The 72,089-nt window shown below is 37.0% G+C and overlaps 2 protein-coding genes and 2 long non-coding RNA genes across 5 annotated transcripts; 2 read left to right on the forward strand and 2 right to left on the reverse strand.

Moving 5' to 3' along the window:
* Positions 1–1,162: 1,162 nt before the first annotated feature.
* LOC105423533 (bedraggled) lies at positions 1,163–10,287 on the forward strand (the record flags this gene model as incomplete). The annotated part of the gene is made up of 11 exons (XM_089080526.1): positions 1,163–1,358; positions 1,980–2,196; positions 3,249–3,502; positions 3,845–4,062; positions 4,185–4,338; positions 4,416–4,696; positions 4,869–5,000; positions 7,073–7,300; positions 7,384–7,581; positions 7,858–7,905; positions 8,096–10,287. Coding segments are annotated over 11 exons (2,832 nt in total), but the record flags the coding sequence as incomplete, so codon positions are not given.
* Positions 5,006–7,210, forward strand: LOC148936054 (TNF receptor-associated factor 3-like). The gene is made up of 2 exons (XM_089078821.1): positions 5,006–6,851; positions 7,073–7,210. The coding sequence occupies exon 1, from the start codon at positions 5,374–5,376 to the stop codon at positions 6,775–6,777; it is 1,404 nt and encodes a 467-aa protein (XP_088934947.1). The 5' UTR covers positions 5,006–5,373; the 3' UTR covers positions 6,778–6,851; positions 7,073–7,210.
* A 1,016-nt stretch (positions 10,288–11,303) lies between the features above and the next one.
* On the reverse strand, positions 11,304–13,534 carry LOC148936055 (uncharacterized). Its single transcript, XR_016139725.1, has 3 exons — positions 12,749–13,534; positions 11,726–11,782; positions 11,304–11,631 (listed from the first exon to the last, which is right to left on the reverse strand). It is a non-coding gene; the product is annotated as an uncharacterized LOC148936055 (long non-coding RNA).
* A 13,242-nt stretch (positions 13,535–26,776) lies between these two features.
* LOC148936056 (uncharacterized) lies at positions 26,777–28,103 on the reverse strand. Of its 2 annotated transcripts, XR_016139870.1 has the most exons (4): positions 27,965–28,103; positions 27,742–27,889; positions 27,401–27,665; positions 26,777–27,338 (listed from the first exon to the last, which is right to left on the reverse strand). It is a non-coding gene; the product is annotated as an uncharacterized LOC148936056 (long non-coding RNA). The 2 variants fall into 2 exon arrangements; XR_016139869.1 differs by having other exon boundaries at positions 27,742–28,080.
* Positions 28,104–72,089: the final 43,986 nt, after the last annotated feature.

The raw sequence follows: 72,089 nt of genomic DNA on the forward strand, positions 1-72,089 counted from the left end.
AAACGCGATAAGACATCTTTTCCGTATTAAGACGACGACGTGCGATAAAATTGTGCTCGACCTAGTTTTACCGCGAACTGACGTGATCTTGGAACAGCTCGAAGCGATCAGAAGTCGAGATGTACACGATATGACGTCGCACAATCGCTATGTTTATCGCTAATACTAATTTTAAGATGTACAAATGAGATTTGCTTCGTCGATCAGAAATTAATTTGCCTCTTCATATACTCCCTTTTTTTATTAAAATATATTGCATTAAAATAAATTGCAGAGACGCTTAAAATAACTTGAAAATACCTTGTGTATATATTAAACTGTGAGTCCTCCGTTTATCGGATATAGATATCGATTCAGGTTTATTTTATTAATTATTATGGTTTATTAATAATATTATTCCCCTGCTGAAGCAATCTTTAAATTCAATCTTTAATTCAAGAATGAAAAATTACGAAGCGTATTCTTAGAATACGAGCAGTCAATCGTTAAACAGACGTCAGACTTTAAGGCGAATTATCAATAAGATGAGACTGTTCTCTAATTTTCTAATTCTTTTATTATATTATATTATGATTATTATCTTTTATTTTATTATATTATTATGATTATTATGATTATTATGATTATTATGATTGTTTATAATTCTATATGTAAGAATCTATTTTTTTTTAAAAAGCCGAATTTAATTTTTTCTGTATGTCATACAATGTAACAACACGAGTATCCTGGCGAAAATAAAAATCGGAGCATAAGGAGAGAGTGACTGAAGCATGAACAAAAATTTCTAACAAGTGTAAATTAAAATATTATAAAGAAAGAATGTATTTATTTCTAAAACATTTATTTTGATTTATTTTGATTTATTCTAATTTACATTTCTCAAAAGCTTCATTCACACTTCTATTACATCTCCTTACGTTACATTTGTGCTCCAATCTTTATTTTTGTCAAATAACAATCGAATTGCGGGTATAATTTTAATATTTATAGTATGTATATTGTTAATAATATAAATAATTTATAAAATTATTAATAATTAAAAAATATAAATAAATACAAATACAAACAAGAATTAATAATATATGATAGCACTATTAATATACACTAATGTTAAAGGTATTTGTCAGTGAGATTTATTATTAATTATCCTTAATAATCATATATCTTCATCGGTTCCAGAACATGCGAGAGACAGAGAGATGCCGACACACATAATGACAGAGGCGAAGATGACGACGAAGATGAAAATCCTCTAGGAAAATGGCCTCACAACTTCAGTTCAAGTCTCGCGTGTCTCGGCTGCACTTTGGGACTTTTTAACATCAGCAGAGTTTCCATTCTTAGCATGCAGTTTGGAGGTGAGTTACAATAACACATGCATCAGCTACAAAAATACTGCAAACGCGTCACGAGGGTTTCGTTGAGAAGTTCCACCGAATTTTTCGCGATGCAAGGAACAAGGAACACTTTTGACGCGCGTAATTTTCGCGGAACGAGAGAATTCAGAGAGGTCGAAACCGGTTATTTTATTTCGACGAATTTCGAATTTCAATGTGTTCCAATACGTCAAAAACGTGGTCTTTATATGTTGTACATGATTGGCGATATTTATGCGCGTACAAGTATCAAACTCTCGGGAGTTACCCCGAACTTATCAGAATCGTATATACAACTCTCAGCGAAATTATAGATTCCTCCTGTATAATGTGTGCGGCGCAAACGCGGTGTAAAGCCTCATAGAACGGACAACAAACCGACGAAATTACCACGTGGTTGATAATTCATACCATGACGTACCTTCTGTAATATCAATAATTAGTTCCGCAGCTATTTGCGAAAGTAATGATCTCCAATGAAGAAACGGATGGTTACTCATAATCGCAGTGATCGTGAACGCTTTATTCCTTACATAGACTCACTTTTCATTTACCTGTTGTAAAAACTTCTTTATGTTTTATACTTTATTTATTTTGTTACAGGAAATTTCATTTTACAATTCGCATTCTTGTCTCTCGTTTTGGGCATTCCATTATTGACACTGCAAGTATGTCTCGGACAAAGACTGGCGGCTGGTTCCGTGGATATGTGGAAAATATCACCGTTGTTTCAAGGTGTCGGAATAGCTCTGCTTATCGCGCAGGCTTTTATCGGTATCTACAGCATAGTCGGTGTATCATGGATGTTTGTGTATTTCAGGTAAATTCCTAATGCGATTATATCTCGCAATATATTATGGCTCAAATAAATTACATATAGCTGCAATCAAATAAACTAGAAGTGAATCGGATTCAAACAATTTAGAAAAAGCGATGGTGATTAGACGTGAAACTAACATTCATTTTTATCAAGATTAAATTAATCTCAGTCTAACTTTTTATTTTTTTAATTTTAAGAATTAGAAAATGATAAAGAATATAAAGAGTAAACTAAGATTAAAATTAATAGACATTGATAGAAATGGAAACGTAATTTGAATTAATTTAATTAATGATTAACTAAATCGATAGAATTACATCCATAATTGTATAATTTAGTCTCAATTTAATTGTTTAATCATAAATTGATAAAAAATTAATAATTCTATTAACCAAATAATACAGATATTAAATGATAAGATAATGACTGATTAAATTTGGATCTTTAAAAATTATTTTGATTAAAGTAGAATTAACTTGATTAATCCATTCGATAGAATTGTTTATAGTAAAATTTCTTATAATTTATTGTCCTCGATCTAATCTTTCTTTTTACATTTGACATAAAAATTAATAATTTTGTCCGTGTTGATAAAATATTGCTGTTATTATTTTTAACAAGTTAATTGCTGATTAAAATAGTCGAAATTTCTTCGAAATTATCCTAAATTTAAGAGATATATAAATTTCTTCTTCGTAATGGATTTTGATTAGAATTATTCAGTTATTTCTAGATTTATATTGTATTTTCAAGGGAATAGGATTCTGATTAGAATCCATTCCGAATAGTTCCATAATAGGTCCTTTGATGACTTTCAAAATTGCATTTGGATTTGCAAATAATTTAATAGATCAAGAAGAAATAATGGAAAAATCTCAAGTTCTAGAAATAACATCAAATTAATATGTACATATATTATGTTTGCAATCTCGACACGATGATCAATATCTTTTTCAAGTTTTCATCGTTTTTCCATCACTTGCATACAATATTGAAATAATGACATGCTATATTGATCAAGTAAGACAAAATGCGTGGTACATTGATTACAGAGATTCGTTCATAACGAAGCAGGATAGGTATCGATGGGCAGAGCCGTTTCTTCTCTATCGAGATGACAGCCGTCCCACACACAATACTACCGTTTTATACAAATTATATGAGACTGTTCCGGATTACTTCAGCGGTGCTGTATTGCAAAGACATCACTTGAACGAGGCCAATCCTGGTGTCGTCACATTAAAGTTCCAAGTGGCCTTCAATTTAGCCGTTGTGTGGATGATTGTATTTGTTTCATTGAGTAAAGGTATTTATTTATTTATTTATTTATTTATTTTTTATTTATTTTTTTTTTAAGAAGAAAGACACGAATTTCACAAAGATTTATGAAAAACTAACTTCTCTTATTGACCTTTTGTGACAGCTTTTTCTTAATACCGATTTTTATAAAAAAAAAAAAAGAAGAAATTGAAAGATTTAATTGAGTAATTATTAGAAAATGTTAGAATATATCAATGCGCGTTTATATTCAAGTGTATAATGTATTAAAAAAGAAAGTTTAGTCATTGTATTTTGCATGACATTTTGGTTTAATGTCTAGCTTTAGTTTACAAAGAATTTAATTTTATTCGTTTCTATTTTAATTTAGGACTGAGATCTTATGGAAAGGTCATATACGTTTTTACATTAGTACCTGTGTTTGGCATGCTAGTCCTTTGTGCGAAACTAGTAGGACTTGCTCCAAGCCCGATACAAATTTTCCCCGCCATCATCTGGAACGAATTCTTTATCAATGAGAAGTCATGGTTGGCTGCTTCAAATGAAGTCTTCTTCACATGGGGTTTACTCGGTGCGGCTGCTATGCAGGTAAATTATTATCTACAATTGCATGATTGTTTAGAAAGCATAATAATTATTCTCCTATTTTTTTATTATAACTCTCAAACGCAACAATCAATAGCGACTCATTGAAATATTGTCAATTTTAGATAGCGGCTCATAATAAGCACAAACATCTGCAGCGAGATACAAGTATGGTGATATTTTTGACATTTCTGATTCTCTCTCTTAGTGTTTTCTTAGCGAATACCTGTATACAAATCCTCAGGCATCAAGGCTACATCTATACTACTAGTTCTTTCGGTAAACACAGTTATTTTGTATTATCTTGAATAATAGAAATTGGCACTTATTCGCATATATTATCATTCTCGATGCAGAAAGAATATCAGGGTATACATTTATGAGGGTTGCCAATCAACCAGCACCGTCAGGATACAGTAGCACGCCGGAGAGATTCATGTCTCACGCATCGTTTCTTGTTGGTCAGCGCATAATACAACCTGGCACGGACACGAGTACCGAATCCGGATATCAGGTGTTACGGTTAGCCACTGAATTAGTACCTGCGACATTCGCATTGTTAGGTACCGAACAGGCGTCACCGTTCTGGGCAGTCCTGTTTTATTTCATTTTGATCTTATTTGGGATTGCACAACAAGTACGTATATTTCTTCTTAGCAGTCAATGAATGAAAACTATGAAAATAATTGAAATATATATTCATAGATTCTATGAATATATATTCATGGAATTTTATATGATTAAATATAGTCATCATTTTAGTGAATATGTATTAATAAGAGTATTTAAAAGTTTTATCAATATTTTAGTTGGCGATCTGGCATTGCGTAATAACGGGTATAATGGCGATTAATACGAAAATGATGAAGCTCTGGGAAACTACTATCACTTTTTTTAGCTGCGCTTGTGCCTATATACTTGGATTACCTATGGCTACAGAGGTATGCTGAAATTCTTTATTTGCCAAATCATAGATGATAAAAATCTTTGATAAATTTATCATCTAAAGATGTTATTTAATGGAAATTACGAATGTACTCGAGCACGTAAATATATTTATATTATAACTATATTATACAGAGATACTATTTTAATTTACGCAGTATGTTAACATGATATGCGCGTGATACGCACCTATATAATTTCTGGGCAATTATTATATCGCGTATGTAGTATTATCTCTATCATCGAGCCCCAGCTTTTCTTATCAGATAGAGCATACAATCTTTCACTTTAGAGAATTGTTATCAGCGCTTCATTTCAGTTCACGCCGACATATACAGTATCGCGAACGCGTCCGTGTTAAAACGGGAGATGAGTAATAACGTTCACGTAATAGTGCGTCGTAGTGTACCTTGCTATTTTTGCAATGAATTTTTGGAGGAAAAATATTTAACGGAACATATAACGCATTGTGCGGCGGTTTTGGAAGAGTGTCCCAATAAATGCGGGGTTTACATTCCTCGCAGAAACTTAGAGACACATGAGAAATCGTGCAGCAAGAAAATGTCGAGAAATACTCAATTAAAGGACATTCAAGATTCGGTATGGAAAGAAAAAGTATTCTCGATATTAACATTATTGCGTTTGGCTATCAATCAAGGAGAAAAAGAGCGAATTCGCTTACAGGATGATCTGTCTAGAAACTTGAATTTATTGCATTCTCAGCAGGAATCTCTTGTCGCGTTGCAAATAAATATTGAGGAAGCGGTTGAGGAATCTCGCAATAACCATGCAACGCTGAATCGGAGATTGAACGATTTGGAAATGATCACTGACGATATGCAACACTGCACTAACTTGAATTTACGACGAATATCTGAACAATTGAAGTTATTGGAGGGAGATTTGATCGACGAGCAAAACAAGCAGATGTGCGCACCAGATGATTGGTTTAAAGAATTACAAGATTTAAAAACGTTCGTTGCTAAGGAGAGCGTACGCGCAAGTGATATGTGGCAGGAATACTTAAAACGCATTAACAATTTAAAATTAGAACTGGAAACGAGATGTAAGAATACGAAGGAACTAATGTCTAAGCATGATATTTTGTCAAAGAGGATGGACGATTTGTCAGAGGAAATTCATAATCAATCTGAAAGCATGTTCAAACGAAAATTGGATATAAAAGGTCTAAAATTTCAGATGAAGGAGAATCTGAAATATATCGAAGAATTAATCATGGAGAATTCTAAACCGGAACTATCATTAAGTTCGTGTATTTGCGAAAATGCAGAGATCGCCTCGACGAATGGTCGTATTATATGGCGAATCGATCGTTACAAGGAAGAGATGAACAAAGCGAAGGGGAGCGATTGCATGCTTTACAGTCCGATCTTTTATAATAAGGAATACGGTTACACCTTGAGAATGAAATTATTTCTGAATGGCAAAGGACAATGGAAGGATCGCCACGTTATCGGATGCTTGTGCGTGGAAAATGGAAAATGGGATCCCTTGCTAGATTGGCCTTGTGTGCTCAGAGCCGTCGCGATTCTACGAGACCAAGATAATCCCGCCAACGATGTTAGAAAAATCGTGAAGACCGTAGGTCGAGATAAGGATGATTCAGATCCTGATAAGGAATCTGGATTGTACATGTTTATTCCCCATACCATATTAAGTAGATACCCCGGTTATACTAAGAATAACGCTATATTTTTGGACATACAAGTGAAAGATATAAAGACAAGTGCTTCGACAATGTCCTTAGTTTAATAATGCTTCTAATACAATACTTTTAAATACAATACTTTATAGTAATGAGACAAAACGGATGATGATAATAAGTGGTAATTATTTCAATGGAAATATAATTTATTATTATAATAAATTATATTTGCTATATGTAATTATGTTTTGTTATATTTGTTATTATTCAAAGATATAAAAATTATTATCTAATTACAATTAAACTAAAAAATAACACTTTATTTTAAATATATTCTCATAATAATTTGAATGAAAATACAATCAAGTTTTATTCTCATTATGCATTATTATGTGTCCACAGTTAGGTATTTACGTCGTGTATTATCTCGATTATATCGTCGGTGGATCATGGTGGATAATTGTTTTGTATATAATACAAATTGGTGCTGTGTTCGCGGTCCGTGGACGTCCACACACTGGTGAGGCGGTCGTTGCGGAATTATTTCCACCGACCGAGCGATGCCTCAGGTACTGGATCGGTCCACTACTATCCTTCACGTGGAACGTTGTTCTCCCTACTATTTTGACGGTAAATTGTTATATTATACGCAACGAAGGTAATCGGATCATAGTTACGCACGGCATACATCATAGTTATTGTATGCTCCATAGGTTCTCAGTATTGTAATATTCAAGAACAGCGACTTTCGAGAACTGTACTCTTATCGTCGCACAAGCAGAGATTACTGGGCTGTATGGGCAAGGCAACTCGGGGCGGCGATTCAGTTGATACCGATACTTACGATACCAGCAGTAGCAATTATACAAACATGTCGATATTTAAATAGTGGACCACCCGATATATGTGACGTAAGTATTTTTGCTTGCCGAGGAAATTTCAAGTATTTCATTATCCTCGCCGGAAAAACAAAAAAAACCCAGATAAACCTATATATAATATATTCAAAGATTGTAGAGGATTACTATCCAAAAATAATAGTGAAGCACAACAACATTGTGAAACATTTTTCTTATATAATTGTAATTCTACATAGATGCAAATATTTCATTCTATACCATTTGTATCTACTAATACACTATTAATGACTAACATATCTTTCACGCTATCTTTTCTGCTGACAATAGAGTGAACAGGTGGAAGTAACAGTAAATCATTGCGAACAATGTAACGGCGTAAGTTTTCATTAATTCTTTCTTGCGTTACCATTGTACATTGTATGTGTAGCAATTGTTGCAGCAATTGTTCTGCGATAATGCATTTTCTAAGTCGTCGTACAAATAATTACACGTAAAATCACATATTGACAAATGTGTCAAGGTATTATATTTATTTTCAACGAAACAAATCGTTGTATTTTCACAGAGAATTCAGTTGCTTTATCGGCCACCGATGGAGCCGGAGGATCCTCGTGATGCGCAGACTCAGATCGGAAACGACACTAATACCAGTTTGCATGGGAACGGAATCTTAGCCAGCGCGACCACGGAGATACCTTTCGAGGATCCACCACCGAAATATACTCCTCCACCGAGTTATACTACAGCGACTGGTGCACGGATTGCGAAGATGTTGCGGCAGAGCTTTCGGCGAAGCGTGCGAAGGATTGCGAACGTGCTGGGGGAGAGTAGCGCACCGCAACAGAGATCAACGTTGCAGCCGCCACCGCCGGATTATGCAACTGTTCTCGTAGAGATGAATCTGAGTGGAACGCCAATGTCACACGATCATATCACGATCCAGATACCGTCAGAACCGCGGCCAGACGTAACGAACATTGGTGGTAATCGGCATAGCGTGGATGCGTCGAGCGAACGGCGTCATCGGCCAAATACTATTGACCGTGCCACCAGGATTGGCATCGCGGGAAGATCGCGCGCAATTGAACGCACCCACTCGACGCTTGATCGTGGCTGTCGTCCGCATGCGAATACCACCGCGCATACTTTGTCCGGCTCGAACCTGACGGCCGCCGATGTAGCGAATTTGTTGCGCAGCAGCATACGCAGAGGTACCGCGAGAACGCAGCAATCTCTACGTAGAAGTTTCTGCCACGAGGAACCAACGACGGCGGCATCCGTCGAGAATCTAGTCGAGGCCGCCGCGCCTATTGGCGAGGATTCCTTGATCCTATCGAAAGACACGTCTCTAGTCCCCGGCGAACAAATCGATGACAGTCATCGCCGCGACGATGACGATCACAACAATGACGATGACGGTAATGAAAAGAAGACTGCGAGCGAAATGGAGAGTTCCGTTTCTGTGATATAAATTGATGCATTGATCGGTCGTTGCACGCATGTGCGAAACTGAAATTTCGGGTTTGCCGATTCCGATTAGCGATTCGCTGCCTTTCTCCAGACTGTAATTTCTATCTGTAATATAGACGGAGAGAAAAAACTCTCTACGTTAACCAGATTCGACGTTAATTGATGTCGAAGCGATTGACTCAGTCTCCAACTATTTGAACCTCCTCGAGATTAGGATCTTTTATTCCTGTGCCTGAACGATTGCATGCCCCTATTGCTACCCCGAAATATTGTTTGTGTTCTTTTATCGTATTTATTTCTTAATATACAATACATATATATGTATATTTTTTTCATAGAGCGTTTAAAGAAAAGAATGTTTTGCATTTAATGTAATCTGATGCACTTCTGAATATCTTGGATCTCGGTCTTGCATTTTTCTTAACATCAAAGCCAAGTATACGATTTTTAATCTCATTTAATCTTACAATGGATGCAATATATATTTTCTTGCTGGATAAGATTATTCAGAAACAGATTTAATTGCGATTCCAAATAAGTCATGTAAATATACAGGCCTTTGTCCTTCTTAATAATTAAGTAAATGAAAATTATATTGTTGTTGCTAATAAAGTAGTGCAAGAATGAAGAAGTGTATTGGTCTAATTCTTACTAGGTTTTTCTGGAGATTGCGCGATAAAGAAATGACTGAAGCAGAGATAATTAGGAAACACATAAATCTTAACTCTCCCGACTAGAAACTTAAACCTAATTTTTTAAGTTCAAGATAATTTAATAACAACTTAAACTTGAAGTTAGTTCGCATGGATCGCGTTTTCTGCAAAAATTGCGCGAACAGCATTTATATGTAATATACTTGTGTATTCTCGTTCATTGTGATTAGTCATCGTTCATTTTGTAAATATATGCATGTAGCATTTTAGCGAGCCAAATTATGTTATAATTTTAAATCGACTCGCTAGATATGTCCATTAGCCTCATAATGCAAGAGTGTATAGTCCGTCCAATTACCATTTTCTTGTACTTTTTGATTGATTATCATGAAAATTAATTATTGCGATTGACTAGACTAGACTAGATCATATAAAATTATCATCTCGGTCAAATGAAAACAAAAAATGCCATCGAGAGTGTTATGTCAAAAGGGAGAAAATATATGTTATATTGTTGCAATTATGATCTTGCATTTCGCTAGTATAGGCATTCAAATATTCAATCCTCCGTAAGTGTAATATTATGCTATACCTGATATTATGAACCACAATAAAGTTTTTATGTTCTTGTAAACGCCTTATAATTTTCAACACTGTGTAAAGAAAGAAGGATTTACAGTTCTTAAGGCTTCTGAGTACTCAGCGAAGAATTCCGCGTTGACGGTAGTGACGTACCATCGCAGTGAAAAATAGAAGCTCATTCTTGTTCATCTTATCCTTGTCCTTGTTCATCTTATCCTTGTCCTTGTTCATCTTTACAAGTGACATGCGGACAATGAAATTTTTTATAACGGCTATTTTCGTTATTGTATGCTTAATCATGCAGATGTGACTTGTTTCGTACTTACCAGATTCGTAAAAATGGGCGGCAGCTAAAATTATCGTCGGACATTATATGTGAAAGTATTTTTTCCATTTCTTTCAACAGTTGTCAAATCGTGTTTTCTGCTTGAACAAGCTTCGTTTCACGTGTCTTTTACAGCTATTTATTGACTATCAAGAGACGAGAAAGAGAAAGGATAGCAGCCGTTCATTTTCACAAGTATCTTAAAGCCATATCAGATGTTATTTTAATCAAATATTTCTTTATTTGCAAACTGTCGTCATAAACTTTATTGTGTCATTTCTCGCTTATGACGTCACGATTCCAATATGGCCGCGGTGACTACTCAAGGACCTTAATTAAATTATTTAATAGAAACCTATAAATAACATATATTATTATTTAAATAATATAAAGAAATGATATAAAAAATGAAAATTATTATAAAGAAAATTTCTTACATTTAGTGCAGGTCCTGGAGGTCCAGGTGGTCCTGGGACTCCAGGAATACTTCCGGGCTTTCCAGGATATCCCGCGGCGCCGGAAAATGACCAAAGTCTCTAAGTCGACCAGATTCATCCTTATTTAAATATTATTCTTTTGTAAATTTATAAACAAAAATTTTTAAAAAAATGTTAATTATAATTAATTTTACAAACAATTACTCACCCACCTTGCACTGTCACAGAAGTATATACATTACTCTCACCCGATAATATTTCAGAAGTAGGTGAAAGAGAAGAAAAAGAATTAACAAACGCTATACATTTTACAGAATTTCTGTAATTTGTTTTTATTATCGAATACTTACTAAATAATTTCGTTCAGAAATAGGAGTAGTTATCCCTAAATCTGTAGAATATATACAATTAAAATTCAAATTTCAAGATGGAAAACAAAAATACTTTATTCTAATCATTTTTTTAACTTCTTTCGCTTTTGTTTTGTTTTTTACTATAAAAGAATGTTTTAAAATAATTCTATTTATCATGGTCATAAAATCGAGTTGTGTAGTAACTGATGAATCTGTAAGTGTTTTTGATTTACGCATTGAAGCTTTCTCCTGGTCTTTTGGGCCATTCTACATTCAATAAGCTATTAATTATAATAATTTTGCTATAACAACTAATCAAAATATTTTATTTATAATAATTTTTTTATATTAAAATAATGTAAAACTTCCGCTTACCCGAAAGTCATGTAATACTAGTGGATGCCACAGGTGGTGACAATGTCGTCGTAGTTTCTAAACAAATAATACTCTTATTATTAATAAACCTAAAAGGACTTAAAAATTATTATTGACAAAGAAATCTAATTAATAATGTAAACGAGAATTTATACAAATTTAATACAAGTTCGCAAAGTCGAAATAGATATTATAGCATCTTTAATATCTATAAGAAAGAAAAAGCTAAACCAAAAAACTATCTCTATATGTAATTATGAATTTGTATTAAAATACATTCATAATTAATAAATTGAATTAAATGATATTAATTAGATTACTCTGATTAAAATAAGAGATTAATTATTTTATACGGCGTCTTAACGAGATTAATTTCTGGTATAAGATTTCCGGCGTTTCTTGAGAGAATTGTTGAACAATTCTACACATTTATCATTTTTACACATATCTACACATTTATAAATATATTCTTATTTATTTATAGGTAAATTTACATTGCTACTATGATAATTAAGAAAAATAATTTTGCAGATTTTTAAACAAGATAATAAAAAAATCATACAAAATTTACAAAATAGCTTGATTAATAAAAAAATTCTGTAATCTCTTCTATTTAAAATTCTATTTAAAAAAATTCTCAATTTTATTTAAAAAAATTTTTTTATCTGAAACAATTCTAATTCTTACTTTAGAATTTAACTTTACTAATTTTACTTTAATTTAAAATTAAAATGATCTTTTGTTTTTGAATAAAAAATCTATAAATATTACATGACTAGTGTGCAATTCGATTTTTATAAATAGGAATTAAAGCTTATTGGTATTCTCTTTTATATAATGATACCATGATTATCAAGAAAAAAATATTCTTAATTATATTACCTAATATATTGCTTGTTCTTAAAAATAAAAAAGAAATTAGTAAAAAATAAGAATTTAAATTAAAATTCTTAAATTAAAAGTCTGTCCCTCTTTTTTCTTTATTAAATAATTTAATATTGTTATACTAAACGAAATACTTACCATTTTTTTCGTCATATCCATCATAGTCATAATCATAATCATATTCGTTAGGCTGCTGAGCCTCGTGCTCTAGTTTGGATTGTTGTTTCCTCAGCCGATTCTTCTTGGCGTTTACTAGATCCGGCAAAAGCAGCAGTAATTAAATCACGAGAAGTGAGTCTTGTGATTAGCTCTAGGATCCGCCGCTTCATCGTGAAGTCTCTCTACTCTCTATCTTCCAAGGATGGAAAAGTGGACTAAAGAACGGAGAAAGTATGAATTCTAGTCCTGATTCACCTGCATCGCAAGACTGAGGGCAACTAGATCCGTTGCAACCAGCGTATTATCTATTTAGATCTACATGATAGGGGAGATCATCATCCTCCATTTTAGCACACGCGGTACTCCCGTCGTCTTATCCCGCGGCTATCTCTTTCATTGTCCCTCTCCATCGTTCCCTTTCCTTGAGTCTACTGCTTCTTCATATCCTTCCTTTCACATTTACTCTCATTTAAGTTTTTTCTCTTTTTTTATAGGGAAAGAAGGAAATGAATTTAACCATTTGACAAAAATAAGTCATTCATTTTCAAACCTTATATAAGCTTTGTTGTCAAGGATATTTCTTTATTTCGTCGATCTCTAAGCAGAGATCTCTATACATTGCGAATATTAAGAATAAAACAGAATAAAAATATTTCTTTTAAAATAATCATTGCTTTTAAGAAATATTAAATTTCAGAAATCTTTATCTGCATACAAATTGTTTAATTTTTTATTTTTTTCATCTAATATTATTAATTATTCTTATTTCTTTCGTCTAATATAATTAATCTCAATCTGAACGGACAAAAAATTTATCGAGAGAAATATTAATCAATATTTATGATAGTTCAAAGTATTTTTTACATATTATTAATATTATTAATATTAATATTAATATTATTATTATTAATATTATTAATTAGCAAATAGTAATTTAACATCTAAAAACTAATTTAGGATTAATTTTAAATAATAGTTATTTAATATGTATACTTTAATATGTATACATTATTCTTAATAATTGTAAATTTATAAAAAATTTATGAAAAATTCTACAAAATAAAAAAATTTATATATTTCAACGTGTTTTTAAAATCACTAAATCGTATCGTGATGAATTCATAAAAACCTATAATAGACCATTATTTTGTATTGTAACGGCAGGGCCGTTACGAGCATACATACATATACATATACATAATATATACAAACATTGGGCTCACTATCCTGCACTATCTATCCCGCTTGCACGTACACCACTCGCGCTATCGCATTCGCTTGCCTGCAGGGCGCACGCGCCGTCTCGCTCTCGCTATCTCGCTCGCGATGTCCCCACGCGATACCGACTCCCCGCCACCGGACCGACGGCGCGCAGTGGGGAACGTCGGCCGGGTATATAAGCCCGGCCGGCCGAGACATCGGGACCAGATCCCATCCTGCGATCCGACTCCTGATACCTAACCAGTACCTACTACCTCTCGGGGCCAAGGTTTCGCTTGGCTCTGCCGGGTTTCACCGGCTTTCTCTACCTACGGGCTGAGGTTTCACTCAGCTCTGTCGGGTTTCACCGACTCCTGTCACCGCTCCACGGGCTGAGGTTTCACTCAGCTCTGTCGGGTTTCTCCGACTCCTGCCACCGCTCCTCGGGCTGAGGTTTCACTCAGCTCCACCGGGTGTCACCGGTTTCCGTTGCGAAGGCAGGGCTCAACGTGGCACTCGACCCTGCCCGCAATACCTAACCGTCCCGCCTGACATTAGCTCGTAAGTGCATGCGATAGAGATTAAGGCCGCTAGTTATAAGTCAGTAATCCTAAGACCCCTAGTGGTAATCACGCCGTGTAAATCGACCGTTGCCGACCGCACACCGCACCTGTCCTGCGCATCTCATCGCCTTGCGCCAATCGGTTGCGTCTCCGCTTTGCTACCAGCGACACTGCGACATCTCCTGGCCCTGCACGTTGTATCTCTCTTTCGCTAAATAAACTATCTTTTTCACGCCGCCACTTGTGTTCGCGTACGCTTGAGTCTCCCCTCCTCTCGAACCCTGACACCGACGAGCCGATCCGAGCGTCGAACGAGGTGACCGCGTTACAGTATATTATCAGAAGCAATATGGCATGACATAATGGAGGTCACTACTTTGTCAAGGATTGTATCCAACATGCACTCATTACTTGTATTTCTATTACATTGTAAATTCAACTGTTATAAATATTAATTTATTTATGCATAATCTATTTCTATCTAATCTTAAAATAAGATAATAATTAATTTAAATAAATAATTTAGATAATCACTTAAAAGATGCATAATAGCATAGAATAATATTTCGAACACTTAACTTTTTATTAAGAGCTATGAAAAAACTTCTAAAAATTATGAAAGTCAAAATACAATAATTTATAATACATATTTTTTATTTTCTTTTTATTTTTTCATTTAAAAAAATTTTTTTAATTAATAATTTTATTTAATTATATTAATTATATAGAATTTTAGAATATAGAAGCTATTATATTTTTGTAGAATCTCTTAATGTTAAATAGTTAAAATTTGTTAAAATTACTTTGCATGCAAGCAAATAATATAATAATATAAAATTATTTTTTCGAATCTATTGAAGCACAAGCTGCAACGACTAGTTCGCGATTAGTGTTCCGTCTCATTTTTATCGTCATTTATATAATTAGCGCGAGAAACATTCGGATTCCGATATGCGACCGTTTTCACTAATAAGTTTATTAAACGACAATCATCATTTTAGCTCATTCATTCATCACACATTCTCGGAACGTGCGTCTTATTTTACAAGGCGTTAAATGCAATATTAACCTGTATTTCATCCGTTGGCGACTATAAATCAGAATTACTACTATGTTTGATTCGGGCAATCAGGACAATGAAATTGGCACAGTTTTATCATAGATTTCATATTGACATCCAATTAAAAATACTACACTCTTAAGGGGATCCTAAAGCGAAGAACGAACTCCGACGGCCGTCCGTTAATGCCATCTAAACGGAATTAAAGAAATGTCGGTAACGATCGAAAATTTAAAAAGTCGATATTATCAACAATTTAAAAAATCTATATTATCGACATGACTAATTCCGTTTACTCATATTAATTTTTACCTTATCATTTTACTAAATAAATGAAAATACATGTATATATTGTATACATGTATTGTCAATGCAGTAGTCATTCTTCACGACATTCGCTATGTCCAATATCCTTATAGACCAGGATACGAAGAACACTACATGTATTTTTCTCAAAGAGAACATGTACATATTACACATACGTAGTGAAGCGACTCGCTATAGAAAGACATGGAACTATTTATTGCTATTAACTAGTTGGCTAATTGCTACGATATCTAGTACAAACATGTATATAATTTTATTAGATTTTGCGATAACATTGCATATTCCATTACACACACACACGCGCGCGCGCGCGCGCGCACACACACATACACACGCACACGCACGCACACGCACACGACACGCACACGCACACGACACGCACACGCACGCACATGCACACGACACGCACGCACACGCACACGCACACGCACATTACACACATTACACACACTACATTAGATCTATATGTAATTTTAGATGTGTGTATGTGTGTGGTAGGTATCTCTCCAATTGTTTACAAATAATGCATTAGTAATAATCGGTATCGTCCAGGCATACATTTTTGCCAGTAACATTAAACAGACGCTTCTGACTATAATTTTTATCAGTACCATTCAAATAAACGCTTCTGATTTTTATTATTCGAATCATATTGTAATATGAAATATAGAATGGACTTCTTCATTCTCATGAGAATGCAATTGATAATTTCTTTCTTGTCTTTCTGATTGTTTACATATAATTTATTTGTAATAACTAGTACTATCAGAACTGACGCTTCTGGCATTCATTTTATTTTGCAAGTACCGTCAGAACAGACGTTTTTGATTATAATTTTTATCAGTACCAAATAGCTTCTGACATTGACGAAACACTTTTCACCATGGCACTAATTATAAGAATATAATTATGGATAAAATAATTATGAAAAGAGCGCTTTCTTCCGAGAACGTAACTTCGTGTCACGCTCTGTCTCAATTCTAATTGTTTTGACCATATCGTGGCGAGTTCACGTGTGCGAGGCACGCACACAAAAGACGAGATACGTACATGTGCTCGGCGCTCAGCACGTTGAGTTGGCCGAAGAGAATAGAAATATCATCCTACTTTCTCGCACCGAAGCGCTGTAAGTAGAGAATAGGAATATCGTTGTACTCTCTCGCGTTCGCGACGCGTATGAGAAGGAAATAGAAATATTATCGTACTCTTTCGCGCAGTATACACCGTGCGATGGTCCAGCGTCTTTTGTTCTATTATCGTTCTTTATTGCTAACGTAGTATAGCGAAAGAATTAAAAAGAATAAACAGATATTAATAATGCATGAAGAGAAACGAAAATCGTTATATATAATTGTATATAATTTTATGTATAAAAATTATAATTGTGTAATAAATAAAAATGTCTAGGAAATTATTTTCTCAGTATAAATGTATAATATATATTTCGAAAATCTTCAAGAAATTCACAGTTTGAGTAATTACTTACAAATTCGACAAGACATTTATTGAATGATAAATGAAATAATCAAATTATATTATTTCTTTTTGTTCTCTTCTTTTTGTTTGATATAAGATAAAAATATGCGCAACTTGTTAAATTTATAATTAATTATCTGAAATATAAATTTTCCATTTCTAAGAATCGGAATATATACAATAAGATTGTAATAAGAAAATAATTTCGTACTTATTCTCACTCATTTATTAGATTCTTCAGTTATTATAATTTTATAAAATTATATAACAAGTCATTATGAGTATGACAAGTAAAGCATATAACAATTTTTGAATTTTTTCATACATTATTTTCATATCTGCTTACTCTTTTTAATTCATGCTCTATATATCAATAATAACGAGCGGTGACCAGGTAATGTCGAAGACGCTCGACGACCAGTGCATGGAGCGCGAAAGAGTACAAATATGTAAAATATACTTATATATATAAATTTATATAAAATATTTATATAAAATATTTATATATATAAATAATGTACAAATATATTACATTATATATTTATAATGTCCAATTCAATGATATATACATTGTTCATATTTTTAAAGATACACCCGCACCGTGATATAAAAATTCACAAATATGCAGCGCCATAACGTTTTTATTTTACAAATAAAATGTTATTAAAAATTTTTTATTTTAATTAAATTTTTCAGACATCAGTCATATATTTTATATTGTAAGAAAGATAAAAAAAAAGGAGGTATGAGCGGATGGCATAATCTCCTAGCGGAGAGTGGCTGAGGATCGAACTTTTCGCACGACAAGTCTCATATGTTGCCACTCTACAACATAGAACTTCGTCGATCACCGTTTCGATTCTGATATTTCTATTGTATACATGATTAAAATAGTTAACAAAACGTACGACAGATATATTTGCGAAAATTTCTTTTCTAAGTTACAATTTGTATATTTGCCTTATACGTTATGCAAGGCAGAAACACGATGTCTTATTTCGACGAATATAAAAGTTTTGCAGCTTTGCATGTACAAAATGATATATTCCGCACTTCAGATTACTTTAAAGAAGCTTGTAAAATTACAATCCAAAGCCTAACAAAAAAGATCTAGGCATCAACAATAAGCGTATAATTATTTCTCATTTCAGGGAGTTATGCAAGGGAGAAACACGATGTCGATATTTCGAATATAAAAGTTTTGCAGCTTTGTATTTACAAAAGTTCCGCATATTCCGCATAGTCCTGATACAGTTCCGCATTTCGAATTAGTTTAAAGAACAATACTGAGCTTGTAAAATTACAATCAAAAGCCTAACAAAAAAGATCTAAGCATCAACAGTATGCGTATAATTATTTCTCATTTCGACGACATCGTCCGTCTTTCTTTTCGTGTACTCATCCTTGTCTTTCATCAGAATCAGATCGCAATGCCGTGATTTTATGGTAGAAGCAGTATTGTTCTTTAAACTAATCTGAAGTGCGGAATTGTATCATTTTGTCCATACAAAGCTGCAAAACTTTTATATTCGTCGAAATAAGACATCGTGTTTCTCCCTTTCTTCATAACGTGTAAGGCATGAAAGAATGGACCAATCAGAGTCCTTCATTCTCATTCCGTCGAAGTTAGAAATGATTATACTGTTGATAGATAGATCTTTTTTGTTAGGTTTCGGATTGTAATTTTACAAGTTCAGTATTGTTTACTTATTGTTTTCTTTAAAGTAATTCAAACTGTGGAATTATATCATTTTATCCATACGAGACTGTAAATGTAAATTCCTATTTTATATATACATATATATATATATATATATATATATATATATAAAATAGGAATTTTTATATATATATATATATATATATATATATCTAAAGTAAAAACACAAATTATATGTTGACTGTTTATTGAAAATACTGACGAGATTATCGACACATTACAGCTGGCATTTTTGAATTGGTTTTACAGATTACAAAATCCTTTTGTGCAATTGAAACATAGCACAAAAAAGAAGTGCGGGATGAATTTCGATAAAAAATTAAATTCACTTTATTCTAGCAAGCAAATTTATTTAACGTTTTATCGATCCCATAGATCGTTTGTCTTTATCTTTCCTCTGCAACGCCATCTATTGCAAGATCAACTACAATTACTGCTCTACTTATTATTTTATATCGCCAAGCATATATATATATATATATATATATATATATATATATATATATATACGCGTAAAATCATACACAATCTGTTCAAGTCTCAAACTTTTTTTCTAAACTTTCAATCATAAATCCAAAAATATAATATTGTTTATTCATCTAGTCCGAAGTGCGGAACGTACTCATTTTGTACATATGAGCTGTAGAATTTTTGTATTAAGGAAATGAAGATCTGATGTAACAGCTGTACGAACTAAAATTACGTGAATTTTTCCATTTTTTTCTTATTTACTTGTTAAATCGATTGTCGTGCATATTCTTTTTGTGCGTATTTTAATTGCCTGAAAGAATTTTGCAATCTGTCAAGCCAATAAAAAGTTCTTTGGTGCACTGTAATGTGTCGGTAATTCCCGTCACTTTAGGATCCCCTTAAAACTCTTGTTTTTTCACTACAATCAAATTATGATATCAAAAACAAAGACGAAAACTTTAAAATAATTTTAAGAAAATAATTGACTTTAATACAATAATTAATTTTATGCCAGATATATATTAACACTAATAGCACATACAGATTCTGAGTATATCTAGAGAATATCGCAAAAACAGATTACATATATTTCTTTTTTATTTGAAATACATATTACAAATAAAAACTGTATTGAAAATATCCGTTTATTTAAATTTTTTTATTATCTGAGAAATATATTTAATCTATATTTAATACATCTATATTCAATATAATTAAGGAATATGAGATATAAATCTCTGTATATATTTCTCAAATATTCTTATTGTAAATTAGAACATAGTCTTAATATGTATTAAAAAAAAAAAAATTGGACAACGTAACATATTTTTGATAATGTAATGTATATTTCAAATAAAAAAAGAATATATTTTTGCAATATTTTCCGAATATTCTCAAAATCTTTACATGTTATTAGAGAATATATATAAAAAAATTAATAAAACCTAATTGCATGTTTAAAACATGTAGAGTATAAAATTAATATAAGAAATACAAATCTAAGTTATTTTATTTTGTACGCGGCATTTAATTATTTTTATCTTCCATTATTACAGCTGAAATATAAGTACATCAGATATACACTGATGGAAATGATAGATCTGAATAGATCTCTAGAATACGAGCATTAATGCAATCATGGAGATACGATAATTGCATTAAATATTGTAGTAACTCTTCAAACACGTACGCGTGATGTTATCACCATAACTCATCTCAGAAAGATATATGTAAATTGTGTTATATGTTTATTTAAACTAGAATAAAAAGAATATTTTTAAAATATTTTGCATTAAAAATATTTCATTTCATATTACTATATTACAATGTTATTTTATGTTAGCAGTTTATATGCACTTAAATCTTATTTTTAATATGCACACACACACACACACACAAATTACAGATAATGTGTGATATAAATTAAATTAAATTATTTAATATAATATATTTAATAATAAAATTAATTTTAATGTATAAACCCAGATCATAAAAAATGGATAGATTAATTTAATGTAACTTGTTAAAATTATTTAAAACTGGCTTGTCTAAATATTATATTGTGATATGAAAATTTGTTAAATTTCAATCTGTTCTATCTACATATAAATATATATTAATATATAAATGTATATATATATATATATATATATATATATATATATATATATAATAACTTCATTTAATTTTTATAATTTAATCTAAATGATAATATGAAAAAAGATATGTCTCTAAATAATATAGAGAAAAATTACACATATAATAATAAGAAAACAATAAATACATAAAAATAAATACTTTTATAAAAATAATAACACTATGACAATAATTATGACATTAATGCAATTTAATATAATTTACAATATTATGCATGTATTAGTTATTGCATTTTTTATTGCATTGCTATATCCACTTAATGAAATTGCAAATACTTTGCTATTAGGGTATCTTTCGTCAGGCTAAAATTAAAAATAAAATATACTTTCATGCAAATTTGTAAAAAATGTGTAAAAAAGATTTGTAAAAAAATGTAAATTATCCTTATTCTCATAGTAACTTCTATGAATACATTGGCATTACAATATAATTATCTGTGCAAAGATATTGTTATCAACTACATAGTATTCAATTGGGATTGTATAAATCGAATGACATTTTCAATACACTTGTCTAATGCCGCATCAATTTCATCCATAATAAGAAATGGTATTTACTTGTGACTGTAAATAAAAATTTTAATTCTTTGGAATATCTCTTTTATCTACATCCATTAAAGCATTTACATTACAAACATTTTGTTAATGTTAAAATTAAGAAGTACCGTTGCATTGCAAAAAATAATGCCAGACTAGCGAGTGATTTTTCTGCACTAGATAAATATTGCAATGGCTGTAAACCTTTAGATGGTACTGTGCAACTATATATTGTATTGCCTATATATTCCTCGAGATTATTTGAGAAAATAATTGCTTGAACCGACATGTCATGAACCAAATTCTGTATAGAAAATGTCAAATAAAAATTATAATATTTAAAACTATGTAACAAGTAAAATTTTATAGAGAGCATGATTAAAAATATCAACTTTATATGTAGAATCTATTTCTGCAGCAACGTGCTCCAAGTAATCCGAAAACAACTTATGTCTTCCCGCCTTTACTAATTCAAATTCAGCTCTTATTTTATCATATTTCATACGGCAGTTTCGAAGATTTATATTTATCTCTTATATTTGATCCATTATCGAATCGATTTTATCATCGATCTAAACATTAATTCAAATTTATTAGATTAATTTTTAAAAAGATAATCTAACATAAAAATATATACCATGTAATGTTATAAACATTACATACATTTAGATTGGGATTCAATATATTATCTAATTCATTCTGGATCTCTATAAGTTCCTCACTAAGTTGTTTAGGCATGTCTTATAAATCTTCTACACAATTGCGAATATCTTGGGGAAGTCGCAAGAAATCAATTTTCATTGATATCTCCGAATTTGTGCTCGAATTTGAGCTATATATAAAAATATAAAGATATAAAAATATCTTCATTTTCTAGTCTATGTGATGTCTGTAGCTTTGGAATAATGATATTCTATCTGTAAAAAGAATTATATCTTTAAATATGTAAAGAATTATATCTTCATTATTTATTATATCTTAAACGTTGTAACAATGCACCCCACCGCATCGTTCCGTCCGAACTATTACCCTACCGGACAAAAGCCGACCGACCATCCGTCGGCTTAAAAGGCGCAAAGCGCCGATAAATGTTTTAAATTACCGAAATAATTAGGACGGCCTACGAGCCGTACGGGGAATCTGCGCTACTTAGCGCTACACGGCGGAGATACCCGAACGCGCCGTTTCGAAGATCAGAAGCAACGAACAAAGTTATTTTGTTATTACAAATTAGTTCGGCAAAATAATACTCGCGGATCGACCCGAAGAGACGCCGAATTTCACCGAATTATCGATCCGCGGAGTATAAAATGCCCGATCAGAAATGAGAGAGATCCTTGGAATCATCCGCCGGGCTCGCTTAGCGAAACCGACTCCGATCCCGAACTGAAAATCCGCCAAGCAGAGATTGCGAGTACGCCGCCCCAGCCAGGAGTTACTAGCCAGAGCCGATTCTCCGCTCCTATCCGATCCACCGAATCCGCTTGCCAGGAACGCTCGAGATAGTGTGTTCGCTGCCCCAGCCACGAGTTACTGGCGCTGGCTAAGCATCTCCTCCGACTTCCGCATAAACGCAACGTATCGGCAAGCTCGCCAGGTGTTTCTGGCCGTTGCGCCCTGCGGCTGAACACGCCGGCCCTCGCCGCTGTGGACCGCCGCCGCCATCCTTGTCTCCGAGCATCTATCCGCGATCCGCGTCCGCTGTAAATATCCGCAACCCGCGCCGCCATAACAGACCCGCGATCTGCGTCCGCTGTCAATATCCGCAATCCGCGTCCGCTGTAAATATCCGCGTCTACTGCTTTGGACGACAACTGCGCCACTGACTAAATCATTGTAAAACGCGCTGCTATCGTCACCATCACGATTAATTATCACAATCTTGTCATCCAGCATATATTAAATACAGATATTAATATCAGAGAACTTATTCGTCTTGCCGCTTTTTCATACCGAACCTGGACAAACCGACGAGCATATGTATCCGCGTATGTAGCACCCTTGCGGAACACAAATCGACGAAAAGGCAGATCGTTTTAACGTTTATATAAAAATATTCTTAAATATTAATCTTTATGCTGATTAAGTAGTCAACGCAATATCTAAAATTTAAGATTTGTACAATGTAAATTTTGTAAATATTTTAAAATAAATTTTTTAAAATAAATATCTCTTTTAGAAACTTGCAAACCTTGCATTCATTGAGTATAATATTGCATTCCATTTGTTTCTGTTCTATTTTTCTCCGTATAGCAATGTTGGCTTTCTGATTATCCAGATATAATTTTCCAATATTATCAATTTGTAATTTGTAGCCGAGCTAATTTTTTTTCTACATTTTCTATATTGTTTTTTGCATAACCATTGTCTTTTGCATAACTATCCTTTAACACCGACATTTTTTATTTTGCCTGCTCAATTTTCATTTTTTCATGACATTCTTGTTGATATGCTTTATTCCATTCTGTTTCAGCTTGTTCCAAAAAGTGCTTCCATTTCAAAACTTTTTACATAAAATTTGTACGTATAAAAATATAATTTAATAATTAGAAAATATTGATAATGTAGAAATACATTAACAAAAATATAATTTATAATTTACTTTCGGTATCGTTTTCGTTTTCAAGGCGCAATTGATTCTGAATATGATCATATTGTTTTTCAAACTCTATCTGCTTATTTTTTTGCTCCCAATAAGTCCTAAAAATTGATGCTATTAATTCTATTTCTTATATATATTTATATATATTTATAATTAAAAATTAAACATACTGCAAATTATTCTTCTCATAATAACTGATATCCGTTATATTAATGTCTACAAAAGTCCACAAAAATTTCATCTTTAATTTAATTAATTGTTTTAATTTTCTATATTTTTAGATTTTTCTATATTTTTAACTGTTTCATCTCTTTCTTGTATATTGTTTTAAATTATATATTATCGTCTAAAAATTTTAATATTTTATATATATATATATATATATATATATATATATATATTCGCTAACTTTTTTCTTTTATAATTTAAAATGTAAGCGTCGGACAAAATTTTCGTAGAGGAAAAATCGTCTCAGAATTAATTCAGGAGTACGTCCTTGCAAGGACACGGGGTTGTTCTGAATCACCCTATATATATCATTATGTATATGTATCATGTATGTTTTATTATGTATATGTATTTTATTTATGTTTATTACAATACATGTGATTAAGTTACAATATCTACATTTTATTTCTAAACATTTTAATAAAAAAATAGTAATTTTCACATTTTTTTCTTTAGAGTTAACAAGGGGGACACCAGATGACTGGTCGGAGTATTTTGATGCGTTTTATACAGGCTGTTCTTGAATGAAAAAAAAAACGATACGTGTCCGGCCGTTTTTGCCAGTGGCCCATAGTTTCGAAGAAATTGATTTTGAAATTGAAAAAATGAGTCGTCGGACAATATATGGGACACTTTATATGTTTAATCATCACTATTGAGGAAGAGGAGCGGTAGCACAGACGGAAAGGCGATTGGCTTTGACGACGTCGATCGCGTGTTCAAATCCTGTCGCGTATATTTTTTTTTTATTAAAAATTTGTTTGTATTTGTAATTATTTTGTTACTGTAGATGTTCAAAAAAATTATTTGTTTAATTATATCTGTATATTTTTTGTAAATAAAGTTTTTAGGTAGTTCTTGTAATAATTTGAAAAATCTCTATAAAGAAATATTAATATTTTTATTTCATAAATTTACAAATAAATAATTAAATACTCCTGTATGAAATAATTACTATTACTATCATTGTCATCATCGTCATTATTCATATGGACACATAAATAAGAATGTAAGGCCATTATAATTTCTGATGAAATTGATGATTAGGAATAATTACTTCATACAGGAGTATTTAATTATTTATTTGTAAATTTATGAAATTTTATTACAATCAAAAAGTAATTAAAATTAATAACATTAAATTAAAATTAAACTTATAAAAATATTAATATTTCTTTATAGAGATTTTTCAAATTACAATAACTACCTAAAAACTTTATTTACAAAAAATATACAGATATAATTAAATAAATAATTTTTTTAAACATCTATAGTAACAAAATAATTATAAATAATAAATAATTACAAATACAAACTAATTTTTAATAAAAAAAAATATATACGCAACAGGATTTGAACACATGATCTACGTCGTACAAGCCAACGCCCTACCGCCTGTGCTACCGCTGTTCTTGCTCAATAGTGATGATTAAACATAGTGTTGCGGCCGTGCGGTATTTCGTTCGGCGCTGCTAAAAGATAATCAATATCAATCGATAAGAGTTTGAATAGAGGATCGGCCCTTGGCAACGCGTCGTTCTCCGACTGTTTTTCAGATTTGACGGCCAGATTCTGCGGTGGCCGGACGCGTTTCTGTACCGTTGGTTTAATAAAGAGCGAGTCTTTCCTAAAACAGTGTTCTTCCTTTCCGAGAGCGCTCCGCCGAGTATCGCGATCACGGGAAGTAACGCCGCGAACGCGACAATATAAATCGTGCTGCCTATATATCGGCTGACTAAACTCATTTTTTAAAAATCAATTTCTTCGAAACTATTGGCCATTGGCAAGAACGGTCGGACACGTATCGTTTTTTTTTTGCTCAAGAACAGTCTATATAAAGCGCATCAAAATACCCCGACCAATCATCTGGTGTTTTCTTTTTAAGTTATGGTTGAAATTTTGTAATAGATCTATAGATACAGAACAACTATATAAAAATTACAGAATTTGCAGTTGTGGAATAGTGATATCTTTGAAGATAATACATATATATATTTTGTTTTATATTAATATGAATATATACATATTAGTTATATAGTTATTAGTATTTTAATATATAGTTATTAATTAATACTAATAATACTAATAACTAAAAACTATATATATATATATATATATATATACTATGTATATATTCATATTAATATAAAACGAAATATATATATGTATAATTTTCAAAGCCATCAATTTCATTTTATTACCACAACTGTAAATTCTGTAATTTTTATATAGTTATTCTGGTGTGTCCATAGATCTATTACAAAATTTCAACCATAACTTAGCTCTAAAGATAAAAATGTGATATATATATTGTTACGTCCGGGGGACTTCACGAATTTTTCTCTTTCGGAAAAAAACAACGGCTACTAATCTGAAAATGAAGCGCTTCGAACGATCTAAAGAAACCCTAAATAAATAAACAAAAATTCCTCTCGAGATACGTCTCACTATCAGAAAAAACAATTCTTGGGATAGACAGCTTTGTCGGCACCGACAAGTTTATAACATACCAATAAAAATAAAAAAATATTAACAAAAGCAAATTCCTAACGGATAAGAAACGCGTCGGATCGTTCGAGGGTGACACTCCCCAAATTGGTGGGGAAACTAAGGGAAACGCCAATCAAGAAGAAACGATTAGCGACCGTTGGCGGCCACACCAATGAATGATTGAGGGTGTGGAATGACAGGAAAATTTTCACTAACTAATTCCATCATTCGGTAGGAAATCTGGAAATATAAAAACAACCACAATTCACAGAACACCGTTCCCCTCCTTCCTCTATACTCACAATTTTTCTAAACTATCATTCGACAAGTCAACGCGGAAATCCATCAGATATTTCCACCCCTTCGGAATCCTTTAAAAACCGCGACTTGGAGCGAATCGCTCTCTTCTCACTTCTCATCGTTCCACGATTTCACGGACGGGCCAATCCGAGGTTGTCGAAAAATCTTTTTCTCAGTTAGAATCTGTGCGCGATTCTTACATTTTTCGTGTAATTCGATCCACGATCCAGCCTAGCCATCACACTTCTCGTCCATCACCAGCGGCCGCTACAATAAAAGTAAGTCCATCTTTATCAGTTTTTCTCGCGGTAGACTGGCTGTTTGATTCGCGATCTCTACATACTTGTTTCATTAAAACACTCTAACATTCCAAATTGGCAAGCCGCCGATTAACTCGGTGAAGTTGCCTTCCCCGATTTCTCCACACTCCGACTTGGCAAGCCGCCGATTAACTCGGTGAAGCTGCCTCTCCCGATTCCACAACATCCAACCTGGCAAGCCGCCGATTGATTCGGTGAAACTGCTTTATCATGATTCTTCAATTTCTTTTTTTTTATCACTCTCACCTCACACTCTCTCTCATCTAATTCTTATTTACATAGTGAACCAAACGAAAGCCATCCTGAACAACCCAACGAAACGGGCATTGTGACACCGTCGGGAGAAGTTGAATAAACGATTCGTCCGGATTCGTCGCGAAACCGGACACGCCGAGGAACTCGCAGAGCAATTAATAGACATAGAACCGAGACTAGCTAACATCACCTTACAACAGTACGCCACCGCCCTCCGCTCTGCGGCAGATTTTGAACAACAATGTACTCCAGAGAACTTCGACGTGGAGAAGTTCTTCGATCTCATTCGTCAATTTCCTTGCTCTCCCACCCATCCACCTCCTGGCACCTTTTTCATTAAAAGAAAATTCAAACCCGACAGTCAGTTTTGGGATCAAATCTCAAGACACCAAATTAACGATATCATCCCTATGTACATTTCCCGTGATCCTCTTCCCTACCTCGTTCCAATGAAGGCTTTCCGCAGCGCTCACCCTGATTCCCCTGCCACACCTGCAATCCGATCCCATCGATATGCTCGCGATCACCAATTTTTTGCCCCAATTGGAACAATTGGGTATATAAATACCAGATTTTTTTGTTTGCTTTGTTATTTATTATTATTTGAAATTTACGTATAAAATTTTTTTGTAACCAGTACTTCTACACTTTAATGTATACAGTAAAATTTGCGAATTAACATATTGTAATTCCTTTATTATTATTATTATTATTATTATTATTATTATTATTATTATTATTATTATTATTAATATTATTATTATTAAATCAGTTAACTCGAATTCCGTCTCGATTTATTTACCCTAAAACTTGACCCTGAACTATTCACGGCTCCCTGAGGATCGCACGAGGTCCATCCCTGGTAAAAGAGATTCGGTTCTCTGAAAACGGACCACCGATAGCGCTGGCACAGGTAAGGATTATAACGTCATCGACGCTGACCCGATTCCTGCCCCCTTAACGCGCATTCGACTCGCGGATCGACCTCACGACGTCGTTCCATGAGATCAGAAAAGGTTCCATGCATCCACCCGAGTTCTCCTCCTCCTGACGAAAGGTATTACTTTTCCTCTAGAACCACGGACGTAACAGGATCTTATTGTGGCTTCGAAGAGCCTGGGATCTCTGTCGTTGGAGATCACTCGGAGGAGTTCGTCTCGAAAAACTCCTCCAGACGAACACGGATCTCGTGGCCTCTGCGCTTCCGTCTCCTTTTCCTCGGCGTCCGTGGACAAGATGTTAGCGTCACGGAAACGTCCAATATAGATATTGGCCGTGACGGAGTTGCAGGCCGAGTTGGTGAAGGAGGCTGTGGACTCGTTTGATTGATCGCGTCGTTGGAGGCTTATGCCAATAGGGACATAGCCTCGTCTGCGTGGCGGCCATCGTTGTATATGGAAACTCTATAGGAATGAATCTCGTTAGGAAGGAGACACCCTGGTCTAAGAGACCTTCTTCAGGTCGTTGAGGTGATGGTCGCGACTGTTGGTGGAAACCCTTTTTGCCTCGATGTTTCCACGGCAGAGCGACTACCGCGGGAGGCTATTGATGTGGCTCTGAAAAGAGCCGTTCAAAGGCCCAGGGAGCGCACTCTGCGATAGAGTACAGAGGCCCGGAGAGCTCACTCTGTGATAGAGTATAGAGGCCCGGAAAGCTCACTCTACATCGCAAAAAGGCTAGTACCTTGGCTCTAAAAAGAGCCGTTTGTACTTCTCCAAGAGGCCCAGTGAGCACAGTCCGAAAAGTGAGAAGCGTGCGAGATGAAGAAGGGCTTGTTTTCGTGCTCTTTACATACTGCTCATGACCTAATCTTAGTCACGAGAAAGTGCTTATCTTCCTGCGCCGCATAGCGGTGGCGCCGCGCACTACGGCGCTCATATTGGGTGTGCGCTTGTGGCGTATCGCCACGTTATAACACCTACGAAATGTATGTTCCCGCCATTTTCTGTTGAACGTTACGAAATGCTTGTATAGACTCATCTCATGCTAACAAACGGAAAAATTATAGAAGAGAAGTGAGACGGAATATCTGTGCCCTGATTGGTTACATACTTCACTCGCACATTTCATTTTTACGTACGCTAAAATCGGGAGAGTTGCGCTACTGTATATACTGTGGTATAGAATAAGAATGCAGTTTAATTTAAATAAATAAGAAATAATATTGTTGATTTCAGAAATATTAAAAATGCCTATAAAGTTGAATTAACATTTATAAAAAATAAAATATATATAAGTTTAAAATTTTACACCGTGTATATAATTTTTATCCTACAATCAATATGACGATACGGCTTCATCATAAACACCGCTATTAACAGTCTAGTATTATATATAAAAGTCTGTGGGACCAACCCACAGATCATCACAGAACATATACTAAGAGAAATAAAAGCTCTGATATAAGATCTGATATAAGATGGGCAACAAAAGATGAGACACTGCCATTTGGTGATGGAATGCGAATTAAACTGTAGGATTGACGAGTTTCGTCTCATATATACGTGTAATCTTTTCAATATCGAAATTTGAAATAGATATTAAATGATAATTAAATGATTAAATCATTAGATATGTAAAATTATTAAAAAAAATAAACATTATATAGAAAATAGATACATTTATTAGCAAATAAACTGCACCAATATAATATATTTGCACCAATATCTTTTACATGTACTTGTGAATAGAGATATCATGCTTCGTATACTTATCACAATATATGCATCACAATAATATCACAGAAATTATCTTACATACTGTATATTGTATTATATATTAGCATATTACTTGTTTATGTAATTGTGCCTCATATACATTGGATGTTCCATGTAATTCCATGTGTAAGTTCCATAGTATGTTTTGGAAAATACGTTCTGGAAATATAAAAAATTATAATACAAGATTTATCGATTAGAATATATAAATTTATAAATTTGATTACTTCTTGCTCGTATTTGCAGACATACGTTCCATGTCCAATAATCCAGTATTGCTGGATCAGCGAAATAATCTGAAATAAAATTTATATTAATATAGTTTCTTCCTTTAAACTCTATTTAAAAAATTATTAAGTTCTTTTGTTTCGACGATTATAAAGAATAAAAAATGCAAATTTATGTTGAAGTTATATTGCCACAAAAACTTGAAAATTTGAATACAAATTAATAGTAATATTAATATTATAAGAAAATAAAAATAATTTAAATTGAGTGTCCTTGATTCTCATGGCACCTAGAACGGGCGGCGGAAATAAATTGAGCTATAGGCGCTGGAGGCGCCTTGGTATCATAGTTCTCCGGAAACAGCGGCTAATGAGCCGGAAACGAAGGCGAAATCGGAGCCTTCAAGAACCTCGGTATCTGCTCCAAAGTCGGATATTTTTCGGAGCAGCCGGCACTCTCCTTTGTGATGGCGTTCCGGACGGTCGATGCGCAATAGCCGAGAGTCTCTGTAGAGTAAGTTGTTCGTCCGTCTAAAACTTGAGCAAATCTGTAAGCACCCGCGCTATCGATCAAATAAATGGTTTGTTCTGTGCTATTTTATAATAAAAAGAGATTTAACTTACCTTTTCGCTACTTGTGCGCCGGCAACGTGGAGCACCCGGCGCTATTGCTCCCTTCTTGCCTCGTGGCGAATTTTAAAAAAGAGACGCCATCGGTACGCATTACAATTTAAACTATACAACCTGTGTTGCAATAAAAGTGATTTTCTAAGACATTTTGAAATACATTTTATTGCGCGAAATTCGATATTCCTTACAGTATAAAATTCAGAAGTGGGATTCGACCTACTTTCGTGACAGTTTAAGTACGCGCATGCATGATTTAAATGCCGAAAACACGGAAAACACTCTATGATGGATCGAAAGGCATTGGAGTGAATTAAAGTCATCCGGTCTTCAGATATCGGGAGGCGATAACGGCTCGCTTCTCCAGAGAGAAGCGAGCTGTTATCGCTTCCCGATATCTGAAGACCGGATGACTTTAATAGAGGCAATTCTGTCTCATGTAGAGAGACAGGGTTTGTCGAGATTGATGCTGGAATCGCGCGCAGTCGTTCCTCCAAGCCGGAGATGCCCACACAGGAGGTGCGTGAGGAAGCACCGCTTTCCGCTTTCCAATATATTCCAAGAGACGATGATGCAATTTTTGGAGAATCTCCTTCGTCAGCAGCAGCAATTCATGGCAGATGCTGCAACAATTTACAGATCGAGTTAGCCCAGAGCCTCTAGACGAGGAATCTCAGATAGAGGAAATAGAGATGAAAATGAGCCAAGAGTGGAACTCACCAGAATCTTTGCGAGATCATCGCCAAGTGAAGTCGCGCGCTCCGAAGGGGCGGCGGCGGAAAACTCAGTATCGTGGCTGGCGGCACAAATCCTGGAATTTGCTGGATCTGAGAATGAAAGTGTAGTGGTCTGGACTAGAAGAGTGGACAAAGTCTCAGATCCATGATGACGAATGGAATCACATTGCTGGTAGCATCCAGTAAGTTGATTAGTTACGCCCGCCAGTGATACAAAATCCAGTCGGACCCTGTAATAGAAACATGGATAAGTCTTAGAGCAGAAATACTGAAGATTTTTGAAAGAAAAGTGCCTTTCTTCAAAGCCATTCAAAGAGCGGAGGCGAGAAAATGGAACCACCAAAGAGAGACTTTCAACCAATACTATAGCTAAATTTAGCTAAATTAGCGTTAGTACATTTGTTGGACTTACCTGTTAGGAATGTGATACATTTGTTGATTGTGGTGGTGTGAGGGTTCAGTTCCTTGAGGGCTACGGCTCTCTCGGTGGCCGGTGATTCGCTGGACAGTTTCCTAGACAAAATGCGATGCATAACAGAGGGCTTCACCGAAGTTGAGAGGAGGCCCTAGCAGTCGTCGCATCCTCCGACGAAAGTGCGCGATACTCCGTGCCGAAACTGTGGAAAAAAAACCACGTTCAGCCGGAGAGAGTTAAGGATTGTCGCGGTGACGTGGTATGTTTTTATTGTATTATAAAATTAAAGGCCACCGGAATACGATTGTTCTTATCTTCCAGGGAAGAATCAGCGATTTCCTCTGTCTCAGCATCTTCGGACTCGAGTCGATGAGCTGTGCCCGTCTCCTATGAGGCTTCCACGGACGGCCCGGTTGTGCTGATTATGGCAGAACACACCTTGGAAATGAATAGACCGGACGTCACTGTAAACAGTATTTGTAGTAAACATTGTCAATTAATTGCGCTAATGGGTACCGATAGCCCGGTTTCTTTAAGTCGTCCGTTTACAAGGAATGGATCCGTCCATCCATTAGTTAGTGCCGTCCAAACGTTAAACGATTGGTAAATTTGAATAATGAACCGCTCGAAATTTCAGATATAGTCTCTGTCAATTTCTCTGTTTGTTAGGAGATAGAACTTTAGTCACAGATCTTTATGTTATGGCTGACAGTTCCTTTGAAGACGACATAATTTTGGACTGCAAATTTATGCAGCATGAGAAATTGACTTTGATTTACAAACTACACGGTCTCGATGGAGAGAAGATTGATTCCTGCATTAATTTCTTCTTTCACTTATCATTGTGCGTTGAGGAAGAACCGGCTGAAAAGCTGGAGCAGCTGGTGGATGAAATCTAAATTGATTTTGACGCGTCTGAAAAAAAGAAACTAGTTAAAGAAACTAGTTAATCTCCTTCTCTACATTGAGGCTCATGATTTTGAGATAATAGACGATGGCTATGCAGTTCAAGTTCGACTCAAAAATGATACCATAAATGCGTACGCTCCGTGCCATTTTGGTTATACCGAATGTCTTCGTGTTTAAATTCGGGAAATTACAGACGATCTGCTTGATCGAGGGATAATAAAACCTAGTATGTCTCCGTATTTGCGCTCGCGTCATACCAGAGCGAAAACGGAACGGTCAAATTCATTTATGCGTTGATTTGCGCCCACTCAATACAAGAGTGGTGAAGCCAAAATACCCATTTTCGGTAATCGAGAATTGTTTATCTACATTAAATGGTAAAAATGTTTTCACGTTGCTCGATCTCAAAGACGGCTTCCACCAGATCCAAGTACACGAGAAGCACACAAAATATTTCTCTTTTGCCACGCCGGACGGCCAATTCGAGTATGTGCGATTACCGATTTGGATATTTGGAGGCTCCCGCGCAGTTTCAAAAGCGCGTAGTTCAAATCTTGAATCCGTTGATACGGGAAGACAAAATTGTCATCTATATGGACGACGTTGATCCCGTCTGAATCGGTCAACCAAAATTTAGCAGTCCTGGCAAAGACTTTAATCCTTCTAAAAAAATACCAATTTGAATTAAATTATAATAAATGTCAATTCTTAAAGAAAAGCATCGAGTTTTTAGAGTATCTTATTTCAGAAAATGGAATTATGTTGAGCCCGAGACACATAAGAGGCTATAAAAAATTTTAAAAAACCGAATAATGTTCATGAAGTTCAGCGCTTCTTGGGCCTGGCGAGTTATCTTTGCAAATTTATTAAAGATTTCGCGATGAAAACAGCTCCAAGAATGTTTTGAAGAAAGATACTAAATTTGATTTTGATGATAAATGTATCGTTTGAACTTTTGAAATCGGAACTTACCAGGTTACCGATCCTTGCACTCTATAACACCGAGACGGAACTGCATACAGACGCGTGCAGTCTAGATATCGGCGCAATTTTGCTGCAAAAACAAAAAAATAATAATTGGTTAGCAGTCATGTATTTCAGCCAAATGACGAATCGTGCGGAAAGGAACTATCACAGTTTTGAACTTAAAATGCTAACTATTGTGCGGACAGTTGAGCGTTTTCACATTTATTTATATGGGTTATTTTTGAAAAGAATACACAAACACCAATTTGGTACTTTAACAAAAAAGAAAAGAAAAGTATTTATTTATTAATCACAATACTGACGCCATAAACATCTAGCTACGTGTTTTCACAACAACAGACGACCACGAGAGAGTGAGAAAAGGGAGCATCTAGCGAAAGCGTCCAAAAACAAAAAAAAAAGGAATACTTGTGTTGGCGCATAAATTCAAATATCCCTTCAACACTTCCACTTATTTGAATTTATTTACTATGTTCATCCTCGCATGCAAATAACAAAAACGCTGTTTTGCTAGTGGCTTTGTGAATATATTGGCCAATTGTTCATTACTTTGTACGTACTTAATTCTAATTTCACCGTTTTCATACATGTCTCTCACAAAATGAAAACGCACATCTATATGTTTGGTTCGTTTGTGGTAGTCAGGATTTCTCGCTAATTTAATCGCTGATTGATTGTCGACATATATGACTATTTCCTCACATTCTCTCTCTAATTCTTCTAATATTCTAATATTCTTCTAATATCTAATTCTTTTAAGCCAAAATGGCCTCTTTTGTATCGTGCACCAGAGCTATATACTCCGCTTCTATGGTCGAGAGAGAGACCACACCGGTTGCTTCTGACTAGACCACGCTATTGGTCCGCCATTCAGCAAGAATATGTAACCGCTTGTAGATTTTCTCGTATCTACACATCCGGCGTAATCCGCATCCGAATAATCAAATAGAGGATCACTCCCACTCTTTCCATACATTATTCCGTAGTCAAATGTTCCGTTTAAATAACGAAACATCTGTTTTACGACTTGCTAGTGAGGAAGTTAGTCAGGAGTAATTAGTCAGGAACTGATAAACTTAGATAAATCACAACATATTCTATGTCCGGACGCGTAATTCTCGCAGCGAAAAGAAGCGAACCGATTGCTTCACATTATGGAATGTGGTATATTTCAGTCTTATTTTTAGCGCTTTCGTTACAAATTTTGCTTAGACGCAAGCCAAGTTCCGCAGATACACTCGAAAGCTTTGAATTCTCCTTTTTGAATTTTCTGAATATTTTCTTTATGTAAGCATTTTGTTTTAATTTTAAATTACGTTTCGCACGATTCTTTTCAATCTCGAGGCTAACGAACTCCGCTGGATCTTCGATTATTATTTCGAAAGCTTCTTTTAAATAATTTAGCACTTTCTGTATGACAGATTTACACCTTGAGAACAACAATCATCGACGTAAAGTGCAAGAAATACCGTTACATCATTTATCAGACCAATGAAAATACATTTATCACTTTCGATGCATCTAAAATTAAAAGTCTTAAGGAAATCAAATTCAATGAATTTGGCATTCCAACAGCGTGGATTGCTTTAAGCCGTACAAATTATGTTGCAATTTACAAACTAGATTTGGTGAACTTTCATCTTCGAAAGGGGACCTTGAGGTTGGTGCATGAAAATTTCTTCTGTAAGATCTCCATTGAAGAAAGCCGTAATCACGTCGAACTTAATTATTTCCAAATCGTCCTCTACTGCAATGGCCAGAAGCATTCGCACTGATTCGTATCGAACCACCGATGCATACGTTTCAAAATAATTCATCCCTTCACACTGTGCATAGCCCTTTGCTATTAACCGTGCTTTATGTCTTTTGATTGTCTCATCTGCATTAGTTTTAAGTCTGTAAATTGCATCCGATGGGATGCTTTCCTGCAGGCAACACTTGCAAAGTCCAAGTTTCATTTTTCTGGAGAGCAGCTATTTCTTCTTTCATTGCCTGTTTTCACTCATTTTCCTCTTTGCATGAGACAACATCCTCACAGTCCATGAGTATTGCATCTGCTATTAAAGCTGAATCGTTATATCTAGTTGGTTTTCTTAACGTACTTCTGTCACGAAGACGGCCTTGTCCTTTGCTGGGTCTGTTTTCACCAGAATCATATGTTCCTGGGTGTTCAAGCTCAGGTTCTGCAGATGCAATTTGGATATGGTCATTGTCCATATCTTCATTTTCTTCACCGTGTTTCCCAAAATCCAACAATAAAAGGTTATTCGTTTTCTCAAATTTCTGGTTTTGACTATCTTCTATACAGTCGACTGCTAATATGTATCCTGCATGTATTTTTTTCCACAATCTATAATTTTTAGATTCTCCATCGTAACCAATAAACATCATCTTTTTGCTTCTTGGTTCGAATTTTGAACGTTTTTCTTTCGGTATTCAAATACGCATTGCTTCCATAAACACGCAAATGATTAATTTCCGGTTTATGCCCGAACCATTTTTCGAAAGCTGTCCTATTTTCAGCTTGCTTAGACACTAATCTATTCAAAACGTAGCACGCAGTTTTCGCCTCAGCCCATAAACTTTTTGGTATACTCTTTGCAATAATCGTTGACCGCGCACTTTGCACTATTGTTCGTATTTCACGCTCAGCATGCCCATTCTGCTCATGAACATACGGGGACGATAATTCGTGTACCTTTCGCATTTAGAAAATCGCGAAACTGTGATCCGATATATTCTTTTCCGTTATCAGATCGCAAGATTTTTACACTATTCCCTGTCTGTCTCGTGACTAATGCTTCGAAACGTTTAAATATATCTAATACTTCAGTTTTATGTCGCATAAAGTATACTGTACGAAAACCAAAATGTTCATCCTTGAATAATATAAAATATTTTGAGCCGCTTGGTGTTTCAATATTAATTGATCCACACACGTCAGTGTGAATCATTTTGCCAGGTTTAAAATATCTTTCACGCTTACTTGACTGATGAGATTTGTCTGTTTCGCAAGCACACATATTTCACAGAAAAGTCGAATTGCTAATTCTTAAACCATTTACGGCAGCAAATTTTTTTGTGTTCTTAATTGTATTTATATTTATGTGGCCTAGCCTTTCATGCCATAGTTTCAACGAATTCATCTGATTTACATTCAGTGGAAATTTTAGTATTTTTTAAAAAGCATCCTAAACAAATTACCATCTCGAATTCCTTTTGCAGAAATTTCGCCGTTTTTCTCTCTTCACAACAATCTTTGTAAGAATAAAACCAACCTTTACTATTCGCAGCTCCTACTGAAAATAAATTTCGCTTCAGATCTGGCACATACAATACATTCGATAATTGTCGGTCAAACAGATTACCATTAACCGACACCTCGATCTCTACCATATCGACACCGGCGATCGGCAACACCTTATTGTCCGCAATCTTTACTGTACGCATTTCTTTTACAGGCTCAATCACTTTGAAAAATTCTCGCCGCGATGTCATGTGCATACTCGCCCCGCGATTCACACATCTTCGTCTTTCACTGAATTAGTACAAGATTCCAACACTTTGTATACATACGTAGATGCACATCCGGCTTTCTGATTTTTCATCCTTCTTTTTCTCGAACTTTGTGGCGGCGATCCTTTCCTAGCATTCTTGCGTCCAGTGTCCCTTTGGTTGTAATGATTGCATTTCGTCCTTTTCTTTAGATCCTTGAGACTTTCTTTCTTCTTTTGATTAAGGCCTCCTTTTTTTCAGTTACATGTAGCGCTTTTGCTTGAAAAGCAAGCGACGAGATTGCTTCTTCCATTTCTGTTAGGCGTTTATCTTCACGCAAAATCCTGGCAATGAGATTTTCCTTTCTTCTATCCGCTGCCGCGGTTCATTCCCAAGCCATTGTGAAAGCAAAAAATCTTGCTGGCAGACTGTTTAGTAGTTTTGTTATTGTAGAGACCTCGGATAGATTTTCATCTGCATCTTCCAGTTTCCTGTAGATACTCTCAAATTTTTCCAGCTGAGTTGCTACTGGTTGGTTATCTGTGACTCGAAAGTCATAGAATTGCTTCCAAGCGCTTTGCTTAGTGTCGACACTCATATCACCGTACAAGGAAGTTAATTATTCCCATATCGCCTTCGGTGACGTGCAATTGATTAGGTTAGCATGTAGCGACTGGTCCACTGAAGATAGCAAAATTACGGCTGCTCGCGATCTGTCCTTCCTTCAGTTTTTCCAGTCTAAAGGCTTCTTATTCTTATTAGGTTTGTTACGTCCGAACTCCGGAGGAAAGGAAAGGGCAAATTTGTTTAAGAGAGAGAGTGAGTGCATGAAACTGGTTTTGCTCTCTCAGATCATCGCTGAGACAACGACCTGTGAGTCGAGCGCGCCTTTTGAGCACAGGATAACGAGTCAACGTCGATAACGCTATAACTCGTGCCTGCGCTAACGCGGTCGGTAATCTGTTTTTGGATCAGAGAACCGAATCTCTTTAATCCGGGACAGGACCTCGCGCAATCCCTGGAGCAGGAGAATGGTCGAGATTTTATTTTAAATGAAGTATATGAATTTTAACTTTAACATTAAATTTAATGTAACATAATAAATAAATATAACATAATCAAGTGAAATTACATTCGAGTAAAGATGATTATAATGATAACTTCTTATAGTTAACATTCAATAATGGTGAATTTTTTACATAGTTCGATGTGTGTGTGTGTGTGTGTGTGTGTGTGTGTGTGTGTGTGCGCGCGCGCGCGCGCGCGCGCGTTGAAGACGAAAGGAAGATTCGATTGGATTATTAGTGAAGTTCGCGGATTTTCATGGTTGAGGACGGGAATATTCTATAGAAATATCGAACGAGGACTAAATAGGGATAAGGAACTCCGGGGATATATGTGGCGATGGTGTTATCAAGTCGGTTGCGTGTTACATGATCCCGGAGTGCGTCAGATTGATGGATTCGGGGCCTATTGTAAATGTCCCCCGGGGAAGAGTCTCGGTGGAGATAGGGAATTGCGAGAGGATGTCGCGGAACGTAAGTTCCTTCTCAAAGAGTACTGGCGGTATCGGTGGAACCTCGCCAACGAATTCCACGCTCGACGTGGAACTCGCTGGTGAAGGGGGAATTTGTGGGCGAGGTGGCAACGGAACGCGAGGCATCGAGGCCCGCGAAATTGAGAGAGAGGAGATAAGTGATGAAGCGCGAGGCGTTGAGACTCGCGACGGTGGTGTGTGAAATCTGTCCTCGGACGTTGGTGAGACTCCGACGCTCGGGTTGGATTTGATGGATTGGAGGAATTCCCGATAGGCTTAATCCAACAGGCTTCGCGTTTGGAACTTAGCTTCCCACCGTTGCCGTCTTTCGATTAATTCTTCCGTTGTTCACTATTAAGTGAATATAAGTTACGAATGTTAAAATATAATTTGGGTTGCGAAGATATGCGCGGAAGGAAACCGGAAGAAAATAAACAATTCCACTTACTTTGAATGTGGGACAGCCCTGATGCTGGAGATCCTGACTTACCGGAACACTCACTCGGATTAACAAAAATACGTTCAAAACTTGTTCATTAGGAAGCTTCCGCGGTGAGGCTCTTGGATGGCAGAAACCTTGCAGTTGCACAGGTTGGAGAGCACAGGATAGTTACAGTAGACGGAGAGGCAGCAGAGTACAGAGACAGAGTGCACAGAGATAGAGATTCCACAGAGACAAAGGTTGCACATAGACAGAGTGTACAGAGATAGAGTGCACAGAGATAGAGTGTGAGCCGCAGTCGGAGTTGCGGCTTGTAGGATTTTGGAGATACGGGGGCGTGTCCCTTATATCTAATTGAATTTTTGGATTTTTGGCCTTAACGGCTTTTCGGCGTATTAAATTTAATTTATCAACTAAGGTGGTACATATCTCGAAAAATACTTCTCGGCTTTTCCCGGTTGGTTAAGTTGAGTTCCCGCCCCCGACTTTTGGGAAGAGGGAAATAAAAATATATAAAAAAAAGATTTATAATTTCCGTTATGTGATGGAATTTCAACTGTTTATTACCCCGTTTTATGGGCCCGTTAGGAAAATTTCTTTTATCAGGTTTTCCCGTCCTGTTGGCGCCGAGACTATTTATTCAAGGAAGAGAAAAACATTTAATGGATATAACTTTTGCCGAGAAACGAATTTTTCAAGATATTTCGAAGCCCTTCGTGATTGTTCGAAAGGGAGGAATTGTGGAGTACACAGGACGTAACAGATTCTATGTCCGTGTCGTCTATAAAGTCTGTTAATTCTTGTGTCTCTAATAAAAATGACACGCTAAACTTTCACATCGGGAAATTTTTTCCATCAAGCTTAACTAAGAACTTTTGTCCGTCATTTTTAGAATGAAAAGCAGCACTGAAAACTTTTGTACGAATGCGAAAAATGACTCAAACCTTTTCTTTTTCCTTTTCTTTTCACACATTTTCTGCGCAGTGGAAGCGTGCTGTTGGGTTATTTTTGAAAAGAATACACAAACACCAGTTTGATACTTTAACAGAAAAGAAAAGTTTATTTATTAATCATAATAGTGACGCCACAAACATCTAGTTACATGCTTTCACAACAACAGACCACGAAAGAGTGAGGAAAGGAGGCGAGAGCGTCCAAAAACAAAAAGAAAAGGAATACTTGTGTTGGCGTATAAATTCAAATATCCCTTCAACAATATGATATATTTTTCACGATAATTACGGATTGTAATGCCCTAATATATGCGGTAAATAAGACCTACCTGAACCCTTGCATCGCCCGATGGACGCTTTTGTTATAAAATTATCACTTTAAGATACTGCATAGACCGGAAAAGAAAATGCAGCATATACCATAAATGCGTTTGTCGCAGTGTAGCTTACATAGACGAGCTTCCACTCGAGCGAGAGTTGGAGCAACTGACCGATCCGAAACTGAAGGCAACTAGCAATGATTTAGAATTGAGAAACAACGAACAATTTGCATTGGTGGATGAACTGGTTTATGGTATGGTGGTTGCTGTCACCAATATGGCGTGTGTCGCCTATGCGGGTTGTCACCCGATGTGTGTTGATTGTGATGTCTGAACGGATTTGACGAAACCAACTCGTTGTACCTCCCTGCACGCCCCGTCAGTCCACGCTCAGATGAAGCGGAAAATGGCGGCAGGTTCGAGAAGGAAATGCAGGTTCCCAAGATTTAAATGAGGCGATCTTTAAATGTTCATTGCATATATTCTACGTATAACTACAAAAAAGAACGGAGATATCATGGGCGTGACGCGGGGGTTTGCGTACCTGTGTGTTTGGCGTGCGGCCTGGTGTGGCGGAATCGCGCGGCTCCTCGCGGAAGCGCTGTGCTCGCCTTTCGCGAGCACCAGCCCCGCCGTGGTGCGTGGTCCTGGTGCGAGTCGTTAGCAAGCCTTCAGCGTGCTGCGGGGCCTGCGTCTGCGAGGCGACGTAGGCTCTGGCCGGCGCGAAGTCGCCGATGATCCGGGATGAGTTGGTGCCGGGGTGTCTTGCTGTCCTCCTAGCCGGTGAGAAGTTCGCTCGAAGTTCGCGAAGTGCTGGTCCTGGCGGCGGAGGTAGGTCTCCCCGCGATGATGGCTACCAGCAGGTTGCTCGGGTACGGGCGGATGCGGCTGCGAGGTCGGCGGTGGTGAAGAGGCGGTCCCGACGTGGTGACGAAGTCCTGGTCTCCGATGGCGTCTCCGCGGTGTGGCTCTCCTCCGGTATCGGAGGCAGCGTCTCGATCGGTTGCCTCTCGGCAGGGTGCCAAGAGTCTCGTCCAACGGCGTGTACGGTCGCTGAAGAGAACTCAGGGGAGGAGGCACGGCGTGCGCGGCCGCGTCGAAGAGTAGAGGAAATCCTCGATGGCGTGCGCGGCCACTGAGAGGGGATTACGGCCTATAGTGGTCGGTAATGCCGGCCGTGTAAAAAGGGCTGTATAATGACCGTAAGCGGTCAGTCCTCAGTGCTAGTTTAAGCCGTGCGCGGGCTCCAGTGCGCACTGAGGGGGTAGTGCCAAACAGTGGTGCTGGCCGCTCTTATATAGCGCCGAAGATGGTTTCCGCGCACGAGTGGATGATCAAACAGTTATTGTTTGAGCACGCTTCCCGAGGGAAACGCACCCCTGCGACCTCGCTCATACGGGCATACGCAACAACAATACGACCATCCAGCGAAACCGCCCCGAGACGGGCGATAGAAAAATCCAGCAGCGCCCACTTGGTCGTCTAGTGGGAATGGGTGGTTTGGCCGCGACCCGCATCGCCTCCTCACACCCCTCCAACCTCCGAGGGGGGCCTTGGCCGCACCGTCGTCCAGACGCACTCGGGCGTCCGGTAGCGCAGCGCCCCCATCGATGCTTGTCGCGCCCACGGGGACCACGGGGAGGCCCACCCATCTGGCACCCGACCTGGCACCACGCTCTGACCCTGTTAAGGGTAGGAAAGGATGAGGATGTGGAGTGGTTAGGATATTTTGGATCAAGGAGTGGCGCCGCGCCACGGAACACAGGATACTCCCAACCAATGCATCCTCTCAGACGCACGGAGCGTGGGGGAAGAGGTGGCGACCCCAAGAAGGTTACGGGACCACCCTCCCATCACCGGAGGCTCCGACATCCCCCAGTTTCACGCCCTATGAAGAACATCGACCATTTAGACATGGGAATCCTCGAATCCCTTCAACCATAGGGACTCGGCGCAATACCCAGCGAACGCCGCAAGTGCCTCCGGACTCGACACAAAGAACCGCGCGGCATCCGGCCATCGCCATCCGCCCTGCGGAACCAACTCGCGCAGTGCTACCCTCTGCGCCTCGAACAACGGACAGTGCAGCAAGAAATGCTGCACTGTATCCGGACTACCACACGAGCACGCGTCGTCACTCGCAAGACCGAGTGCGTTTAATCGCGCGCGGAAATTTCCGTGGCCTGTAAAGGCCTGCGTGGTATAGTGATTGGTTTCCAAAGAAGAACACATGGCCAATCTATCACGCACATCCTTAAAGAAGGCGAAGGTGGTACGGCCTTTATTAGACAAGACCCATCTGGCCTGCCACAACTCAATCGCCTCTTCCCTTATTTGATTCAGCGCTACGCACCTATCCGTACCCGACGGTATTTCTAGATTCCCTATCTTGGCGTCACTCCCTACCCTGACCTGATAGCGAGCGGCGTACTCCCGGAGTACGATGTCGATCGGTGCCGCCCCAGCAACGACGCAGAGCGACTCCCACGAGGCCGTGCGGTATGCGCCGGTCACCGAGATCAAGACACGGCGCTGCAAGGCCCTCAGAAGCTTCAGATCACCTACGGTACAGAGGTCAGCCCACCCCGCGGCAGCATAAGCCACCGTCGGTGCGAACACTCCCCCGTATATTGTGGAGAGCGCTCGGAACTTCAGTCCCCAGTGCGCTCTAGCTAACCTACCTAACCTTTGAAACAGCAAACCGACTTTGCCATTTAAATATTCGCAGTGCGATCTAACTTTAAGATACCTATCAAAATGCACGCCAAGATATCTAACCGACGTCTTAAATTTAATACTTTTCCCGCGAATTTTTATTATCGGCGGCCTATCTCCGAAGTCGACGGCTTTCTTCCCGTTTGTTTTTCGTTTCCGGTCCGGCCGCGTTCCTCCCCGTCTTCCTATTGGATTTCGCGCTATTCCTTCCGATCTGAGAACCAGAGCTTCAGTCTTGCGATCGGAGAGCTGAAGCTTCGCGACCCTACACCAGTCCTCAATCCGGTCTACCGCACGTTGACCCTCTATTTCAATTTCCCGGCGCGAGTTTCCGCTAACAACCACTGCGAGATCGTCAGCGTACGCAACGAATTTAAATCCCGCGTCCTCCAACAACCGCAAAAGACCGTCGAACATGAGGTTCCAGCAGATCGGACCAAGCACGGATCCCTGCGGGCATCCCCTCGCCGCCCGCCTGGACATCTCCACCGAGCCGAGCCGAATCCCGACTACACGATTCTCGAAATAGCTTTGGAGGACGTTGTAAACGTTTCGCGGGCAATCGCGCTTCTTTAAACTATCTAACACGAGGGGCCACCAGACATTGTCAAAAGCCCCGGAGATGTCGAAGAGAAGGGCGACGGCGTACCTCCCCGCGGAGGCAGCGGCCATACGCCGCAACTCGACAACAGCGCCCTCCGCCGACCTTCCGGGCATAAACCCGAACTGCCGATCGGAGACCCCACCCGGCGCCAATGACGTGCCCATGAGGCGAGACTTGAGAAGTTTCTCAAACAATTTCCCTACGACGGAGAGGAGACAGATGGGTCTGTAGGACTTTGGGTCCCTCTCGTCCCTCCCCTCCTCCTTCAGAAGGACCCGAAGCGAGCCCGCCTTCCAGACCGAGGGGAAGACGCCCCATTGAAGGCACCCATTATATAACCTAAGGAACTGACCGGGGATCACCCTGCAGGCCGCCCTCAACACAGCGACCTCTATCCGATCTGGCCCCGGGGCCTTATTATTTTTAAATGTTCTCACCGCCGCAGCCATTTCCGCCACCGTGAAGAAAGGTGTATCGGCTGTAGCGGGAGACACCCTAGATGAAGATCTAATTCCACGCTGTTCTGGCGTGTCATCGCTTTCCCGGTCTTCTGGGACGTGCACGTCCAGGAGGCAGCCGGCGGTTTCCTCCAAGGTCTTCGTGGAGCCATCGCCACACCGGAGTGCGCTCAACACACTCTCCACCCGGAGTTTGCTCGCTTGGTGCCTATAAACGAAGCCCCAAGGCTCCGAATTCCCGTTCGATGTGACGAACTCCCGCCAGCTTGCGAGCTTCGCCCTCCTCACCTCTCGGCTGTATTCCCGCAAAGATGAGCGGTATTCCAGCCTTAGAGCGAAGCGAGTGGGCTCGTCCCGTTCCATCTGAAAGGCACGCCTCTTCCTATACACGCTCTTTTTGAGCACCGTCAGCTCTCTCGTCCACCACGGGTTGGATTTTCTAAATTGCCTTTTTCTCGGCATCGACGCGGAGCAGGCTTCGGTGAGAACCGTCGCCATCCTCTCCGCCATTACCTCGATACAATCCGCGGAACACAATTCGAGGGCCTCCAGTTTTGATCGTGAAAGATCGGTCAGGCTCTCGGAGAATCGCTCCCAATCAGCACGACGAGTGTCGAACCTCGCGCTCGCGATCCCCCGGTCTTCGCCCGACCCCTTTGGCACTCTCAGCCTTATGTCCACGGCGCTGTGATCGCTGGTCGTTCACTCCCGCCTTACTTTCCATTCGCCGATGAATTGGCTCATGGAGGGCGACGCCAGGGTCACATCGATGTATGATGCGCCCCTTGCCGTCCAGAAGATGGGACCCTGCCCAGCGTCATTCACAACGCTCATGCCAGATGCCCGAATGAGATCCTCAAATTTGGCACCTCTGTCATCGGTCTGCTGGGGGCCCCAGAGTGACGACCGGGCATTGGCATCTACGGCAACTAACAGTCTCTCCCCCCTCAGCGAATGAAACACCATCTCGAGGTGCCTGAGGTGAGTCTCGATATCGTCGCTGTACTGGAAGTAGCACGACACGACGTATAGCGAGATCCCAGGGGCCTGCACTTCCGCACACACACAGTGCGTCGTGCTAAGCTGCGAGACAAACAATAATTGGAATTGAGGGTTACAGACCGCCACCGCAGCCCACGGACGTTGCGAGCGTACGGCAGCCACCCTCATCCCGACACCTAGCCCTACGAAGGTGTGGCCCGCGCCCTGCTTCCTGACGTGGGGTTCCTGCAATAACAGGACGTCAAGTCGCTTTTCCGCGACGAGCTGACGCACCTCTCCCGTAACCACAGTCGAACGCCGCATGTTCAACTGCAGTATCCTAACTCCCGTGGACATTACCAAAGATTTCGAAGCGTCGGCCGTCCGCCTCACCGGCGACCGAGAACCCAACCTCGATACAAGCTGGGACTGGGACTGGGGGGTATTTGTAGACTCCTCCGTTGGGTTAAATGCGGAATCTAGGGCGTTCGCGGATCCGATCGCGTTTCTATTATTCCTACACGCGGAGCTACCTTTCTTATTTCTAATCGCCCCTTGTCCCTCCTGGTTGAAGACCACAGGCAGGGACCCCCTCGCGAGAACTCCGTCACACCTATCCAACATTATACGGACGACACGAAGGTCGCAATCTGTGGACTGTGCCTCGTCGCGTACTGGACCGCGCACGCACCCGGACACAGCTCGGCGAGGCGCTCCCAGGGAAGAGGACGCCGTCACCGAGCGCGCGACCGAGCGGACCCGCGACCCGACGCCAGACACGTCCCGTGCTTCTATGGTTACGTCCCGTCCTGGCCGGAAGCGTGAGGCCAGGCGGGCACTCCTCCTCACCACGTCTTTAGAAATATTAGACAAGACCATATTGTTCCCACGAGTATGGTGGAAGGGATGTCGAGCGACGTAGAGCCACCTTTACGCCACCAAGCCTAATTACACCGAGGGGACGGCAGGTACCTCGGAGCGGACCGTTAGCGGTTGCGAAATTAACGCCCTCGCAACCATCCAGACCCTCAGCACGATACCTAACACCTTAGCCTTTAGACGAGCGCCATTCGAGGGAAACGCCTACCCGATTGGAGCAAACTGCCCAACGAAGTTTACCTGAAATAAAATTAAAATTAGATTAGTAGACTCCGGTTCCGCCACCCCCGCAGCAGCAGGGACGTCGGGCCCGGAAGTCCCCAGAGGCAGCCCCCGCCATCCACCCCCCCAAAAGGGAGGGCGGAGGGCGGAATGGGAAAGGAGAGGCTACCACAGGATGATGGGGAATGCGAGGATGAGGGGGGAATGTGGAGAGTGGAGATGGTGAAGGAACGTGAGAAGGAGTATTGGGGAAGGGAACGAGAAGAGGCCGACCCATGAAATGGCGGGGCCTCTCAACTCATCCGGGAGGGCGAATCTCACGCGCCAAATCCACCACGAAATGGCGGGGCCCCTCAACCCAAGTAGAGGGATATTGGGGAGAGGAGCACGCGCCAGACCAGGGCGAGAAGACGGCGTCGCTCCACCCATCCGAGGAGACAAACCACGCGTTCCAAAGTCACGGGACCTGCCCACCAGCACATGCGTTGTGCTTGCCACATAGGAGTCATTTGTTCATGGAACAGACTCATGGCTATGCTGTGTTAATAGGAGGATCATGGAGAGGAAGGGAGGAGAAGCGCGCACCGGCCGTCCGCTTCGACCCCTCGCAGACTGTCGGCATGGCTTCCGCCACTCGAGCCGCGTACAGGGTCGCCACTGCAACCACCGGATAACGCAATGGAAGGGAATGGGAAGGGGGAGGGGATGTCACTACTGCTGATTGGTTCCCCCATTACGGGGTATCCAGCGGCACCTATCGAGGAGGTTGCAGTCTGTGACACGGAGTGAGAGAGGCTGTGTATTCGCGTCATCACTCCAATACCGCCTGGATGATCAAACAGTTGGTCATCTCGTGGCGAGCGCGTGGATCACTCCCGTGGCGCGCGCCGGCGCGCTTGTCGGTGGGCCAAAGTGGCGGTGATCGCCACAATGGAAAGGATGGTAATACTTTAAAATTTGCGGTATCGGATCTGATGGTGGCAAGTTTGATACTCACCACGTACTCACCACGACGATATGGCCCATATGCGATTTGGAAAAAACCTTTCAAGGTCTGAGGGCGAACTTTTGGTTCCTTTCATTGAGAAAGAATAAAAACGTATATAGAGAATTGTTCATCTGTTTGATATCGAATGACTCAATGCATAGATTCGAGGGGAAATCGGGCTCCTTACCAGATTCCAATTTGGTGTGGGATCTCTTTTACGCGGATCATTTCGGTTCTCTACACCGAGGACTCTCTGAACCGAGGACCGCTACCGACACGTGTTCATAGTAATTGAAGCACTCGGTTCACTTGGTTACGTCCTGTCAAAACCACTGCATCGAAGGAAGTCATACTGCATTTGAATAATATCTTTATGACGTTTGATAGGCTCACGGAACTAATGACAGATAGAGGCACGGCCTTCACGTCTAGTGAGTTTGCTCAATTCCTAGAAAGTCATCAAGTTAAACATCGAAAAATAGCGGTAGCCTCCCCATGGATAAACGGAACTGTAAAAAGAGTGAATCGCTTCCTAAAGAGCTCGTTAATCAAATTGATGAATTCTTCTTCGGACTGGAAAAATAATCTGAACAAGCTACAATATATGATAAATAATATGTATCACTCGGTAAACTAAAACCACGCCATCTAAATTACTATTTGGTTACCAAATACACGAAAACACGCAACTTATAGGCTAGAGATTCGCAACGCAACTTAAACTTAGATTTATAACGCACGCACTTAGAATTAGATTTTAACGCACGCAACTTATAGACTAGAGATTCGCAACGCAACTTAAACTTAGATTTGTAGCACACGCACTTAGACTAGATTTTAATGCAATACAATTCTTTCAATTTCAATAAATGGTTCAATTTCAATAAATTGGTCAATTTCAATAAATTGAAATCAATGGTCAATTTTAATAAATTTCAATAAATGGTTCTGTGCTATTTTGTAATAAAAAGAGATTTAACTTATTTTTCCGCTACTTGTGCGGCAACGTGGAGCACCCGGCGCCATTGCTTCCTTCTCGCCTCGTGACGAATTTTAAAAGAGAGACGCTATCAGTACGCGTTATAATTTAAATTGTATAATCTGTGTTGCAATAAAAGTGATTTTCTGAAACATTTTGAAATACATTTTATTGCGCGAAATTCGAAAATCCTGACATTCCTTACAATATATTAGGTGTAGAAAAAAGTTCTGAGCTTTAGATTTCATACAACCGAAATAACAATTTAAATTTTATATATCTTCTCGCCCTTTTGCGGTTTTAAAGCGTTGACATTTGGCCTTCTAAAATGCCATACGGTTTGGCGTTTGATGCACATAACCTCAAAAATCAATAGTGTTCACGATGGTAATAACAAAAGAGCATATTCGATTTTCCATCCACTTCGCGTTTCATCTGAAGAAAAATGCTGCTGAAGCCACTGTAATGATTTGTGCTGCATATGAAGAGAACGCTGTAAGTCATACTACATGTAAAAGATGGTATCAAAAATTTCGCCAAGGAGATTTCAGTCTTGAAGATGAACCGCGTGCTGGACGCCCTCAAAAGATTGAAACGGACGAATTGCAAGCACTGCTGGATAAACTCTGCGCAAAGGAGCTTGCAGAACAGATTGGCGTTACGCAACAAACCATTTCCGTACGTTTACATACAATGGGAAAGGTTCAGAAGGAAGGCAGATGGGTTCCGCATGAATTGTCCGAAGACAACAAAAATCGTCGGCGTGACACTGCACTCACTTTGCTTTCAAAGTTCCGGAAAAAAGATTTTCTGCACAAAATCATTACAGGCGATGAAAAGTGGATTCTTTATGATAACCCTAAACATAGAAAATCATGGGTTGACCCTGGTCAACCTTCGACATCGACGCCAAAGTCCAATATCCACGCCAAGAAGGTTTTGCTCTGTATCTGATGGGATTGGAAAGGTGTGTTGTATTACGAGTTGTTACAACCGGGTGAAACAATCATGGCAGACCGCTACCAACAACAATTGACCAATTTAAGCGATGCATTAGAAGAAAAGAGACCATTTACTGGCCAAGGACGTCGTAAAGTGATCTTGCTTTATGACAATGCTCGACCACATGTTGCGAGAGCGACTCAGAACCATATCTTTGCGTTAGGCTGGGAATTTCTCCCGCACGTATAGCCCAGACATGGCGCCTTCCGATTACTACATATTCCGGTCGCTGCAGCATCATTTGGCTGATACACATTTCGTGAGATTTGAAGAGATACGAAAATGCATTGATGACTTTATCGCTTCGAAGTCGGTGAGCTTCTATCGTCAAAGAATTCGCAAGCTACCCGAAAGATGGCAAAAGGTTGTTGATGTTTTTGAATAAAGATTGAATTTTACAAAAAAAAGCTCAGAACTTTTTTGTACACCTAATAATTAATATATCTTAGCGTTAATACACATATGAACACACACACACACACACACACACACACACACACACACACACACACACACATAATAACAATAATATACGTGAATAAGAGTAATATAATTAGATATTCTATCAGTCTCTAAAAAGAAAGAAAATAAAAATTTTTCCCTTTTGTACTTATTTTTTTTCTTGTTTTGCTATATTGTTTAAAGAAAAGCAAATATGCTGCATGAATTTCGGGCAACTTAGTATTATTAAAACTTAAGTTCTATGTTAGTCACACAAATAATGACAAATATATAATAATAAATATAAGAGTATATAATAGTGTAAGTGTTTAATATGTAACTTATATATTTTGATTATTTAGACTGACGGAAGTGTATTTCTGATCAAATTTTGTTCGAAGCGAGCATGTCCAGCTTGGACCAGCGCTTGACTAGGTTTATAAATCATTTGCCTTGTGTTTAATGGTCATTAATACGAGGACTGCGCCATCGGCGAGGGGATGGACAATTTGAATCCATCTCTCCTTCCGCTAAGATATAAGTCCTAAAGTCGACATAAAGTCCTCGTGTCCTGCGGTCACAGGTCGCAAGGGACGAGGGGAACCAGGTGAATTAGCTCGCAGATAAGAGCTTGCCACGGTAGCTCGCAAAATACATTCTCCAGGGAGTACACATCTGAGTACTCCCTGTAAACGATTCGCCCCCGAAAAACAATCCTGGCTGTTTGTGTGTTGGGGAGCGATAACGAGGCCTCTCCGCCATGCGTTTCCCTCATTAACGATTACTATATCGTTCTGTTTCACGTCACTCAGGTAGCATAGCTAGTCCTGTTTATAATCATCCTCTGATGTAACTCCTGGTGGAACTTTTCCAATGCCGGTTCGCCATTTTTTAGCTGGACCCAAAAGAGTAGCGGCGATTCCACTCGCAGAATTTTCACGTCCAAACGTCCGCGTGTTAAGAAATTATGTCATGTGATTCGATTTCCCTTTTTGTTGTTCTAGAAGAAAGATTTGGTTATAGCAAACAATATATATATATATATATATATATATATATATAAAAGAAAAAGAAATATTGTTAGGTAGAGAAAAGATGGTATTTTTCCTTTTTTTTTATTAATTATTTCTAGTCTGCAGTCCGTGTAAGTGGGACTGCAAGTATGGAAGTTTCTTTAGTAGGGAGGAGAGGGTATACGGTTTGCAGATCTTGTTGATTTAGTTGTTCGATTGCATCTGGTTTTTTGCTCATCTCGGCTGAAGCCATGGTTTCGGAATTTTCAGGCTTGTTTCTCTTCTTTCCTAAGTGTAATAAAAGTTGGATTAATGAGTCTCATATGAACATTCACGATACTTTCTAAGAGATACATAGCAGGTGTAAACGAATTATTATACATGTTACTTGCGTCCCTTGGCGCAAAAGAATATGAGTCTGCGGGGTTAAAAATTAAGTATCGTTTCCTCGAATTATAGGTAGCTGGTCGTAGCAATCATTGGTTCGTGCAATTTTCACTTCGACGGGTACGCATTTTACGATGTAAATTACTTCACCCACCAATAAAGCCATATATACCGGTCCTTTCATTAAATGGTAGGCAAAAATATCTGGTGATTGCGTGGCAATGGCTAAAGCATTTTGTAATATCTTGTGTTCCAGTGTACATTGCTGTAGTAAAATATTTTGGTATAATTGATTTATTTGTGTGCGGATATGTTTTTCAACATATACGAATTTCGACTTCATATAAGTAAAGATGTCGAGGTTAGAGACTCGAGATTATTTTTAAAGACTGCTACGCCAGGTGAGGTTTCAAAAATAATTAACTTGGGATGTTCCGTGCGTGTAAGCGTATATCCGCATGTTGCATACTTTTCTTTAGTTGCTAAAGCAAAAACAGTGTCTTGAGCGGTTAAAGAGTAAACCGTCAGAGGTTGTTCGCTCATATTATCTAATATTTTATTTGCATATCCGCTATATAATATCCCATAATTATTAAATTTACAAGGATCTGCAGGCACTGGGTCCCAGAAACTATTGCCTCCTTTTATATCCGTGCAACAAATAGCGCTAAGTTCACAAGCTACTCCCGATTTGAGTATGAGTACTCGATTGGTGTTTATTTGTACATCAGCTATATAATCTTGTAACGTAATCCTTATACTCGCGAGTACGACAACGTCTGTCCACGTGCCGTACGGATCTGAATATGCTTCCTTTGCATGCACCATCGGCATCTACGTTGCCTGCTAATGTTACCGTGTTGAGATGTGATTCGATTTTAATCCGGTAATATACGTGCTGTGTAATTGATACGTTCCATAGGCGTGCATATGCTGGCACACTTCGCGCGATGTTTCTTCTATGTAGAAATATTTGCCGTTAAAAACGTCCATGGAGTGAAAGAACATGCCACATCATTCTATCGATTTCAACCTTGCATTGAATTACTTTTACTGCCTCGAATTCATTTATCTGTAATAATTGTAGGTAGACCTTGCTAGATTCTTGCTAGATTTGTTTTGTGGTGGAATGTCACATTCCTCGATATTTAATAAAGATAAGGTGGTATAATTTGCAGATGGCGATCCGCAGTCGTAATCTATGATTCCATAATTTTTGTCAATCTGCGTTATCAAGAGACACGGTAGTGTCTCGGATGTCAAGTCAATCGAGAACACTGCCGTGTGACTTTACGAGTCGTCGAGGTTCAAGCATCTGAAATTATCGAATCTCAATAACGGCTATACTCAAGTTCTAAGTAGACTTGATTGATAGCTTGAGTCCGACTTGCATAATAAAAGTATTTTTATTTTTCTGCTACGTGCTCTACAAGCAGAGATATTGCTACACAAAGTCCGATTTGGAAATTTTTACTTTAAGAAACGTCATTATCGTCGCCTTTGTACGGCTGCAACGTCTGTCACGAGATGTCATTATTAATCTTATCGACCCAGCGGATTATCAGACTGATAAGTCAGGGTTATTGTAGAATCTAGCGAATTAATGTTCGCTGGGTCCTGCAGTGATCCTGATTTATCGGCCTAATTTATCCGCTGGGTCGATAAAATTGATTGATGTAAACACGATAGTGTTTTTTGGTTAGACCTCTCGGGTATCAATATAATAATAAATACGCGTATATTAAAATTAAAAAGGAAACATTAGCAGTATTAATAAATTGCATACTATTTATTATTCTTTTTGTGCACGTCCGAGTGGTGGCCAACGATATTGACGTTCGCGACGAGTTTGACAATTTGTAATAATTTCGGAGTGTAACTCATGTTTGTGTCTATACTTTGCAGGTAAGTTCTATTTTTCATTTTATCAGAGAACAAAGATATTATTCTTTTATTCAATCTTATCTACATACTCTTATTATGTCACTCTAGAAAAATCAGTTCCAAATCGAATAAAAATGAAAATTTGTCAATTAAAAAAATAAACAATAATTTAAAAATAAATAAAATAATTTTAATTTGTCAATTAAAAAAAATAACATATCTGAGAACTGTGCATATATTATAATTTTGAATCATATTTCTAATCAACTATTTATTATTAGACAATTACATACATATATATATAATTGCAAAATTTACAAAGAATTTAAATTGATATTTGATAATTTCCAACTTATATTGATCTTAAACTATTTAATAACAATATATATGTGTGTGTATATATACACATTGTTTGATCGGATTGCATGGATGATTATTTAAGTTTATTATTTCTTCCAATATATATATATATATATATATATATATATAGAATATATGAAATAATAAGATTACATGTTTATTTATTAGGTATATATAATATTAGGTATATATAATATTAGGTATATATAAAATATATATATATATATATATATACAATAAAAAAGATACTGTTGTACCAAGTTAAAAAAATAGAATCTGACAATATCTTTTATTTTAAAGAAATAGAACAAGAATAGAAAGTGATACATATCTCTGTATCTTCATTGAAGACTTGTCTCTTTACTCTAACCATGTGATAGTAGTTTTAATTCTTAAAAAAAAATTACGAAATTGCCATATAAAATTAAAAAATAAAATCTAAGTATTATCTCTATTTTAACTCAAGTGGTACTAGCTTTAATTAAAAAACAAAAAATTTGTTTTCACATTGCTAATTCAAATGATATCATTTGTATAAAAGATTTGATATCAATAAGTGGCGTCAAGTTATATATTTTAAAAATGACCTTTTTGAAAAAAGGTAAAAAAGGGTGTCAAGTATAAGGATGTGCTTGAAAAAAAAGAAGAAACTGTTGTACCAAGTTAAAAAATGGAGTCTAATCGAATATATTATCTTTTACTTTAAGGAAATACAGCCTAAGTGGTACATATCTCTATATCTTCATTGAAGAATCTCTTTACTCTAACCCATGTGATAGCACTTTTAATTTAAAAAAAAATTATGTTATAAAATTATTTCTTTACTCTAACCAATGTGGTAGTAGTTTTAATTCTTTAAAAAAAAATTATGTTACGAAATTACCATACCTAACTCAATTCTAATTGTTGATTAAACTAAAAAATAAAATTTAAGTGCTAGTATCTTTGTATTTTCATTGGTCTTCTTATTCTAACCCAAGTGGGGTTTGTATTTTCATTGGTCTTCTTATTCTAACTAGCTTTAATTAAAAAAAAAATTATTTCCGCATTGCCAACTCAACTCAAATGATATCATTTGTATAAAAGTTTTGATATTAATAACTGGCGCCAAGTTATAATCTTACTATAAAAATTGTGTTAAAGAAAATCGAATCTGAGTTATACGTATCTTCATTAAAGAATCTTCCTCTAATTCATGTGATAGTAGTTTTAACTCTTTATTTGAATTTTCAATGAAGAGTCTTTGTATTATGATCCAAGTGATACTAGCTTTTAATTCTTTAAAGAAGACTTTGTTTCCACCTTGCTAATTCAAATGATTGTAATAATGTATAAAATTTGTATAAAAGATTTGATATTAATAATTAGCGCCAAGTTATAATCCTATAAACATTGAGCTAAAAGTCCACTTTATATATTTCAAATTATATATTTCATTTGTACCAAAAATTTAATATACCATTATTTTTAAAAAAGAAAACTCAAGTGGTAGTATCATTATTTAAAAATAATAAAAACCAAATATCTATATCTTGTCTATCTATACGCATTCAAAACTCTTTCTTTTCTAATCCAAGTGGTAGTAATTATTTAGCTTTAAAATATTATTATATCACAAAATTGTTTTACTCAATCTAAGTTTTTATCACAAAGAATTAAAGTAACAGTACAAAATAAATGATAAAATTTTAGTTAAATAAAAAAAATTTTTATGTAAAAACACGTATAATAACTTGATCGCATTTATAATAAACATGAAATTAAAACTAAAATTCTACATTTAACTCTAGTCGCACAAACGCATAATTTCTTCACATTTACATACGCCGATAAATATTTTTACTCTTGTGACATTGTCACATTGTAACATTATTTTTTTAATACGTAAAAATAAATTTTATATATATATATATTATATATATATATATTATATATATAAGTTTGATATGTATATATATATATATATATATATATATATATATATATACACGAATAAATATATATATATATATATATATATATATACATATTCGTATTTTTTTTAATTATATGTTTAGAGATCTGAGCAGCGCCAAGTGTTTTTACATAAAAATTTTTTTTATTTAACTAAAATTTTATCATTTATTTTGTACTGTTACTTTAATTCTTTGTGATAAAAACTTAGATTGAGTAAAACAATTTTGTGATATAATAATATTTTAAAGCTAAATAATTACTACCACTTGGATTAGAAAAGAAAGAGTTTTGAATGCGTATAGATAGACAAGATATACATATTTGGTTTTTATTATTTTTAAATAATGATACTACCACTTGAGTTTTCTTTTTTAAAAATAATGGTATATTAAATTTTTGGTACAAATGAAATATATAATTTGAAATATATAAAGTGGACTTTTAGCTCAATGTTTATAGGATTATAACTTGGCGCTAATTATTAATATCAAATCTTTTATACAAATTTTATACATTATTACAATCATTTGAATTAGCAAGGTGGAAACAAAGTCTTCTTTAAAGAATTAAAAGCTAGTATCACTTGGATCATAATACAAAGACTCTTCATTGAAAATTCAAATAAAGAGTTAAAACTACTATCACATGAATTAGAGGAAGATTCTTTAATGAAGATACGTATAACTCAGATTCGATTTTCTTTAACACAATTTTTATAGTAAGATTATAACTTGGCGCCAGTTATTAATATCAAAACTTTTATACAAATGATATCATTTGAGTTGAGTTGGCAATGCGGAAATAATTTTTTTTTTAATTAAAGCTAGTTAGAATAAGAAGACCAATGAAAATACAAACCCCACTTGGGTTAGAATAGGAAGACCAATGAAAATACAAAGATACTAGCACTTAAATTTTATTTTTTAGTTTAATCAACAATTAGAATTGAGTTAGGTATGGTAATTTCGTAACATAATTTTTTTTTAAAGAATTAAAACTACTACCACATTGGTTAGAGTAAAGAAATAATTTTATAACATAATTTTTTTTTAAATTAAAAGTGCTATCACATGGGTTAGAGTAAAGAGATTCTTCAATGAAGATATAGAGATATGTACCACTTAGGCTGTATTTCCTTAAAGTAAAAGATAATATATTCGATTAGACTCCATTTTTTAACTTGGTACAACAGTTTCTTCTTTTTTTTCAAGCACATCCTTATACTTGACACCCTTTTTTACCTTTTTTCAAAAAGGTCATTTTTAAAATATATAACTTGACGCCACTTATTGATATCAAATCTTTTATACAAATGATATCATTTGAATTAGCAATGTGAAAACAAATTTTTTGTTTTTTAATTAAAGCTAGTACCACTTGAGTTAAAATAGAGATAATACTTAGATTTTATTTTTTAATTTTATATGGCAATTTCGTAATTTTTTTTTAAGAATTAAAACTACTATCACATGGTTAGAGTAAAGAGACAAGTCTTCAATGAAGATACAGAGATATGTATCACTTTCTATTCTTGTTCTATTTCTTTAAAATAAAAGATATTGTCAGATTCTATTTTTTTAATTTGATATTAATACTACCAGGATTACGGTGGTTATTTATGATGATCCATCTGAAATTTCGATTATTTCATTATTATTTACTTGGATATTAATTCTTTATTGATGGATATAATAGCGGTTGATTTGTAATTCAGTTGTTTCTTTGTTTATTTGGGTTTCAAATTTTTCACAGGTCGCGTTCATTAATTTTTGTAGTGTTAGTCATCCCTATTTTTATTGTTTAACATATTCTGGGAACCAGGGTTGGGGATAAAAAAAAATTTTTTATTTGCGAGGGTGAAACTTAGACTTTAGCAGGCAGGCAGGTTCGTCGGCTTCTGCCATGATTATCGAAGTATTGTCTCGTATTTTCTCGGATTCTCTCTCTCCCCTTTTTTTTTGCTCTTGTTTTTGAAGTTTTGCAACTTATTTCTGAAACGTGTGTATACCTGAGTGTTCGCAATGATGCGATGAAGCTAGCTTTCCATAAACGTCTAGATTTCGTGAGCTCACAGTTATTCCTGAGTCTCTATGCTATAAGAATGGCGCGATTTTTCAACGATTACGAGCGTGGCCTAAGTAGCGAGGCCAGTTCGATGGAGGATAATGTGGAGGGGGGAAGGAGATGCAGGGATTATTCATCCCCGCGAGGGATTCTCTGTGATCCCGTTTAAGTCTTCCGATACGGCGGCGCTCCTCCTAGAGATTTTCGAGGAGTTCGTCGCTAGAGCCGGTGCTGATGCAGATCGTCATCCTCCGAATCCGCCCCCACGGAATCCAAGCGGAAACGTCGCGACATCGCCGTCACCATCACCGCAACTGGCTCGTGTACGTCATCTCCTCCGTCCGTCTCCGGATAGGATCGTGCCGCCTGAATGGTGCGGCACGATTATCGCCACGATCGCGTCTTGAGTGGCTGCGGTACAATCGAGGCGGCCTGGAGGCAGCGACGATCTGGAGGAGATGGAGGAAATAAGGAGCCTCCTGTCACTTCGCCGACGGGGTCAAGATAGGGCGATCAGGCCAGAGAACGTCCCCATACAACGCCTGGAACCATCCGGACTAGACCATCAACGAAGTGGTAGCCGAGATCGAGGCATGAGCAGAGCTCCTCGACATTCACTATCATAGATGTAACCTCCACTGGTGAGTTTAAACAGATTTCTCTTTTTTTTCCTCCCCTTTTTTTGTGTGTTTTGACTGATAAATTATTGAATAGTTAGGTAATTAAATTATCGTGATCGTTTATGCGTATCATTCCTTCTCTTCTCCGATTATTTTCGGGTGGGATTAATTATTGGTTTGATATATTGGTATTGGATTAAGTATTGGTCGACTGTTTTAATATGCGATATTCGTAATCGGTTAAGATGCATCACTTTGTTTTTCTTTATACGAATTCTTACATTATTTCTATTCAATATTTCTAGCACCTCGTGAGGTCCAGTATTGATCTCCGAATTTTCCTGGCTTAGGCCCTTTTAACAAAAATACATAATCTCCGAGTTTAAAAATCTTCGGGTTGATTTTCTTATCATAGTGTTTCTTTGATTTAAGTTTTGCTTCGACAACATTTTCCCGAGCATTTGTTTGTATCGAATGTAGCTGTGTAACTAAATTTATTAAATAATCGTCGTAACTTGTTAACTATTCTTCGGGAGCTAAGAGTTCATGTGATGGAATCCTTGCTATTTTTCCAAAAACTAACTCATACGGGGTGTGCTTGGTAGTCTCGTGCACGCTAGTATTGTAATTATACATCGCGAGTCCTATTCATCGATCCCATTGTCTTTGCTTATTGGCGTATTGTTTTAAATATTCTCCCAGCGCGTGGTGTGATCTCTCCAAAGATCCGTTAGATTGAGGATGGAAAGCGGTTGTTCGTAGCTTACGAATTTTAAATATTCTGGCGAGCTTCATTAGCTCGCTAATAAAATTTCTCTCTTGATCTCTTAATATCATTTTAGGTGCTCCTAGTACGCAAATAAATCTGTCTACGAAAGCTTCCGCTATCGTTTCAAAAGTTTGATCTGGCAATGGTATTCCCACACAAAATTTAGTTAGCTGATCTTGTAACGTTAAAATGTACTCATTTCCTCTCTCAGTTTTTTTGTAGAGGCCCGACAATATCCATTGCTACTTTGTCGAAGGCAGTTCCCAGAGTATCGGTAATTATCATGGGTTGTTTCGTTTTAACGCGTACTAACTTCTTCAATTGACATTGTAGGCATTGCTGAATATACCGTTGGACATCAGATTTCATATTTCATATTTTCAAATTTCATATTTTCCCAATAATAATTATGCTTAATTCTGTTATACGTTTTAGTAACGCCTCTATGTCCACCTGTAGGCGAGCAATGTGTTTCGCCTATTATAGAAAGACGAAGATCTTTCGGAGGGTATTTTACCAATCCATTACAAATAATTAGTTTAGTTAGTGAATCGAGAAAGATCATTTGCATTTGTGCTTTAATATTGTTCCACGGGAAATAAAATCCGTTTTAGCAATGCTAATAGTTTCTAATTTTAATTCTTCTGTTATTTTTCGTAATTCAATCAGAATTTGCGTTATATAATTTAAAATCATTATTGGCCCTTCTTTCAACCTTTCATCAATGGGTAAGGCTACGTGAAAATAGTTTTTGCGTTTTACGACTTGCGGTCTACATAGAATGAGTTCGTTGAGGGTAGGCAATTCGTTGCGCTCGAATAGTTTTTGTGCTTCAGAATCTAATGGCTTTCCGTTAACATCAACAAAATATGCTACGTTATCTTTCCGCAAAAATAATAATTCGCGGAAATCAACAACATTGTTTTTTATTAACTTGTTGTCAATGATAGTCGGTTTAAGTTTATTTGTACTAAGCTCTTTATTTCCTTCATTTATTATTTCGCTTCCTTCTTCGTCGTCAGTTTTTTCATCATTTTCTTCTTCCTTGTCGTTCTTGCTGATTTGACCCTCAATTTCATTAATTTCATTTTCTCCTTGAGTTTGCGTTAATTTTAAGCGTTATTTCTTTCGTTTGTCGTTTAGCTACGAGTGAGCATTCTTCTGGCTCTCGGTGGATCATGTATTAGTGCTTTCTCTGTCTGCTGCACTGGTAATTCTTCTTATGTAAAGGGTATTGAATCCGTATTACCCCTGAACAGATCGTCGTCAGGTAGTAAGTTTTCTATTCGCTCGTCATCTGAAAGATATAACTCGAAGTCTTCGTCCTCTTCTATTTCTTCCTCTTCGTCGGATTCTTCTAACATTTTGGAAATTATTTCCGCATCCTTTGCTTCGTTGGGATTTAAAATTCTTTTATCAGTAATTGTCTATTTCTTTAAAATTCACCGGATTTCTGGATAACGCGTTTACGTTAGATTTTTCTACTTTGTATACAACATCGTAATCGTATTCGGCTAATTTTAATCTCCATCGTAATATTCTCATGATATCTTGCGCGTTTTTAAACCATAATAGAAATTTATGATCTGTGACTAAAGTAAATTTTTGGGCGTATAAATATGGGCGGAAATGTTTAACACAATATAGTATAACCAGCGCTTCGTATGTATCGTATTTTAATTCATCAGTTAGAATTCGCGATGCATACGCGACTGGTCGGTCCTTATTTATTTCATCCTGTGACAGTATTCCTCCTACGGCTACTCCGGAAGCGTCAATTGTTAAGATAAAAGGCTTTGAAAAATCAGGGTATTGCAACACGGGTTCTTCACATAATCTTTGTTTTAATATTTCAAATAATTCTTCTTGCTCTTGTATCCACTTGAAACGTACGTCATTTTTTAATAAATTTGTCAAGGGTTTTGCTAATTTAGAAAAATTAAGGATAAATCGTCTGTAATATCCTACTAGTCCTAGAAATTGTTTAATGTTTTTAAGCGTCTTGGGCCTAGAAAATCGTCGTACAGCCTCTAATTTTTTTGGGTCGGGTTTAACTCCGTTTTTGTCTATAACATGTCCCAAATAAGTTACCTCCGATTTTAAAAATTCACATTTATCGGGCTGTAGTTTTAAATTTGCTTCGCGTAATTTATCTATTAAAAGATTATATTTTCTTTCATATTCTTCTAATGACGACACGTAAATAACAATATCGTCCATATAAACAAATAATTCTTTTCCTTGTAATCCGGATAAGACTAAATCCATTAATCGTTGGAAAGTAGCGGGAGCATTTTTCAATCCAAATGATATTCTATCAAATTCGTAATGCCAAAGGTGTTGTAAAAGTGGTTTTATGGTTATCTGCTGGATCCATTTTTATTTGATGAAATCCTGAGACTAGATCGCATACCGAAAAATATCGAGCTCCTTCCAGTTGATCTAAGATATCAACTATATTTGGTACGCATCTCCGATAGTTTTATCATTTAATGCCCGGAAATCTAATACCATTCTCCATCGTTTATTTTCTTGAGAATCCTCTTTCTTAAGTACAATCTATATGGGCGTATTATAAGGCGACTGCGAAGGTCTTACTATGCCCCCTTCTAATAGTTCTCCTACTTGCTTGTTTATTTCCTCTTTATGAATTTGCGGAAATCTATACTGACGAGTATTTATCGGCTGGTCATCCGTTGTTGATATGTTGTAAAACATTAGTTGCCGTCAGTTTTTCCTCAGGTATATGAAACCTGTCTTGACTATTAATTATAAAATTTATCACACTCTCCTCTTCATAATCATTCAAGTGTTCTAGTCGCAATAATTCTATGATTTTTGTGAGTCTATTTTTACATTGTGAGTAGAGACCTTTGGTTTTCTCTCGATAATATTAAGCATTTAATTGCTACATTTCCCTTGCTATTACTCTGTAACTCTTGTACAACTTTTTCCTTATGCTTTGATTTACGTTTGCGTATACATTCATCTATTATCTCTAGTATTCATCTAGTATTTCTTGAGATTGATTTTGTTTTAATTTAAAAATTTTTGAAGACGGTTTTTTGTTTTTCATTCCTAATTTGTTATTTATTTCATTCGATTTATTTATTTGTATCCTTTCCATAAGCTTCTTGGCGATAATATGAGAAGGTTCATTTTTTCCATTCATTTTTTTCGAGATCATCCCAACTCTCGGGAATTTAACACCTTGTAACAAACTGAGGAAATACTTGTAAAACTGAGGAATTAATATTTTCATTTTCCTCCAGACAGGATTGTGTTGGATTACGTAGCGAGGTTTAGTAACTTCCTTCCTCGAGATTTAGTAAGTTCCTTCCCTAACCAATGGAACTGGAAAATGCTCAAGGAGTGCGGAAACTTTCATCGGCAATTCCAGAATTATTTCTTGAAGTGATTCAACAATTTTCATCTCCAAGAAACTAAGAATTTTTTAAATTTTCGATGAGGTTTGGTAACTTCCCTCTCCGAGAATTTTGGAATGGGAGAATATCTCAGAGGAGGTTAGGTAATTTCCCTCTCGCTGAGTATCGAAATTAGGATTTTCCTTTTTACTTCCTCTCATTTTAATTTCATTTTTATTTTCAACCTTAAATTTTTATTAATTCTATCTCCATTTATAGAGATTTTAATTTCTTTATGTTTGTTATTTATAATTCCATCTTCTTTCGTCTTTGCGTTTTCACTTTCATTCTTATTTTCATTTCCATTTTTGTTTTCATTAACAATCTCAATGCCATTCATAATCTCGTCTTCCTCTCTACTTATTACGTTTTTATTTTGATTTTCGTCTAACAATTCTTTTTTGTTAAGATCATTACTATTTTCGGTTTCCTTCGGAAAGAAATTTGGGTATGAATTTGTTAATTCTTCGTGATAATCTAACGTCTTTATTCTGGTTTCACTAAGGTCGACTATCTCATTCAGAGGTCTAAGATTTAGGTAGGTCTAAGATGGTTGGCACCCTGATCTCTACTTCTTCGTCCCGTGTGTTTATGATTTAAATATGCTTTTCCCGAAACGTTTTCCACGACCGTGTCTCCTAGATAAATTCCATGCGTTATCTTCAATTTCGGTCCAATTTTTACATTAAGGTTGCCAACTCTTACATAAAATAACGATTCCGATCTTGGTGATACCACTATAATTTCTAGTAAGAGAAAAGGTACTTGAATTCCGGATACGTCTATACATCCTTGTACGTAATCAATTTTCGATGATGTTTGTTTAAAGAAATCATTGCCTATATAGATTGCGGAATCGGGAAATCATCCGCTACAATATGAAATGTTACTGGTTTATTCAAAAAAATTAAAGTGATTTCCCCGAGAATGTAAACAGGATAATTATTTATACCATTAAATTTTAAGATATTTGTATAATTGATTTTTTTCATCTTTGGATATGAGATTTTCTTTAATTATGTTTGGTCCCGAACCGTTGTCTAGCATTAGAGTTACATCATCTGTTATATTACGAATCTCTATCTGCACAGTAGGCACGCGACTATATTTATCCAAGTTTACAGTTACAGGTCGAATTTCCGGTATGTTTTTGTCTACTTGGACTCTAGAGTTTTCGAAGGGTATGTAACTCGTTCGAGCCCCCTTTCCACACCCGATCTCAAGGGGCCATTGGAGTTTTCCTGATCGGTATTCTTTCTACGATTATTATTTGCAATTTTCAATTGGCAATTTTCAAGGAAATGTTCCTTTTCTTTGCAATAACGGCAAAACATGTTGTCTTTGGATTGAATTAATTTTGCTCGACAATTCTTTGCAACATGCCCGAAATTATTATACATCTGGCAAATAATTCTACTTTTATTTTCTAAGCCGCGTTGTTCATTCTGCTTCTTCCAACAATTACTCGCGTCCGGATCTATCGCACCACTGACAAACAACGGTATTTTTATTAGTTTGAGGATTTACTCTGCTGTCCGTCGGACAAGTCTTGGCATAGTGACCTGCTTTTGAGCATAATTGACAAAAAAAATCGGTTTTTCTCGTAATATAATCACAGGTCGACGAGACTGAGGATCACGAAGGCGACATTTATTCGCATCATATCCGCGCTTTTTACAAATTTGACAAATCAAAATTTCCATAGGTTGAGAAATAGGAAATTTTCTGCAATTTACCGCGGAATGCCCTTCTTTGTAACATATTTGACAAGTCTTTCTTAAACTTTTCTCAAATAATAAGTTTTGACCTGACTTCGCGCCTGACCCTTGCCGTAAATCTGTCATTGCTCGGAGCTCTTTCTCTATTCTAACGCGTCGGAAACCCGCTATGTCTAAATTCCTAGTTATTCTTTGCTCAATTTCAGGTTTTAACCCTCTAATAAAACATTTGCACATGTCTTTCTCTAAAGATAATTGAATATCTCTATCGGAAAGAGCACGTCCCTGATTTTTATATGCTTCAAAAATTTGTTTCCAAAAGTTTTACTCGATTAGCATATGTTATCACATCTTCGTCACTCTTTTGATAAATACAGCCTAATTCCTCCTGTAGTTGATAAACATTTTTCGTAAATCTGTTTTAAATATTTTGTTAACTGTGAAACAGTGTTGAAATTTTGATCTTGTATAGTACGACGCGCTTCGCCTACGACTCGCGTTCTAATTATTTTCGCGAATTGCGGTTCGGCTTTCTTCGATAGCAGGACTTTGCCTCATCGCATCCTTCGATAAAATAAGATAACGGTATATTAGAGCCGTCGAAATAAGCACAGCTTCGACAGCATATTTCAAAGTAACGAACAGATTTTGTTGTGACATGACTAATTTACCGTTAATTTCCGATTTACTTGGCGTTATGTCTTCGACACCGTCGGAATCAGATTCCGGCGATTCTAAAACAGTTTTGTATTTCTCTTCAGTAATTATAATGTCGTCAGGAAAATGTATGTGTCGGGGTGTGGTTTTCAAAGTTCCGACGGGAGTTGAGGTAGGGAGAGAAACTGAGCCTTTTAAATTAGATTTTGATTTGTTCTTTTGATTTTGACTCTGCGATTCTATAGCATATTTATATTGTTCAGTTACTTCCGTTTTGTCCGATTTAGATCTCGTCGTACTCATTCCCGTTTATAAAGATCGCAATTTTCATCCCGGACGAGCCCCCAATTTTTCTATCTTTGGATATGTTACGTCCAGACCCCGGAATTATTAATTAAAAGTCCAAGGGATGAGGTAAGGAAAGATGCACCGAATATCCTCTCGCAGGTGGCCACTCTGGAGCGTGCCTGTGAGTCGAACGCACCGTACAGGTCAGCTGATACGGATCAACATCTTGAAAAAGACGCTATGACTCCGACTGCGTGACGTATGTCCGTCGGTCCGTTAATTTAGGCAAGAGAATTTAATCTCTTTTGCCTGGGATAGGATCATATGCGATCCCCGAGAGCGGGCGGGAACGAGCATGACGAGAGGATTAAATTATTAATGAATAAATTAATTTATCATTAAAGTAATTATTTAATTAACTAAAGTAACGAATAAAGTACAAAATTAAAAAGCAAATATTTAACATAAAGGAGAAATAGTACGCATAGTGATTACTCGGTAGATAATGATAACGGTTAATATTATTTTGAATGGACGCATGAGAGTGGAAAAAAAATTGCATGTAAGTGTAACACGCGAGTTACAAAAGTGCGGAGGACGTCGGGCAGTTCGGGATAAAACTCTACGTTAAAATATTTTAGGGTCATGCCCGGTTTTTACAGTATAAATAATTGAACACAAAAAATAAAATATTTTAAACAAACAATTATGTAAGTGTAAAAGTATTAGATCTTAAGGACAGTAGGCTCAGAAAAGTAAGGGGGAGGGAAGCAAGGAGGAACAATCAATATTTAAGTGGTGATAGGTAGATCATATTAATCCATGCGACTTACTACTGCAATGATAACAAGAAATGTCGTTGCAGGTCGACGAGAGACAAACGGGGGTAGGGACCAGCTGCCAGTGGTCCTCTGCAGGGTGCTCCAGAAGAAGGGGCGCACAAAAAAACACTCCCGTTTAAAAATAAACAATAATTGAAAGAAATTACGAGTTTAATTTAATTCATCTGTCTTAATATTAATACTTAAATAAGATTCGATATTAATACTGAATCTACGATTACTTCGACGAGAAACGATAAAGCTAAACCGAGAATTAAAAGCGAATGCGAACGGACGGGCAGGTACACGAATGTCCAAAAAAAAGATTTAAAATTGCTCGAAAAAACTAACGGATCAGAGTGCGTGAAAAAACTGTCGGTCAAAGAACAAGTGCGAAATATGTTTTCGAAGTGCGTTTCCTCCGGAGAGGATTAAAATAAGAAGGGAGGTATGCGTCACGGCGGAGCCCGACCACGAACCAGTCATGAAAACTCGTAATTATTTTACGAAAAAATACCACCTCAGCCAGGAATCGAATCTGGATCTCCTGCTTACCGGGTAGGCATCTTATCCCTTCGACTACCGAGGCATGTGATGATATTTATCGCAAATAACGTGTTTAGAATAACACGTCAACAATACAATGATACACATACTACTGTGATCAAATATAAACGAGATTTTTAAATTTAAACTGCGCGGATTCATCGATTCTGACAAATATTTTTTTAATTAAGTTGGTAGTACTGTCTTTGACATCTGTGTGAAATTTCATGTCATTCTCTTCATTTGTTTAATAGTGAACGCTCGTTTTTTGTGAATATCCAAAAGTATTTTTTTTTATTTTTACGATGTGTGATTCTGTTGGGCAAAGAAATTGTATTTTATTTTGTTTGCGGAATAAAATTTCTGCTATTGAAACGTTCAGAATGTTGCAGAAAGCTTTTGGTGACCAGGTTCTATCAAGACTCCAGACTCTATCAAATGAAATGTCTAATAATATTTTAAATATCTCAAATCCTGTTGATACCTGTAAGATCAATATTAAAACGTTTTAAAGCTCCTGACTAGTCACCGCGGTCATATTGGAATCGTGACGTCATAGGCGAGAAATGACACAATAAAGTTTATGATGGTAGTTTTGCAAGTAAAGAGATATTTGATTAAAATAACACCTGATATGACTTTAAGACACTTGCGAAATTAGACGGCTGCTATCCTTCTCTTTCTGATAGTCAATAAATAGCTGTAAAAGGCACGTGAAATGAAGCTTATTCAGGCAGGAAATACATGATTTGACAGCTGTTGAAAGAAGTGGAAAAAATGCTTTTACATATAATGTCCGACGATAATTTTAGCTGCCCATTTTTACGACTCTGGTAAGTACGAAATAAGTCATATCTGCACGATTAAGCACACAATAAGAAACATAGTCGTTATAAAAAATATCATTGTCCGCATGTCACTTGTGTAAAGATAAACAAGGACAAGAATAAGATGAACGAGAATGTATGAGCTTCTTGCTTATTTTTCACCGCGACGGTACGTCGCTACCGTCAACGCAGAATTCTTCGCTGAGGTCAGGGACCTTAAAAATTTAAATTTCAAATAATGAATAAATTGATTCAAATAATCATAAGTGCCAGCACTGAAGATGTAGAAGAAGCAATATTTTATGATAGAACTGAAAGACTGATAGACTAAGATAGTTTAAGATAGATTTGAAATTATGATTGATTTTTTTTCTATTTTTTCTGATGTTTTATTTTCTGATTTTTTTTCTATTTTTTTTATATATGAAAATAGAATTTTACTTAATACTTTTTATTCTTTTTTTTTATTTTTAAAAGTTATAAAGTGAAACTATTTTAGTTTATTAGTTTCAATGTTTTATTTTTTTATTACTAAATAAAATTAAAAGAAAATGCTCTTAATTTGCCACAACTAAACATTCTGCTTTTTTTAATTTCAAAATATATAATTATCGGAAATAATGCTTTTTCTTTATGTGCAAATTTAATAAAATTAGAATTATATTCAAAACGTGGTTTGACACGAAACAGACATATATTTAAATATAGGTTGAGTAGGGCACAAAGAACTTGAAAATGTATTCGATATTTTTTTGCTAATAGATTCAGAGTTGTTTTATATCCCATATCATTTGCTGTAGACAAAGTAGATTTTATACACATATGCAAAATATATATTTTGCTGTTTGCTCTTTGGATTACATTCCTTATTATTCCATATATTGAAAAGAAAGATATTGTAATGAGAAAAGCAATTTCTTCTCGGATAAAACTGAGAGTAACCATCTAATATTTAGTAATTGAGAACTCATTTCAAGATCTCGTATATTCCAAAAATTGCTCCAAATACTCTATCGCACATTATACCAAAAACATTACAAGAAATTTACAATTATTTCTATGAATTGATTAATGTATAAACGCCGCATACTTTCTAAGTATTATATAATTTTAAATAAAATGAAATTATTTTGTTTTTTTTTTCAAATATAGATATAAGTTGCAATATGTGCTTCATTGTGAAGCATATTATTACCATTTGATATGTATGTAGAAAAAAATCTTAGATAGAAATTTATATGATTATTATATAATAAAAAAATAAATTTTATTAAAAAATTTTAAAGTACCAAATTTTATTAAAAAAGTTCTTTATTAAAAAAAGTAAGTCACTGTTACAAATATTTAATGACACAAAATAACTATTTTTAACAGTTTTCTCTCTCTATAGCAGAGCTGCCAGATTCGGGAAGTTTGCAGCATATCACATAAGCGAGCAAGCCCGTCCACGGCTTAGAAATGTACCGTGGTCCGGCTTTTTTTTCGGTCTTATACAGCCATTTCTTTGGCTAATGTTACGACCAGTACGCAGGTTGTATCTTCCCCTCAGTGGCCGACCATGCCACAGGGATCTTTCTCGCCTCCAGGCACACCCTCAGTCCTCAGCGCGGCAGTTCACGCCGCGCCTCCTCTACCACTAGAGCTCGCATAAACTGCCGATCACGCCGTCGAACGCGACTCCTGGCGGACCACTCTACGAATCGACCGATCACGCTGATTCTCCCTCCACCTGGCGCACCAAGAAGGGGACGTGCGGACGCTTCGTCACCAGAATGCCACGAGGTCCCATGGCATTAGGATCAGGCCTGCCAAACTACATCCAGACTACCGACACGCAGCTATCGACGCCGCGGCCGCATCCGCCCGTGTCCAAGCGACTTGGTGGCCGCCGTCACCGCGGGAAGGCCCACCACCGCTGCAAGGACCAGCGCTGCGACTTCCCGCCAGCTGGAGGGAGAGTCCCTCCGCCCGGACTCGGCACGCCCGGTATTCTCGTCGGCCCGACCAGCCGCCAACGCCGACAAGGGGCGTCCTGCTCCTCGCCAGCCGAAAGGAACGGTTATTGGCGCTTTTCGGCGCCCTCTCAACATCTCCAGTCCGACTCGCACCAAGAGGGCCGAGCCCGCCGCCGCAGCGCGCTGGACCGACACCGTCCGGCCACGCACATCGTCGACTCAGACTCGCCACGGGCCCACGCATCTCTGCAATCCTGTCCACCAACGCCAGGTCACTCGATCGCGACCGATAGTTCACCGGCTCGTGAACTTCCGCAGTGCTCATTCCGTTCGGCTGCCGACGACACCTCAGCCGAGGTCCTCGCCGCCATCGCACGCGCCGCTGCCCGCCGACGCCAGGCCGCTCCTTAAAACGTCGAGGGGAGATCAGACATCCGGCGCCTGCTGGACGCCGGACCCACCAGGATGCAATCGCCCCGACCCGATCACCGGCCGACCGCCTTCAGCGTCGGCACCTAACGGACGCCCAGTAGACCTGCAGGGGGCCATCACCCGCGAGAATTTTGTCTTCTTGCCACAGCGGGGCCGGGGCGCGTGAGAGATGGCGCCAACGTCAGGAATTCACTTCAAACAGGCCATTCGCGTCGGCCAGTAAGCAGACTACCAAGGGGACGCAAACTCCTGCGCTGCGTTAATAATTTTTTGTTATTCCTTATAGACAAGCACGATCAAATATAGCATAACATTTCTCTAATTTAGTCGTTGCTCTGATTATGGAAACGTACACGCAAATTTTCCTTTTCCTTCCTCAATCCGCGCTTGCGCCTTAGCTTAAGATTTGCGGTTGCTACCTCCGCCTCGCTCGCAGGCTGATCTGCTGGATCATCCAAGCGAGGAACAACAACGGTTAGCTGCAGCAGCGCCACAACCTATCTCCAACCGAGACTTCGCTGGGAGGCTTCACTCGCTTCTACCCTTGGCTTCTCCGGCGACTCTCTCGCTCTCTCACAGGCTCACTGGCACCTGCCCACACGCTCAAGCAACCCTTACACACACCTACTCACTTACCACCCACAATATCAAAACAAACACATGTTTTATTTACATGTACATATATAAAATTTATATATACATATATATTAACGTATTTATTTATTTATTTATTTATAGACGTAATCTTATTTTTCAAGTGATTTTGTTTTTCTTAATAAAATTTTGTCATGAGTAAATGAGTTATAAATCTTGTAAAGTAACTTTTACATAATCAAATTACTTTCTACGTAACTATCGCGTGTCTTTTTCCTGTTTTATTTTCTATCTTTCTATCGTCCTATCTCTCTTATTTATTATCTCTTGTTTCTATTCTTTTATATTCTATTTTTTTTTCCTTCTATTTTTTCTTTCTATCCTTCAATTTCTTTCTATACTTTTCCTATCTCTTTTCTTTCCATCTATCCTTTCTACTATTCTGTCTCTACTCTCTATTCTTTTCTATACATTCATTCATTGAAAATGCAACACGTTGTGTTGTGACAAACATTTTTTTGACGAAAGAGATCACCACCTTCTCGTGGTTTTCGTTAAGCAATATATACGTAATCTATTAATGAAACTGCAATAAAATTGCTATTACAATAATAATACTTTCTTTTATTACATTTACTTTTTTACTTTTTCTTTAATGTTATTTATACTTGCAATTGACGAAATAAAAAGCATATTCACTGAATAATTACAAAGCAAATAACATTGAAATTAATTTTTAATCATTTTCTGTATTAAAAATAAATCATTTTCATATATTAAAAATGAAGATTCTTTTTTTTAAGAAAAATGCGTACATATTGGCCAAAAATGGATTTTTTCTTTATTAATTACGCTTTTCATCATTTTCTAATACATTAATATTTACTTTAAATATTTATTCATTGGAAAGTATATAACTATATTTGTCTTTTTAATTAATAATTACATTTGTTTTATTAAATTTGTAATATATATATATATATATATATATATATATATATATATATATATATGAGTGACACCCGTTTGACCACGTCCCGATTGATCACTAACCACTCACAGCGCTTGAACAGTGGAAAAATTCTAGGCGCTGGCTCCTGTGAGTGGCTAGTGGTCAATCGGGACGTGGTCAAACGGGTGTCATCCTATATATATAATATTATAT

This window comes from Pogonomyrmex barbatus, unplaced genomic scaffold, assembly GCF_055798465.1.
Source record: "Pogonomyrmex barbatus isolate J1 unplaced genomic scaffold, ASM5579846v1 scaffold3, whole genome shotgun sequence".
Classification (NCBI taxonomy): domain Eukaryota; kingdom Metazoa; phylum Arthropoda; class Insecta; order Hymenoptera; family Formicidae; genus Pogonomyrmex; species Pogonomyrmex barbatus.

Coding starts and splice junctions, on each gene's coding strand:
- LOC148936054 (XM_089078821.1), top strand. CDS start 5,374: ATGAGTAATAACGTTCACGTAATAGTGCGTCGTAGTGTACCTTGCTAT.